Raw genomic sequence first — 72,089 nt, forward strand, 5'->3', positions numbered from 1 at the left:
AAAAAAAAGGCACGTGCACCCATGTCTCACCCGGCGCTGGTGCAACGAGTGCAGGTCTGTCCTACATGTAGAAAGAGAACAAAACCTAGTATAGAAATCCAAAGGGACGGAAACAGACGTAGTTTGGGGTCCCTAGCTGATGCAGACGGGCAGGCACGTGGAAAGAAGGCCCATGCAGCAACCGGCCACAGTGTCCTTATGGATAGAGGTGAAGGATTTTGAGCTCTAGTAGCTGACCTTTTGCTCCCATTGGGGATCTAATTCTACAAGAAATTATTGGATAGGCATGGCTTGCCAGCTCGGCGGTAGATTGGGCCAATAGCAGCCAGCCATGTGTAACATGTCTCGATGCTTCCCCAATATAGAAAAAATGCAACCATAGAATCAGAAAATAAAATATTGAAAATTTTTGAAAAAATATTTGTCCGTGATATACATAGAATAGATCCAATCTGCAGTGCTATTAGCCTCTTTATAAATATGTGTAATTTCAAAGGATTATAGAGATGCCCTGATTTTACACCAATATGTGAAGGTGCATGCTTTTAGGATTGGTGCTCTAAAAACTCCAAAGGAATACTCTAATCACTTCTTCCCTCTCTCTCCTATCTTCTATTGAAAGAATATGCATCACATATATTAGACGCCAGCAATTTTTATGGCTGAAAAGATGATCGATTGGAGAATTTTTAACATCACTGAAATATGTAGACAACTAAGATACCAATATATCAGGTGATACAATAATGATGGGACATTCTATACTTCATAAATATGATTGTTCGTATTTTAGCTCCATTTTCCATCTCTCTCATGATTTTTATGTATTTTCAAAATATATTTTCATTTTAATGTCCCATAAGAAATCTTTGTGAGAAGTTTTCTATTCTCTTTACCGCAAGAGGTTGGCCGGCCTATAGCTTTCTTTGCTCAATAGTATCCATGTGTGGGCTAGTTGGCTCCCTGCTTGTATCTAATATGATACAAATTTTCACCCACCATAGTAATTTAAAAATTACGCATCACTAACATAACTTTTTTTTGGTAAATTTTGTCTGTTATTGCAACATTAATTGGTTTTTGAGCCCCAAATTCTAATCTCGTTTACTTTGGAGAACCATTAACAATCGAGTTAAAGCCATACTTAGTTTGTAATACCTATGGAGATGGTATGCTAGAGAATTTTTAAGTTCTAACATGATTAGCAAATCCGTTGTTCTGTATTTAATCTATGGAGATATTGAAATACACATAAATGAGATAATTTATATATATATTTCAAACTTTAGGGACAATTTTAGACCATACAAGAGACTACAAAAATCCTAGCCATCATATTAATTAGTGTGACACCATCCAATAAGCTTAGTATGTTAACTTATGTAAATCAATAATAAGAGATAATATTTTATCACTTATCAATCAAAAAAAATGAAAATATAAAAATACGAAAGTTTAAAATATTGCTACTTCATCGGCCAAGATGAAAGCCAAAGAGTTGTGCCCAAGGTACCAAACTTGTCCATATTAATAAAACAGCTGGATCCTTCCCCTCTCTTCCTTTTTTTTTTTTTTTTTTTCCTTCTAAAGGACAATTCTTTGGGTCAATGCTAACTAATATATTTCAAGATATCGATCGATATAATATAATACGTCAACAAGAAATTCTAGATGCTCATGATACTTTTTGTCACCTTATTATTGACTTCATAACCATAGAAATTTACAAATACACAAAACAACAATTAACTTTATTTTTGTCACTCATTGGCTAATATTTTAGTATTTTAGGTGTCATGTCTGTGGATGAGATATCCAGGACATGCTGAAGCTTATATTAGTACAGGCTGCGTCGTGATTATGGAAACTATGCCCAATTAAATTTAGGCTTGAGGGCGAGAAATCCAAAGCCGGTCAACTTGGACGACTTAGTCGGCAATCGAGATATTTCATTAAAACAACTTCTTAAAATCTTTTTTTTGTGGTTTTTTAAAGCGTTGGATACATAGCTTTTGACTAATAGAGAAGGATCGGCCTCTGTTTGGCCGATTTTAAGGTTCATAATACTCTTTTTAATGTCACAAATATGGGAGTGCACACCTTGTCAAGACTTTGGGCTTCTCTCCACATGTGGGAGTTCATGTTAAACTCTTTTTATTTCTATTTTTTTCTTAAAAAAAGAAAGACCTGGCTAAAATGTTAAACTTGAAAGTCCATGGGTCCATTCTTTACAAACAAATTACGGTGTCAATAATTTACAGGAAGACCGTAGATTGGGTGGCCTCATATGGTCATATGCAGCCAATCACTCCAAAGATGCCCTGTGAGTCAAAAAGGGGAGCTACCTAGAACGTTTTGGGATGTGTTGTTTTCTGATCTTTTAGATATTTTTGTACTAAATTGTATGAATCATTTATCTTAGCAATTTTTTTTTTTTTTTAACACTTGAACTAAGACAATCTATGGAGCAGGTCAAGCCTTAGGCCCTGTTTGGGGGAGCTGTTGGCAGTAGAGCTGTTAGAAGTAGAGCTGTTGGAAGTAGAGCTGTCTGAAGTAGAGCTGTTATAAAAGCTGTTTGCTGTTTGGTAACTACATTCGTAAAGTGCTGTGGTACTTTGTTTTGTGTTTGGTAAACAAACTGAGAAAATACTTTTGTATGACAAAATTACCATAAAGGACATTGCATAGTATTATACAACAGAACATAATAAAACATAACATAAATTAATACATAAATATACTATATAGTATAATATTATTGTAATATAAAATAATATTATGTTGATATAGCATAATAGTAATATAATTATTAGAGTAAATTAATATTTGGTAATATAACATAATATTAAATTATTTAACATAACATATTAATGTATTATGATATAATGTAATATATATTATATTTATAGTATAATACAATAATAAAAGTATATAATATTATAATTATTGGTATAAATTAATTTCTCATAATATAACATAATATTAAATTATTTAAAATAACATATTAATGTATTATAATGTAATGTAATATATTACAATTTTTATAGTATAATACAATAATAAAGGTATAAAATATTATAATTATTATTATAAATTAATTTTTCATAATATAACATAATATTAAATTATTTAAAATAACATATTAATGTATTATAATGTAATGTAATATAATATAATATTTATAGTATAATACAATAATAAAGTTATAAAATATTATAATTATTAGTATAAATTAATTTTCCATAATATAACATAATATTAAATTATTTAACATAACATATTAATGTATTATGATATAATATAATATGATATTATATTTATAGTATAATACAAAAATAAAGGTATAAAATATTATAATTATTAATATAAATTAATTTTTCATAATATAACATAATATTAAATTATTTAACATAACATATTATTATATTATGATATAATATAATATGATATTATATTTATAGTATAACACAAAAATAAAGGTATAAAATATTATAATTATTAGTATAAAATAATTTTTCATAATTTTTCATAAAATAATTTTTCGCGGTCCAGGGGCTCTTCTTTGTGGTCCATGCTCGAGGAGGACCTCAACGTGGGCCGCGAGGTTGATGATAAAAAAAAAACAATAGATTGATTTTGGAAGGTATGAAAAAGGATTAAAATTTTTTTCTTCTAAAATGTGGTTTAAGAGATGCATACAAAAATTGAAAAGAAAAATACCTTTTCTTATGGAAGGGAGTCTGACGGCTAGGGTTCTTGGCTCCAGCAGATTTTTAAGTTTATAAAGAGACAAACTATGTAATTATGTTATTTTAATATGGGCATTTTTGTCAAAAATACAGCTTTCCGAAAAAGCTGAAACAGCTTCCTCCCAAAAGCTCCAAATTAGAGCTTCCTTCCAAAAGCTGTTTTCAGCTTCCCGCAAAAACTGAAACAGCTTTTTGAAAAATTTACCAAACACAGTTTTTTATTTAAAAGTACTTTTGGAGGGCCAGAAAGTGCTTTCTGGCCCTCCAAAAGCTCCCCAAACAGGGCCTTACTTTGCTCATAGTCATGGACAACATTGTGGAGGCCAGTGTGGCTCCTGCTGCATAATTGAACTTGAGACTATTCTTTATGAGTATAACAAAGTCTTATTCATTGAATTCGTAGTACATGGAATGGATTCAATGCAATGGTTGTTTGGTACTTGATGGGAAGACATAAATGACCATTAAAGCTCACGGATCTCGCTAATCTCACCTCTGAATGGGAAGATCCTTTGGTGCGGAGTATCACATGCCCATATAGAAGATAGTCGTCCTTATCTTAAGATGATCACATGAAAACTGAGACAGGAGAGCAGGAGTATAGTTTTCAGAAATCTTGCCTGTCATATGTATGAACGCAAGCTGATTGGCTCATCCTTGGATAAATAAATAACAGAAAGGATAGTAGAATCCACACAAAGTTTGACACTTTCTCAATGCAAGAACGAATTATATCTTGCTAGGATCAAGTTCAAAATATAGATTGTTCAAACAGAAATTTCAGCTATTTTCAAAAAACTACAACTCAGTAAAATATATAGTCAAATGAAAAGAACTACCGAAGTGGAAATGAAAAAGAAAGCTATCTTCAAGCAAAAAATATAAATTGCATTATTTTAGGATCTATTTGATATTGTTCTTATTTTTGTGTTTTTGTTTTTTTGTAACTTAGTGAAATACTACAAGAAGATTGATGTTGAAGAGAGCACCTGCACAAAATTTCAGCTGTTTCTTACTCTTTTTTTTTTCCTCTTTGAATTTAAAAAAAAAAAACTTTTTCCATCAGAAAATCTCTAAAAATTTTACCAGCATTTTAAAAACAATACAATTTCATCATAAATATTATTGTCCAGTCTATTCATATTCTTCTTGGGTTTTTGAAAACAAAAACAGGGCCTTAGCATCGCCACCACACGATTAAGTATTAAAAAAGAAAAAATATATATATACCGCATTAGAACCACATTAGACTTTAACAAAAGACTAGCTATTAAAAGCTTCAGACTTGGAACAATACTTGCATCGTTACATGGTTACATCGTTACATCGTTACTTGCTTCATTGGCCCATGAGGACCAGCTGATCCGCAGAATTCCGACATGGCAGGCCGGATAAGGCCCAGCTTTTATGGCACAAACAAATCTCAAACTCGGACGAAACCAAGTCAAAAAATGAAACCCAACGTTACCCAAAGGCCCAATATCTAAGCCCAAAGCGACTAAAAGCCTCAAAAATTTAGGGTTCCCGCGTGTGGGGCATTGCCAGAGCTAGCGACTAGCGAGCCTCCAGGAACAGCTCATCCCTGCGTTGCAAACCAAGTGTCCTTCCGCCATGGATGCCGAGAAGGAGAAGAAGTCCAAGTCCAACAAGAGGAAGAGCAAATCACGCCCTCAAGCTGAAGAGGAGAACTCCAACGTCAATCCCGTCGACGGCAAAGTAGAAGAAGAGGAAGTGCACGGAGAGGACGCGGACCGGAGAGCGAAGAGCTCGGAGGAGGAATCGAATGACGGCGGAGGCGGCTGAGAAGAAGAAGGAGATGATGGCGATGGCGAAGAGGAGAAGGCTCCGGTTGCCAAGAAGCATAAGATGAGGGAGAAGAAGGGCTCCAGTATCATGACCTCCGAGCCCTTCTCCCGTTTTCCGCTCTCCGAGCCCACCATGACAGCTATCAAGGAGATGGGATTCGTCAGCATGACGCAGGTCAGACCTCGCGCTGTCCAAAGGATCTTCCCTATGGTTGGTTTTCTCTTTGCTTTGCCGTTGGGTTTCAGGGGATTAGGGGTTTTCAAGGAAGCTTCGACTGTTGCATAAAAATCAGTTTTTTTATCGATATTTTTCATGGTAAATGATGTTGCCTCTTATCAGACGTACTCGAGATTTTTCAAGTCGGGATTATAGTTTGATTTTTACGGTAAATGATGTTGCCTCTTATCAGACGTACTCGCCATGGTTTCAGTGCAAGCAATCCTTATGGAAGTAAGAGTGCCGACAACGAAAGACGGTTTCCAAGATTTTAGAGAGATGTTCGTGCCGAGGTGGAGAAGCTACAACTTCAATTGTACAAGCAACCATATGAAAAAGTCGATGGACTTGAATTTTGTTGCATGTCAAGCCATTCGGAATGAGTTTGACCTTTACATGTTGATTACGTATAGTCACATATTGTTTATTCTTAGCTGCAGATGCCAGTGTTAGTTTCTAGAATTGCAACGCAGCTCGTCCTTGATTGATACTACTGTTGCAGTAACAGATGAGTGCCATCTCTGGGGAAGTTGATTTTAGGAAATTGACATATATTTCTGAATACGAGTAATGTTACTTCAGCACCTCTCGGTGAATTGCTCATTACTTGCTGCTGTCCGGGTTGTGGTTGCAGTATCGATCGCATTGTCTTTCATTCTCATCTTTGAGCCTGGTCCACCAGAAACGATCATTTGGCTATTCTTTCGACCAAATCTAGGTCCCATTCTTAAACTCTTCTAGGATGAGTTTGAGAAAGATTGCACTTTTAAACAGAAGGCATGTCGAAATTATTGTTGTTATTGTTACTATCATCATTATTATTATTATTATTTGATTTGATGCTAAGAAAAAAGCAAGATGCCACAAAAAAATGAGTTAAAAAACACCTCCCATGTGGAACATAACATGCAACGTATCAGCGTACGACGAGGTCTCATCACATACATGAAGGCAGCCAGAATTGACTGCGGTTCGGTCCTCAGTCCTCACATGGCTGATGGTGATCGGGTTGGCTTGGTTCCTCCGTCTGCGCCACCGCCAGCGCCACCCCACTTGAACTCACGGTGATGGTGCCTGCACCGGAATGATCGCGGGTGGCGAGTCCGAGAGCAGATGCACTGCTTCCGCCCATCGCCAGGCGAGGAAGGAGCCGCTGCCGCCGCCCGGCTCACCTCATCGATGGCTGGAAGGAGACGGGACCGCCGTCGCCGCCGCTCGAGGGTGGAGCCATGGGGAAGCAAAGGTAGACCAGGGTGACACATGAGCTGGTGGTGGTGGGGGGTGCAAGGAACGGTGTAGAAATTGCGAGGGCTGCAAGGAATGAAAGAATGGATCGATCGGAGAAGAGAAAAGAGGAGGTGGAGATGGATGCTTGCTTTGATGGGAATGAGATCGAGGATTGTTTGCTCTGATGGTCAGGCGGCAGCTGCTGCTGTTGGAATTAGCTTGCTTGGTTTGGGTGGCGTGCGGCGAGGGAAAAGAACGGACGTGTTTCATGGCGAGTGGGCAATGCATCTTTTTGGCCACCTTTCTTATTTCCGTTTGCTTTCTTTTCCCAATGCACCTGGCCAAAACCGCTTCACTTGGCCAGCCGATTCGTATTCTTATTTATTTATTTATTTATTTATGCAATCTTTAATGTTGAAATAAGATAAATATTTGGCTCCAACCATGGTTTTAAAATTACAATCGTCGTCTAAGCGTAGTCTAATTGAAAAAACGTCGCCCAAAGACCTGTTTTGTACTTAAACCGTGCGAAAGTCTGTTTGAATATTTTTGCACAGTTAGACTAAAATCTTATAAGAATCAAGCCTATTAGACTGTCTATTTTATATTTTTTTAGGAGCCTGGATTCTAGTCTTTACGCTGACTGTAGAAAGAAAAAAAATTTATTTTTTTATATAGAATTTGGTTTGGATGGTATTTCAATTAATAAATTTTATAAATATTTTAATTTAATTTGGGAAAAAAATCTGAACAGGTCCTATGTAGTTAGACAATCCTTGTACAAGATGGTTTGGATCTAGAACCACGCATTGTCATATAGTTTTGCCTCATTAGATCGCGGTCCTCTTTAAATCATTATTGGATATCATACTAATATTATTTTAATATATTTGAAAAATTAATAAAAGTTGTTTATTTTCAAAATAGATGCCATGATGGCCAGAGGTTTGGCCTGTGGACATGGGCACAAGTCCCCATGGGCTGGGAACGTATGTCGACATCCCCCCACAAGATATGACAGTGGCCATTTGTTTGTGATGGCCCTCTCAGGCTCTCAAGCACTGGTGCCTACAGTGCTAAACAGCTTCTGTAAGACCTTTGGACCACTTCCCACAAGCTCACCTTCCTGCATGCCCATTGAGCCCATCACAAGAACTTTCAGCACCATCCATTAGGTTTGTTTCTCCTCTATAACAATAAGCTCTCATGCGGGACCTGTATCCAATTCTAGTTCAGGGAGACCCACTCATAAAAAAAAATTCATGTAGGGCCCCATGTAATGTACAACCATTGTCTTTGAGTTAAGATGACTGGCAAAAGCTTTAACATAAAGATGATTACAGCCTTAGACTTAATTAACATACCAACCTAATGGTTCAAAAGCAGCAACCTCCAATATCCAAAATCCACATCAACCCAACGCTCAAGCCTATAAACGGTGGCCGGGTGGCAGCTGGAAAGACTCCAATGAACCGCTGCTGTTGCTCAAGGCGACCATGATGGAGCTTGCATTATAAGCCTAACCATAAGCAATGAAATCATAGCAGAAGCTCCAAATCTGAAGTGCTCGAGCCCTTTGTACCAATCACATTCTAAATCTCACATGAAGCACTGGAGGGAGTTCCCGAAAAATCCTACATTTGATCTTCCTTCGCTTCAAGAAGCATCTCCACTACTTGCTTCATCTTAGGCCGCTTCGCCGGTGTATCCTCGGTGCAGAGCATCGCAACCTTCAAAACTGCTACCATTTGTTTCCTCCAAGCAAATGTGACAGTACTTAGCCTTGCGTCCATCATCTGTTCCAGGAATTCACCCCTTCCTGATGCATTATGGACCCATTTCACCAGATCCATCCCTTCTCCAAAGACCTCATCGACCGGCAATCGCGACGTTACGATCTCAAGTAACACGACTCCAAAGCTGTAGACGTTCCCTGGCACTGTAACTCTCATTGTGTATGCATATTCTGGTTAAAAGAGATTGATGATGAGCAACAATGTCAGTTAGTGCTGCACCTTTTCTAGGCTCATCAGTATATGGAGAGAATGGAAAGAAATGAAAGTTTACCGGGAGGAATATAACCAAAGGAGCCAGCCACTGCACTGATGCTTGCAGGTCCTTTTGATGGATCCAAGAGCTTGGATATCTCCATCTCCCCAATGAGAGCATTGAAATTGGCATCAAGAAAAATGTTGCCAGATGATATATCCAAATGGATGATGGCAATGTGGTGAAGATAAGCTAATCCTTCGGCAACTCCAATAGCAATGGACAGCCTTCTCGGCCAATCGGGCTCGAGTTCAGTGCCGATCTTGTTGCGAAGGAGTTGTGCCAGTGTTCCATTAGGCATGTAGTGGTGAAGCAAAAGAGCAACGTCCTCGTAGATCGCATAACCGATGGGCCTCATCAGATTTGCATGGCAAAGATTTCCAAGCCTTTCAAGCTCTCTTATCATTTTATTCTGGTGGTGAACAACTGTTCTATCGACAGATTTCAACTTCTTTACTGAAAGAACAAGTCCTGATGGCATAGCTACCTTATAGGTGGTACTAAATGTCCCATTGCTCACTTTATTCGAATTCTTCAAGGTTGCTTTGACAGCACCGTCGAAATCAATGGCTTGCTTCAAGCTCTCGATGAAGTAGACATTCCCAGCAGTTATGTGTGGAGGAGTCACAACTACTTCCCCTGCAACCATGGTATCCTTGCCATCCATCTCTAGTTTCTCCCTCAGCATAAACAAGCTGACAACTACCGATACCGTAGTGAAAACACTCAAACCAGATCCAACAACTGCTAATATGATCTTGTAGGACACCTTGCGGTGGTCGTCGGAACCATCAACCGAACTGAAATAATCCCCACAATTAAAATCCAATGGATCGCCACATAGGTCCTTATTTCCCGAGAAACTCGAACGAGGGCTCTTCTGAAATGGACCGAAGATTGGTATTTGGCCAGTGAGTTGATTGTCTGAGAAGTTGACTTCTATCAAACTCAGCATGCCTTTGAGTTCTGATGGAATGTCTCCAGACAGTTGATTGTTGGAGACATCCAAGGAAACCAGCTTGTCGAGCCTTCCCAGCTCCTGAGGCAGCGGCCCCCTGAGATGATTGAAGCTAAGATTTAGAGCTATCTGCAAGTTCTTGATCTTGCCAATCTCAGGTGGGATGTTACCAGTCAGGTAGTTTCTGCCCATCTGCAGCTCGAGCAGCCTTGCGCAGTTGCCAATTCCCCGAGGTATCTCCCCACTAATAGAGTTGTGATCCAGAAGTAGGAACTGCAACCTCGACATGTTGCAGAGGTCCTCAGGCAGGCTTCCTTTGAATCGATTGTAGCTCAGGTCAAGCTTGCTGAGGTTCCTGCACCTGAGGATGGACTTGGGGAGCTCGCCCGTGAGACCGTTATCGGAGACAATGAACTCTTGGAGGTTCTTCAGCTCTCCTAGCTTCTCAGGTATGGTCCCTGTGAAGCCATTGGAGGCTAAATTCAGAAGTGTGAGGTTGGAGCATTGCGCAAACTCCGGAACAATCTCTCCAGAGAGGTGATTGCTGTCCGCTTCGAAGTATGTGAGACTGCTAACGTTGCCAATTGATGCAGGAATGCTTCCAACAAGCCTGTTATTTCCAATTCGAAGACTCGAGAGGCCTTTACAGTTCCCGACCGACGCCGGAAGGCTGCCGTTCAATCTGTTCACAGTCAGCACCAAAACTTGCAGCTTCCCCGACATGAAAACGCTCTCAGGTATCGCCCCTTCGAGCAGGTTGGAGTGGAGGTTCAGCACCTCCAGCTGAGAAACCGAGCCCAGGTTGTCGGGAATCACACCAACCAAACTATTCTCATAAGCCGAAAAGACCCTCAGATCAGTCAGTCTGCCAACCCAAGCAGGAATTAATGGAGCCACTAAGATTGTTCCCAGAAATCTGGAGCTCCTGCAGCCTCTCTAGCTTCTTCAACTCATCAGGTATTTCACCCCAGAGGAAGTTGTTCGAAAGATTTAACGATTTGAGGTTTCTGATGCGGCCTAAAGAAGAGGGAATCCAACTCTCAAACTTGTTCATGGACAGATCAAGGAACTCGAGCATAGCTAAGTTTCCAAAAGAAGACGGAATGGACCCATGAAAGGAATTGCCCGAAAGATCCAGCCGCTTCAACGACGAGAGCTCGGAGATGGAGGAGATGCTGCCTCGGAGGTTGTGGCGAGGGAGGTCGAGCGCCTCCACCGTTTGGTTCGGGCCGGCGCAGGTGACGCCGCACCAGGAGCAGTAGGAGCTTGGGTTGTTGGGGTCCCAGTCCACCACCATGAGCTCTCTCTGGAGAGCCACCATGGTGGGGCGATCCTGGAGCTGGGACGCGGCGGCGGCGGCGGCTGGCTGGCTCCCACATAGAAGAACCATCACAAGAGCAAAGCAGCAGCGAAGGGAAGCCATTGCACCACCCCTCATATCAACCTGCTCTTTTTTTACCGAGAAGAGGTGCTTTTCCTTTGAGAATACGTAAGTTTTTTTTTTTCTTTTTTTCTTTTTGTCCCCTTTCCTCGAATCAAAGCATATAACAGAGATATTTACATCCTTTAACAAAATGACAGCAGCTGGGGCTTGGCGGACGAGTGAAGCACGCCTAAAAAGAACTCCTGGCACTACCTTCCTTCAACTCCTGGGCATATCTAACAGCAAGCTTGGAAACACAGGCACATACAAGAGAGGAAGAAGAAGAGATGTTGGCGAACTTATTGAGGAGACCAGAAGCCATAATTCCTTTTGCAGCGACATCACAGAAGTCTTGTTTCATCCATTGGTAGTAGTATTTGAGTCATGGGTGGGGCAACAGCACACCATTTCGCCTGCTGCAGTTGACATGACCTTCCCTTCTTCTTCTCTCTCTCTCCCCCTCTCCCTCTTCTTTTTATTCTTGTTTTTAAGGAATTAATCCAATATTTTCGGATACTTTTAGTTTTTAACCTACTGAGAGGGGTTTCATTTAGCGCAAAAAGTTGGAAATGAACAGCAGATGTCAGAATTCTAGTGCTCAACGCCATGAGTACGTTATTTGACTCTCATCAGAGCCAGGAATATTTTTTAAGTCTAATTAGGATGGATTAGTGCGTGCTGCCAATGGTTCCAAGAGTTTTTAAAGGCTGGAGTTGGATATAGGGCTCATGGATGGCCAATATACAAATGCTTTAGACCCCTGCTGGGCGAGGCTTTACATAAAAATCCACTTTGCTCGCAACTGGGATGAAGGGCATGTGTCCTTTTTTGAGGGCTTTTTGTTGAAACCCAAATTAAGCATTGCCCTCAGATTCTTGAGTTTCAGAATCCCCCAAGCGAGGAACATGGTCCTTCACCACAAGATGCAATTATTTAGCAATCAATCTTATTTTGTAACAATCATCTGTATTGAGGACTGTTTGTTGCTAAGAATTTGATGATGTATCATTCAAAGCATTGATTAAAAGTTACATGCTCATAACAATAGTAAAATAGATATTAATGATCAGTAATGCTGGGCTAACATGAAAGAAGAAAAAATTATCGTAAAGAATTAGGATGAACACTAGTTTGGTAGGGGATGGACCAACAAAAGTTTTTGGAACACCAACCTTAATTGTTGAAGTTATTTATCTACTCTCATGCTAGTTTAGCATTAATCTGTAAGTCTAGCTGGAAATGTATGTTCATTTTGTAATTTGCATAATGAGAATTGATGAGGCGAATATTGAACTGATATCTTGCCAAGATGAAAACCATGCATGGCCCCTTCTATGCTATTCTTATTGTTTATTTCTGAAATAAAGAGCATGGATTGAATATAGTATAGTTGCAGCCAAACAAGTACATATGAGGATTATATTAGTCTTCTCATGATGCGAGTGAAATCATACCAAGCACATGTTGTTAGGTTGTTTGATGACAGATTAAATAGTACTATTAAATCATTTATAAAGCATGTATCTTTTGATAGACAAAGCTTATATGTTTTGGTCATGGAGTATGGGGGTGCATTTTTCTAGCCTTTTCTTGAAGGCCACGCCTATCTTTTGGCTTTGGTATCAGAACATTGGCCTCCCTGGTTGGAAAGGCAGCCCACTAGGTTTCTTCTTGCTTCTGATGTCCAGATTTTTGCCCGTGAAACCAGGAGCTTTAAGTATTTCTAGTTTTGTGCTCCCATAGGCCCTACATCAGAGATATCAACGGTCTTGATGCACCTGGTCTGCACTTTGGATTCCAAAAGGCACCTCTGCTCCTCTGTTTGGAGTCAGCTAATTTTCAGAGCGATTGGCTTGATTGCATGCACTTTCTCGTTACAAGTAAAAGTGCTCGTTTCATGTTTCCTGTATGTTTTGATTTCAATGGCAAACATCATGACATGGTGTGCGATAGGCCAGTTTCTAAAGCCAAGATTTGTTGGGTTGCTACATATTTATGAAAGAAAGAGAAATGCGTCTTTAGAGAGGATAGATGTTATCAGATACTGCAATGGCATCCATTAACATGATGCCCTTGTTTATTGGCTATATATATATATTAGGTCACTTGCAATAGTTTGTCGCACCCCAAAAAAATTGGGACAATAATATGACCATGCTACCGAGGGGTACAATCCATTATAACACGAAGTTAATATTTACATTTAATCTCCAAATTCATTTCAAGCAAAATATAATAAATGAAAGTCCAATTTTTTACCTATTAAGTGCAACCAATACTGGTTCAGAACGTCTAAATCCACACATAAATATCAAATCCACAATTCTCAATATATAGAAAATTACTAAGCTACAAATTCATAATCAACTAAAGAATTGAAATTTAGCTACAGAATCATCAAACTTACTAACATGAACTCTAAGCTTGGATCATCCTTCGTTCCTATTAATCCTACTCATCTGAAAAGAGAAAAGGAAAAACAAAGATATGTGATCTTGAGTACTTATATAGGATCAAGGAACCCAAATAATACTTTCTGACTAGCCATTTTGAATAAGGTCCTAGGTTGTTACAAATGGTATCAGAGCGGACCTGGCTCATAACCTATGTAGACTAGGGGACACTGCAGTATAGATCTATTAGGGCTGACCATGGGCCGATCATGATGCTTAATTGTGATTAGATTTGAATGGATTTGAACTCTTGGCCCGACGAGAATGTCGGGTCTTAAAGTGGGGAAGTATGTGAAAATCCATGCGAGCAGCGAAATACCTTCCCCGAATTCCTATTTGTTTGAAAATAGTACCTTAAGTTCGAGAGTCTGGGAATGCAGCTCTCTTTCCGCTCTGACGGAACCTTTGAAAGAGGAGTTTTAGCTTTCCCAAGTATCTTTCTCAACTCTGTGTTAGTCCCATATCAGTTAGTTTCTGGTAGATCTTGAGTACTTATATAGGATCAAGGAACCCAAATAATACCTATATAAGTATTTTGTTTTAATTTTGTTTTAATATTGGTTATTTTGGATAAGGTCCTGAGTTATTATATTTTAATTTGTTGACTATTGTCTGATATAATTATCTAGAAATCGTTGCAATCCCGATATGATAAATTTTGTTTTATGTTTTATGGGGTGTGGAGCCAATCACTTGTCACAGCTTATTTGACAATATGTAGCATGAACACACATCCTGTTTTGTGGCAAAAAAAATTCTTGTTACAAACCTCTTATCGATCATTTCATAAACTTGTATTATTTCAAGGGTCATGCAATTTATTCTTGGATCGAGAAAATGAGATATCTATAATTCTTGCTCATCTTGTTTCTTCTATTTTTTGAAAATCCTTAGTAGGTAAAAAAAGTCATAGCAGCCGGCCCACCATTTTTTTTTTAAAGCAGCAGCGATGCAACATCAATCGTCTCCTCATCAAAGAGCCGATCTTGCAATCGTGCAGGTGAAAGTTCGAGTTTGCGACCATCATTATGGGTGTTTTTTTCTGTTCAAAGTTGCCTGATTTTTAGACAAAAGGCCTGCCCACGAACGTTATGGCGAGACTTGTATTGTCACTGTACTCGTAAATTGAACAACCACCAAAAACATGATGAGATGAGACTTTTTCCCCCTTCGTAATCCCTCCAATGAGGGCATCATTAGGGGTTGTCATAAATCATTAGGTCAAGATGTTATCCAAAATCAAACCCAAAACTCAATTAAAACACTATGTCCATGCTCGATGTTAGATTCATAAGACTACCTGAAATGCGATGTCACGAACCTTAAGCTATTAAAAAAATAATGATACCAGAAATTGGTTAAAAGCAAAAAAGGTTTATCCTAAGCCTAATTTTTTAATAAAAGGATAATCAAGTCGGCTTTCAACTAGTCAAATCATAAGTCACAGATAGAAATTTATTGGATGAAAGTGGGTTGTTATTTGATTTTTATAATTAAAAGGCAGAACTGTTCCGTCTTATTTCTGTAAAAAAAAATTATTATTATTTTTTTCTAAAACAAATATACCATGCATAACGAATACGAATACATTCATAAAAATTAAAAGATAACAAGTTCCGGAGGACACTGGGTAGTCCCCTCTCCCCCAGCCATAGGGTCTCCCCAAAATGGTTAGCCACATAAGAGGGTACCCAATCTACTGCCCCGGTAGCCCCTTTATTTTTTTATTCACCTTATTTCTTGAGTTCAGGGTGGGCTTTTTCATGGGCTGGACCGTGGCAACCAAATCTATTAGGCTATTAAGCCTTATGCTTTCTTGGGCCCACAAAACTGAGAGACCTGAGAAGTGAGAAAGATGAAACTGCCAAATGTCCAGCTGGAAAGCCATTGACCTGGCATCCTATTGTTAATTTGTTATGACTCCATCGACCACATCTACAATTTGTACAATTCGTAATCCCTTGTCTTGCAATAACACATAACGTTCCTTTTAATTTTGTTTGCTCGATACAAAGAAATGACAAGGAAAGTTTCTCTTATGGTGCAATAAAAGAAAGTTAAGTGGCAAGCGTGACCCGGTGACTTTTATTCTTACAGGCAATGAGAATCAAAGACCATACCCATAGCCATAGCCATCAATCATTAGCCCCGAATGTATCATCTCCTGCCTCTAGAGATAACTATAATGAGGCGGGCTTCAAAAGGATCTGTAGCCGCGTTCTTCACATTCGAATTTAATTAGTAGTGCGGACGAAGAGGAGCTTCTCATAAAATACTAGGTTGTGAATGAATGTTCTGATCATTTGTGGCAATGGAAAAGGAGTTCTATGGCCATATTGCCACGACCTGTCTTCATTCTATGGCACCCAAAGACGTACAACACTAACAAAGCCCTTGGTGGAGTAACAAGAGCCAAAAGAACATATACTTGATAGAAGCAATTACAGAAGACCACAAGATGGCAAGCTAACATAATATTCAGCAACCATAAGGAAGAGGAAAAGGAAAAGGAAAACATATATAGATAGAATCATGGCAAATCCCCCGTCGTTAAGTAGCAGCCATGGCTGACGAAGCTGCTCCACGAAATTATCAAAGGGGCTTCCGGGCAAGGAAGAAGTACATCGGGGTGAAAATTTCTTTCCTGCATCCATCAGTTTTATATATTATCTCACTTGTAACCGCCACGAATAAGGGGGGCAAACACTAATGCACAGGAAGATTGGGAGCATCCAGAAATTACAGCAAGTAAACTGCAAAAAAAATATTTTACTTACCTTCCACCTTCCAGAAGCCCTTCAGCAGCCTTTTCCAGCAATGATGATACTCTCCCACTTCCCGCCGGAGCAAGACGCAAAAATTCTAGTGTCTTAAGCTACAGAACACCAAAATGAACAATATTTAATGACAAGCAAAAAGAAAGAAGAGGAGGAAAGAGATATGGAACAAGTAGTGTCGTAGTGATCTCAATTACCATAGTTTTGATAATGAAACGTCCAACAGCAGTCATTTGAAAGCTTGATATGGAGAACTGACTCGGATCCAAGGACGAATACCATGGCACAGGAGAATCTAATGCAAGATCCTTCTCCCATACGACCTGTGAAAAAGCAATTGCGTACTAGAGTCTCACATACCTTTTTATAGAGGAAGCATTAAGGACCAATATATGCAGTGTAATCTTTTACCTCAAATCCAGCAAGCCTTAAGGCTTCAAGGCATTGGTTTACAGTTCTTATGTCAGGGCGACCACTACCAAGCTCGATTAGAGCCTTAATTTTCTGATGACTTTCATTCGTCGGATCAAAGTGATCGGTCATTAACCCCTCATAGGCCGCAAAACACTGGCCAGGCTTCAGTACTCTTATAATCTCCTTATAGCAGCCAAGCTGGAACGAGCAAAAAGGCATTAGAAATATTTGAAGAAGGTATGATACAATCAAAAGATAAGCTATTGGAAACATGTACACAAGCATTTAAATCGGCAGATTACCGCATCTGGTGCATGACATGTTGCTTCTATAGCATATATCGCATCAAAAGTGTTATCGGAGAATGCCATTTTCATGAAGTCGGCCTGCATATATGAGAAGTGAAGAGTATGGAGGACATGAAGATTATCCTAAATATTAACCAAGCATACTGAATTATATTTCTATATAATAATACCTCTAACTATAGAGGTTAAAGACATTTGAAATTCTAAATTAGACCTCTAAATGAGAGAAATCGGCAATAATTTTTGCAAAGACAGACAGATATATAACAGAATATATACAACCCCAGAAATGGAAAAATAGTGATACAAAAGAGAAAAGAAAAAAAAGCTACATGTACCTCAACGAAGTTGCAAGACTCACTCAATCCTGCTAGCTGGTTTAACACCTGTGGATTGAACACTGTCAGTCAGTAAAGGCTTTCTATCAAGTCTCAAATGCATGTTGATATTAAGAAAGACAAATAGGTATTAGAATATTTGAGATAGAAAGTGTTAACAACCTTGCCTCTTGATATCTGGTACTCGTTGTTGTTCAATCCGGTAATGGATGCCAAGCTGCAACAGTTCAATATGAGAAGTTATCATAGCTATTCTCTTCTTGTTTTTCTTTTTTTCCGGTAGAAGGGAGGTAAATTGCATTCAATAATTTCTAAGATAAGTACATCCATAACTATTTGGATTTACAAGATGTAATAGATAAGCAGGAAGCCTTGTTGATCCATTGTATAGAAAATAACAAAGACCACTTATCTGAAATAATGAACGAACACATCACACCCCAGTAGAACCTTTCAAATTACCCACCTTTTTCTGATCACATTAGACTGCCATTGATTCATCTTAGTAATGGATCAACAGAAATGGTCAGATTATGCAATTTTTTAGCCTTCAATTTTCATTTAAGCATCATATCAAGTTGTATTTACACAACAATTGCATCCACATACTTACCCTAACCTCGTCTTGTCGATGAGCACTTAATGATAGCAGTGTAACATACCTCCTGAAAAATGGGAGGCATGTGACCTGTCCTAGTGCTATCCCTGCCCAAGCATGTTTAACAACAGAATTCTGATAGAATTTGCTGCTCTAATTAAGATATGATTCAAAATAGCTTCTCTGGTAAATGCGACATGATAATTATGCAACAGGATCCATTTTAACTTTAAAATGGAATACAGAAAAACAACTTGCAGAAACAAAATTGAGAAAAAAAAGTTACCTAAATCTAGCAATTTCCCGTAGTGGTCCACCAATTCCACAACCTACATCCAAAACCTGCATTTACAAATATAAAGAAGCATACATTACCTACAAAGCATCTTGCCTACTAAGATTTGCCGTGTAATCACAAAAGGAAAGACAACTAAAACCTTCATTCCCCTTTTCAAGCCTAGTTGTAGGGCAAGAAAATGCTGGTGGCGCTTCATGCTTTCTTGTGATGATTCCCCTTTCCATCTTCATAAACATTATTAAAGTAAATAATTAATTCTAAGCAATTATCAAGAAATGATCCATAAACATAGTGCATATTTTTTCTGATGAAAGATGAATAAATGTCAGTAATTAAAGTAGTGCTAACCGGGGAGCAAAGTGGAAGGATTCTCCCAAGGCATATTCATAGAAGCTTGTTACAAGATTATAGTACTTGCTTACCTGAAATATATCAAATAAATACCAAAAGCATTTAGTTAGACTTTGCAAGGATATGGTCAAAACCACATTGACTGTTTCATGCTGGATTCAAAATTGCAGTTATTCAATGATATAGAAAATGAGTTTATCCTACAGGTTATGATATTTTGAAATCTTTTCCTCAGATTACAGAGAACAAACATTGCTCCTATATTTTCATACAGATTCCTTCACAAGACAAACAAGCATCACGTCATGAGTGCATACTTAGTTAATAATTGACACTGACGCGGACGCCTTTTCTCTAAATCAGAAGTGTTGCATATAGTCTTTTATCCGTAATCAAATATGAAAACCTTAAAACAGAATCCATTACAATTAATCTATGTATCAGTAAAAACTAGAGCAAAAACTTGGCTTTGAAAAACAACTAATTTCATGGTTCATGGACCACATTTATCCCTTCAACTAATCTCAAAAACTGTCAGCTATAGCTGATACCTGATCACAAGTACCTTAGGCTTCATCAGTAAACATCCAAGTCATGACCAAAGTATCCTTACCTATCATACAATATTTGTCCTTATCCTGACATAAAGATCTGTTTAATCAAAAATGAAAGTATAAATAAAAAGTATAAAAACCAGGATTTGAAAGTATAAGAGTCCATATTATATTTGTACACACATACAGTACATACATACACACATACAGTGCCAGGATTTGAAGTACATACATCTACTTTTTATTTTGTTATGAACAAAAATTTCTCATCCAAAAAGTGTTCCAAAAATTATAACCAAACAGAAATTGGAATAACTCATAGCGTAACTATTCCCAAGGGAATAATTTTTGTGTTCCCATTTTTCTTGTTCCCGAATCAAATGCACGCAAAACTTGAGGCATAACTATTCCCACAGGCATAGTTTTTTCTGTTTCTATTTTTCCTGCATAAACAACCATAAACAATCTCTGACATAGGTAGGAGTTATATTTGAAGTGGAATAGCTATAACATATTCCTACTTTAATGTGACTTTTGAAGAGTTGTGGTTGGTTCAGGACTCTTGGATTTATCTTTTTCCAGTATAATAAAAATATGCATACAATATGTCCACACATGGCAGCAAATTCAAGGTGGCCATAGTTTATTTCTTATCTACGGAGTCTAGAAAAGTTCACATAAAACTGCACAATTTAGTAACTTCCTCCTATCCTAGTAAACCGATTTTCAGCGCCAGGCAAGGCTCAATTCCTTCAGATATTTAACTTTTTTTGAGAAAACAGGCATAGCGATAAGATCACAAATTTAACACATGTTTTTTCCTTAATTCTTGTTCTGTCTTTTGTTCTTCGTTTTATAAATTACTGTCATATAGATGGTTTCAGATTTGTCTTATTTTGTGCACATGAGCCATAAAACTAGTTGCTTTGAATTCCTCTAGTCACAAGAATCTTAGAATTAACTTTGGGAACCAGCTTTCCATGTCAATTTTTCTTCAAACTTTTATTTCCTGCATCAGATCAGGCATATCAGATCTCTGTTCCTCTACGGCGTCAGATCTTATGTATTGCATAAGTACCCTTCCACTTGACAACGCAGTCTTCTACATCCTTCTTTCAATCTTTGATCCTATAAGCCCAAATACCCTTAAAGTAATCTACTTTGTCCATTTTAACCATCTACCTACACAACTTAGGCCAGCAAGTCAACATTCCTATGATCGATACTGTCATTCTACTAGCCAAAGCCATTCATTACCATAAGTAACACTCTAAACCATGGGATCATATTTTTAATGCTGGCAACGAGTTTTATATAAATGATAAAATGAACATAGCTTTGTATTGGAGTTAAATCCAACAATTAAACAAGAAATAAATAGATAAGTTGTCTTACCACGTCATTATAGTTGGCTTTTCTTGTTTCCTCATCCCCTCCAAAATAGCCATGATAGTTCTCATACCTAGGAAAAGAAAAATTATACACAATTAAAGAAAAATAGCAGAAATCAATTTACAGATAATTGCGCTCAGAAAGAACTACATAGTGAACAAATTGTTGAAAACTCCAGGAAAAAACTTCAATAGTCCATCTTTTGTTCACATCATTTTGTGTGTGGATTGTCAAATCAGTAACGGCAGCCACAAGGATATTTTGTTAAAATTATATGGACAGCAAAGATTCAAGCTTGTAAAGTTGAGGAATGCATAGACACCACTAGCAGAAAGGAAGGGCATGAAGAATGCGATTATTGTTTCACTTGTCAAATTCCATTATTGTTTTATAAGCCTAAAAGAAGGAAAATTTAGGCCAGATGCTTCATAAGAAGATTCTGCATGGACCCATGTTATAGGCCAAATAGCAAGGGTCCTTATCACAAACTATTATTCATAAAAGCTACATTAATCCTTGAGAATAATTAAAGAAAAGTACTATTGTACTATTTTACATCTTTTTCCTTTTTCCTTCAACACAGTAGATAAATGTGATCCGTTGTCAAAACTTATGTGGTACAATATGCTTATAACGATAAGATAAAAATGATTCATTATCTTTCGATTTTTTTTTCCAGTTAGATATAGGGGATAAGAGGAAGATTAGAGTGACATCAACACAAGATGACTCCACAACTCAGAAAGATTCCATTTCTCATGCGCTCTTATCGCACCACCGAGAATATTGAGACCCGCTCCTATTGCTTGTCCTCACATGGCGAGAAAAGTCCATGGCATTTTATCAAAAAAAGAAGAAGAAAAGTCCATGGCGAGAAATGCGAGAAACACATGTTTCTATCAAGAAAAGTCCATGGCATTCTCACAGGGATCAATCATACTCATAGCTATCTATGTCCAACACTATTGAAATATAATGGAAGAAAGACAGAGAGCACGGCGAGAAACATACTGCTCCACTGCCGATTGAACTTCCTTCTTGTCGATGCTTCCTCCCACCCCAGAAGCAAAATCCAGAGCTCCTGACTTCGACATCACTGGATCCCGGAAGCACTAAAAAAAAATTGCAAGCCCCAGATCAATTTTTTTTTAAAACAAATTAATTAAAGCTCATCCACTTTTCCAAAGTTGGGAAAAAAAATACAAGGAGAATAAAGGAAAAAAAAATTTTTTTTTTTGAATTTTTTTTTAAGTGTATACTTTTCTAAATACGCGTAATTGCATAAATATCTTTATAGAGTTGCTATTTGTATCTGTATCCTTATAAAATTTTCTTTTTGCGTGTCTACCTGTAATGGTATTTCAATCATTTTAAATGTAAATCGTTTATTTTTTTAACAGCGTTAGGTGGTATGTGTATATATATATTAAAAAAGAAAAGGAGAGGTATATATACAAAATAAGTATTTTACGAGGGTATATATATAAATAAAAAATTTATGAGGGTATTTATACAATTTTGAAAAAAAGAAAAATAGGGATATATATATGCAAAATGAGTATTTTATGAGGGTATATATGTAAATAGAAAATTTATGAGGGTATTTATACAAATTTTTTTAATTTTTTTCTATAATGAGAGAAAATGAGGAGATTAAAAAAATAATAAGAAAGGACAAAAATAATCACATTAAAAAGCAACTGCTTTTTTTTTTTTTTTCTTTTTGCTTTGGAAAGAAGAGGGAGGGAAAAACCCCACCCGCGTAGCGGCCTCCACTGCCCCCCCTTCCAGCAGGGAATGTTCGATGCGGGTAAAAATTTTTTCTCAGATATTTCATGACCCGTGGTCAACCCCACGTGAGTATGTCACCCCAGTGCCAGCTGGACCGGTCCCCACATTTAATCGAACTTGGACCACATTACTGAAAACAAAGCTTTGTTCCAACCATGCTACCACCTTGGTGGCAAGCAATTGTATTTGGAAAAAAAAAAAAAAACATGATGTTGAACATAGATTTCACTAAAAAGACAATGTCGAATGAAAAAAAAAGGACATGGAAAAAAAAAAAACCAAAGCCATATTTTTGCGAGAAAAAACAAATTGATGGAAAAAGAAAGACGAAACAAAAGACTAACAGCCAGACAGCAAACCCAAGCCAACCATATACTAGGATTTTACTTAAAAAAAGAAAGAAAAGGGAAAGAAGAAACGAAGAAATCAACAAAATTCACGAATCTTACATTCTCTCGATTCTTTCAAAAACAAAAGAAAAAAAAAAGAAATAGAAGGCCGGAGAAGAGATAACGGCCTTAAAAAGATCGGATTCGATCGAATGGGCGAAGGCGAGGCCTTACGATTTTTATCGCGTGGAATAGGGAGACGATGGAATCTAAGAGGGCAAGAAAATAAAAATCTCAGAGGAAAGGTGAAGATTTAAACCCAGCCAGGCTTTTCATTTATAGAGAGAAGGTGGCCGCGGGGGGAGGCGAAGAGAGCGGAGACGGGGAGAGAGGGGGCCTCCCAGCCAAATTGTTTATGGGAAATTAATTTTCCACCCTTCCTAAGTCTCCTCTGTAACAAAAAGTCCTTGTTGACTAAATTTAAAATGAGACTTTTCAAACTATAATTTTCGGTCCTTGAGCTCCTTTTATTTAAAAAAAAGCTATCGAAGGCAACGAGGTGAAATCCTTCTGGCTGAAATCGAATGAGAACTCGCCGCGATCATCGGCGATTGATCGAGAAGGAGGGGTGATGCCGAGAGGGAGGATGGATGGGCCTTTTATATGCCAACTCATGGCATTGCTGGAGTCCTAGTTGCCTTCGAAGTCCGGTCCTTGCCGAAGTTAAAAGTCTTCTCCGGGCACATGCCCAAACAGCCAGCCCAAGCCCAGCAGACTGGACCGGACCCTACAGTTACGAAACACCAATCATTAAGGCTCGTTTGGCTCGTGGAAAGTATTTTCCCTCCTAAGAATATGATTCCTAGAAAACAAATTCCTAGGAAGAGAATGCTTAAGAAAGTACTTTTGGCATGTTTGGTTGACCATGGAAAAGTGACAAATTTCCAAAGTGTTTATGTTTGGTTGGCCATCCATTTTTCTAGAAAAGTTATATATAATTTCTATTATGCCCTTAGTAAAAATTAGGTTTTTAATGCCTCTTTAATGCTTCTTTCCCATGTTTTTTATGGAAAAGACTTTTCCATAAAATGTGGAAATCATATTTTCATGGGAATACAACTTTTCCGTCTCTCTCATTTGAAAACTCCAACCAAATAAGAGGAATCTCATTACTTTTCCGTTGACCACACTTTTCTCTCTTATTTTTCTGCGAACCAAACGAGCCCTTATATATGCGGTTAGCCTTCTCCGAAGGCGATGTCGGCATTCATCATGTCTTGTCTTGGTTTTGTCATGGTAATCATAAAAGACGGAGAGCTTGACCGGTTTTTTATATTCTATTCACGCATCATTCTCTCAATTTTTCCACGAAAACTCGGCCGCTGCAGTTTGAACCAAGCGAAGGCAGTGAGCAAAGTCTTCCAGGGTGCCTTCACCACTTATTTTCTTGGAGAGATTACGAGTGTGGAGAATGAAGCAGAGATATTCTATGCTTGACGTACTCGATGGAGGAAATTGTACGGCATGGCGATAGCCAAGTTGCAGGTGCTGCCAAGCTACCAGTCCGGCCTACGTGGTCCGCACCATGCATCATGTTTGACCAGATGATAATCCCTATCATATTTGACCAGATGATAATCCCTATCAACCTATCATATTTGACCAGATGATAATCCCTATCAACCTATCATATTTGACCAGATGATAATCCCAATCATATTTGACCAGATGCATCATAGTTGCAATCAGCATATTTACTAGATGGAAGATAATTGCATAATCCCTATCAACCATGCATTTTCCAAACCAAAATAACTTAATCTGCTACACGTGTCCTTCAACATCTTTCCTCCTTGTGCTGTGCCTGTGCTTACAAACGAATGATTGGACCATCTTAACTTATTTGGTTCTACAGTGTTGGTGCTCGCAGCAAGAACCACACCTATATATCATGAGATTGGTCACAGGTGTGATTCTAATGGACTATGTATGTGAGGGAAGTTTGGACCGAGCAATACACAATTTCTACAAGAAACACGGATCGGCCGCGAGTTGGCAATTAAGAGCTTTGGCTTAAACCGTTGATTGTTCAAGTGATGATGAACTTTGGCTAGGATAGGATTGATTCTCTGCAATTTCAAGCTCAACCCATTCAAAAAAGTTAACATGGATGGCCTGGCTGGTGGAAGAATTATTCCCTTTTACCCGGCCCCCTCCTGCAGCCGCCACGGCACGCCCCCTTCCGGCGCCATCGGCTCGCAGGAGGAGAAGAAAGAAGAAGAAGGAAAGAAGAGAAGGAAAAAAAAGAAAAAGAAAAGAAAAAAAAGAAAAAAAAGGAAAGAAAAAGAAGAAAAAAAGAAATAAATAAATATATGTATAAATAAATAATTATATTTATATGAATGAGATAATAAATAAATAAATATATAATATATTATAATTAGAAATAAAATAATTATAAATAAATAAATGAATAAAGCTGCCGCGGCCCGGCTCCGTTCTGGTGCCACCGGCCTCACGGGAGGAGAAAATAGAAGAAAAAAATAAAAAAATAAAAAAAAAGAAAGGAAAGAAAAAGAAGAAAAGAAAAGAAAATAGAAAAGAAAAGAAAATAGAAAAGGAAAAGAAAAAAAAGAAAAAGAAGAAAAGAAAAAAGAAAAAAGAAAGAAAAGAAAAAGAAAGAAAAAAATAAAGTTAAATCATCTTGTAACACAGTTAAATAAGCTTAGAATACACTTAATCTATCCTGGCATACAGTTAAATTTTTCCGGCACACAGTTAAATAAGCTTGGAATACACTTAATCTACCATGGCACATAGTTAAGTCATCTCGGCATATAGTTAAATAAGCTTGGAACACACTTAATCTATCCTGGCACATAGTTAAATCATCTCGATACACAGTTAAATAAGTTTGGAACACACTTAATCTAGCCTTGTATACAGTTAAATCATCTCGGCACACAGTTAAATAAGCTTGGAACATACTTAATGTAGCCTAGCATATAGTTAAATCATCTTGGAACATAGTTAAATTTTTTCTGCATACAGTTAAGTCTATCCTGACACAGTTAAATCATCTCAGATCACAGTTAAATAAGCTTGGAATATACTTAATCTAGCCTGGCACACAGTTAAATCATCTCGGCACACAGTTAAATAAGCTTAGAATACACTTAATCTAGTATGGCACACCGTTAAATAAGCTTAGAACATACTTAATCTAGCCTAGCATATAGTTAAATCATCTTAGAACACAATTAAAATTTTTCTGCACATAGTTAGGTCTACCCTGGCACATAGTTAAATCATCTCAGAACACAGTTAAATAAGCTTTGAACACACTTAATCAACCCTGGCACCCGGTTAAATCATTTCAGCATAGTTAAATAAGTTTAGAACACACTTAATCTAGCCTCGCACACAGTTAAATCATCTCGGCACACCGTTAAATAAGCTTGGAACACACTTAACCAACCCTGGCACCCAGTTAAATCATCTCGGCACACAGTTCAATAAGCTTGGAACATACTTAATCTAGTCTGGCACACAGTTAAATCACCTCGACACACAGTTAAATAAGCTTAAGCTTGGAACACACTTAATTTAGCCTGGCACATAGTTAAATTATCTGGGCACACAGTTAAATAAGCTTGAAACACACTTAATCAACCCTGGCACCAAGTTAAATCATCTCGGTACACAGTTAAATAAGCTTGGAACACACTTAATCAAGATTATTTAACTTTATTTTTTTTCTTTTCCTTTCTTCTTTTTCTTTCCTTTTCTACTTTTTTTTTCTTTTCTTTTCTTTTCTCTTCTTCCCTTCTCCTCCTGCGAGGCCGGCGACGACGGAAGGGGGTCGGGCGGTGGTAGCCGCAGGAGGGGGCCAGGGGCCAGGGGCGGGGGGGGGGGGGGGGGGGGGGGGGGGGGGGGGGGGGGGGGGGAGTCGCAACCGGCTGCGGCTGCGGCTGCCCAGTGGTTCCTCTTCTTCGGCACCTCCCCACCGTGGGGCATTTCCGGCGGCGCGGAAGAGGGCGGGCCATGGCGGCCGCGGGAGGGGGCGGGTCATGGTGTTGGAGGGCGGCTCTCGGCCCCGAGTCGCCACACCAAATCCTTCGCCGTATGCTCCTTTCGGATGCCTCAAGAAGTACGGATGCGGGCCGAACGGGTAACGCCGGATGCGTGCCGTGCACTTAGTAGCCAAGGGAATCAAGGCAAGGACGGGTCTACTGGCTGCAGCTTGACCCGACCTTTGTCTTGAATGAAAACACTCAAGGACACAAGTGGATTTAGAGGAACGCTTGAGGTGAATTTTATTCCCAAAATAAGGTTACAAAACAATCTAGTGGAAACTATGATGGGTTTCCACTAGCCCAAGTCCAAGAGCAAGCTCAAGGACCGAATACAATAGGGCAAAGCCCTCCCAAGCCTAAGGCCGAAATACAACAAGGTTCTAAGGTGTTCCCAAAAGCTCCCTCTCAAGCTTGCACAATACATATTTATAGGCTCTTCATGGGGGACAAACAACTAGTGGAAAGTGTGGCCTAGGTTAGCCAAGGTGTGGCATAGGCCAGCCAAGGCTTGGCCTAGGTTGGCCAAGGCCTTGGCTGCCCAAAACTTGGCCATGGCTGTCCAAAGGCTGCTGGTGGCTGGCAGGCCTTTGGTTGGCTTGTTGGGGGTTGTGGCATGGCCCTTGGCATGGTTGGCAGCAGGGCTGGTGAGCAGAAGTGGCAGGCAGGCGGCTGGGCACGGCTGGCCTAGGTGGCCTGGTCGGCCAAAAGCCCTGCAAGGCTCTGGGGCGCAGTGCTGGGCGCTGGGGCGCGCGGCGGGGGGCGCTGGCAGGCTGGGGCGCGCGGCAGGGGGCGCTGGGCGCGGGGATCGGGTGGCAGGGGCGCTGGGGCGCTGCGGCAGGGCGCTGGGGCGCGACAGGGCACTGGCAAGGCGCCTGTCGGGCGTGCGCACAGGCGGGCGTGGTCGGCCGCAGGCGCGCGTGGGCTGGCAAGCGCTGCGCGACCGTATGTGCGTGCAGGCGCACAGTCGGGCGCTTGGGCGGGCGCGCCGGGCGGTGCGGGGCGCGCACCTGGGCGAGCGGGGGCGAGCGCGCCTGGGCGCGCGCGGACGGGCGCGTGCGGTCCTGCAACCAGCGAGGTTCGGGCGGCCGAACCTCGCCCGGTAGCCGGTGCGCTGCGCCGTGCGGGCGCGCGCGCGTGCGGGCGCGGCCAGTGCGCGTGGCTTGGGCGCGCGCGGGCACGCGCGGACGCTGCCTGGGCGCGCATGGATGCGTGCGGTGGGCGCGCATGGGTGCACCGTGCTTTTGGCATGCTTGGCCGTGCCATGGCCGACCTTGGAGGTGCTTGGCCGTGCCTTAGGGGTCTTGGCTTAACCAAGGCTTGGCCAAGTGTGAAAGTGGTTGGCCAAGGCTTGGCCAATTGTGAAGAAGCTTGTTCAAGGGTGAACGGGCTTCGGCCCATGCTCTCCAAACAAAATAGTTGACCCGTACCTCGTTCTTGGTCTTGGCATGACCTTCCATTGTCCTCCTCCGAGCCAGGATTCTCCATTGGTTGAGGGATTCGGCGGTGCGGCGGGCTTGGGTCCTCAACATTCCCCCTCCCTTGAAAATTATCCTTGTCCTCAAGGATCGAGTTCGGGCACCGCCAACCTTTATCAACATAGTCTCCCCACGAATCTCCTTCTCTTGGCCTTTTTCCCCAATGAGCGACTACTTGATAGTTCTTCTATTTCTTCTTAAACTTCTTCCAATCGAGGGAAGGCTTCTCATGGTTGCATGTGTGGAGCCACCCAAGTTGGCTCCCTCCTTTGCAATTGTAAAAATGTGCCAACACCTCCTCGATGTGGAAGACCCGCAATGGATCATGTGCAAGGCCCTCAACGATTTTCATCCTTATGCAAAAATTTAGTCCACCCCTTCGGTTGTATGGCGCAAGTGCATCATTTGGCGCCTCACATACTTCATGAATTCTTTGAGCCCAAATATCATACCTTGTCGCTTCCCAAGTGATGTTCCACATCAAGGCATTGAGCGCTTCATAAGAGTTCTCCCTAACTCCTTTGGCTTCTTCCTTGGGTTGGAACACATGCTTGAACTCATATTGTTGCAGCATGTCTTGGAATTTTTGCTTTGATTTTCTGCCGGCTGCTAGTAGGAAGGCTCGGTCACCCTCCAAAGCTTCTGATTTGCAGCTGCCGCTCTCCAGGTTCGCAACCAAGCTTTTGGCCCCTTGTAATTCCATAATTTGATGATCAAAAGCCAGGGTTTGAAATGATACCTTAGCATGATATGCCGTTACCCAAGTTGCAGAATTTTCTGCTGCAGAAATTTTTGCAGCGGCTGAAATTGTGAGTGCCGAGTTGGGTTTGATCTTGAATGCCCATAGTTGTATGTTCTTGGCATGGCTTGCTGTTGCATCAATAGGGCATCCTCCTCCTTCAGCCTTCAACAAATTGGGCCCTTCCGCATCAGCCTCCTCTTATGGCTTGTCATCTTCTCGGCATGCTGCAGAATTTTCTGCAGCTGCTGGAACTTCTGCGGTTGCAAACTTTGTGGCTGCAAAATCATGATCATATGTGGTCACGGGATGTTGAACTTCCTCCTCATAACTGGCCACTGCATCCTTAGTTGCAAGAGCAAATTGTGGTGGCTTTGGTGCTGCAAGATGGGCTCCGAAATCAGCCGCTTGGGTAGCCTTCGGTTGCAAGTAGGGAAGGCTTTTGCTGCAGAAATTTTGGAAATCAAACTTTGGTTCTTTGGGCTCCTTCTCTTGGGCCCGTTGTTCTCCCATAACATCCCTCCTATAGTCAGCAACACCTTGCTCCTTTCTCACCTCCATATCTCCTCTTCGGTCCTCAAGTTTTTGATCATGGGAAAGCTCCTTCTTGGGTTCTTTCATACTAGCATGGTTTGCCCCAAGCTTCATGCACTTTCGGGCCTCCTCTAACTCCCTTTTTATCATTATCAATTGGCCCTCTCTCCACCTACTTTCCCCATAGCTATACTCCTCATGGTGAATAGCATAGTTACTTGCCTCATCACTTCTTTCCTCATACCACCTCCGGCCTTGCCGTGAGACATATGACCTAGGCATGGCTCCATAAGTCCTCCTGTACTCCTTTTCTTTTTTTCTTTCTCTTCCCCAACTCTCTATCTTATCTTCTCTTCCTCGCACTTCTTTCTCCCTTCTTCTCTCTTCTTTTCTTCTTTCTTCTCTCATCCTCATGAACTCATTTTTCCTCTCTCTTTCTTCCCTATCCCTTAGATCCTTTCTAATTTTTGATAGGGTCTCATTTGCCCTCTTTAAACAAGCCTCACTCTCCATGATATTTACCATATTTACCCAATTCTTTCACTCTAACCCTCCTTTGGTCGTCACCCAAGAGATGAACCGACCCTCCTCTTTTTATAAAAATTTGAATGAACACCACTCAATCTTCTCCAATTACAACAAAGATTACAACAAGTAGAACTCTCTCTCTTTTTTTCCCAAGAGAGACATTTTGAAACTCTATTTGCTTCCTACCCGATGTAGTTGGAAAATGGCACGAGGTACTACCACTAGCCTCCCTCTTGTGCCGTCCCTAATATGCCCTACACTGAATAGTTGGATCAAATAGTGCCGGGTACCACCATTAGCCTCTCCATTGGCACCATCCCTATGATGAGCAAGGTAGAGATCAACCCGTTCCCTTTCACAAGAAAAAAAAAATTCTCACTCCTCTTTTGCAAATAGGAACGATAAGTTGCCGAAATTTAAGAACCCAATGTATGCATAATAAACTTCTAATGTACCCTTCTACAAGCTCAACAATTAATATGAAGGTATCATGAAGCAAACCTCACTTCTAAGCATGCAATGTAATGTAAAACAACTTATCCCAACCCAATATAGAATTTGAAATTTTCTTAGGGTTGTAGGCGTTACCTCTAAGGAGAGAGATCTTCGACGGAGCTTCTCTAGGAACTTCTCCCGACGAATTCTCTCAATGAAACCCTCTCAATGAAAGCACCATTGTTGGAGGGCGGCTCTCGGCCCCGAGTCGCCACACCAAATCCTTCACCGTATGCTCCTTTCGGATGCCTCAAGAAGTACGCATGCGGGCCGAACGGGTAACGTCGGATGCGTGCCGTGCACTTAGTAGCCAAGGGAATCAAGGCAAGGGACGAGTCTACTGGCTGCAGCTTGACCCGACCCTTGTCTTGAATGAAAACACTCTAGGACACAAGTGGATTTAGAGGAAAGCTTGAGGTGAATTCTATTCCCCAAACAAGGTTACAAAACAATCTAGTGGAAACTATGATGGGTTTCCACTAGCCCAAGTCCAAGAGCAAGCTCAAGAACCGAATACAATAGGGCAAAGCCCTTCCAAGCCTAAGGCCGAAATACAACAAGTTTCTAAGGTGTTCCCAAAAGCTCCCTCTCAAGCTTGCACAATACATATTTATAGGCTCTTCATGGGGGACAAACAACTAGTGAAAAGTGTGGCCTAGGTTGGCCAAGGTGTTCGGCGAGGTTCGCTGGCCCGAACCTCGCCCGATGCGCTGGCAGGGGCCTGGTGCGCGTGGGCGGCCGTGGCAGGCCGCTGTCGGGCGTGCGCACAGGCGGGCGCGCGTGGGTTGGCAGGCGCCGCGCAACCGTACACGCGTGCAGGCGCACGGTCGGGCGTGTGGGCGGGCGCGTCGGGTGGTGCGGGGCACACCTGGGCGAGCAGGGGCGAGCATGCCTGGGCGCGCGCGGACGGGCGCGTGCACTCCTGCGGCCGGCGAGGTTCGGGTGACGCCCGGTAGCGGGTGCGCTGCACCGTGCGGGCGCGGCCAACGCGCGCGCGGCCTGTGCGCGTGCGGCCAGGGCTTGGGCGCGCACGGATGCGTGCGGTGGGCGCGCATGGGCGCGGCTCGGGCCGCGCATGGGTGCGCCGTGCCTTTGGCATGCTTGGCCGTGCCATGGCCGACCTTGGAGGTGCTTGGCCGTGCCTTGGGGGTCTTGGCTTGGCCAAGGCTTGGCCAAGTGTGAAAGTGGTTGGCCAAGGCTTGGCCAATTGTGAAGAAGCTTGTTCAAGGGTGATCGGGCTTCGGCCCATGCTCTCCAAACAAAATAGTTGACCCGTACCTCGTTCTTGGTCTTGGCATGACCTTCCATTGTCCTCCTCCGAGCCGGGATTCTCCATTGGTTGAGGGATTCGGCGATGCGGCAGGCTTGGGTCCTCAACATGTGGCCAGCGGCGGCCGCGGCTGGCCAGCGGTTCCTTTTCTTCGGCATGTCTCCACCGTGGGGGTGGGGGCATTTCCGGCGACGCGGAAGGGGGCGAGGCCGGCGGCGGGCGCGGGAGGGGATTCGGGAAGGGGCGGGCCGGGAGGGGGCGGGCCGTGGCCGACGGCTGCCTTTTTCTTCCCCTTCTTCGGTGAGAATGGGAGAGGCGGGGGCATTTTCATCCCATATTGCAATGTTGAAATATATCTGGAAACAACCTGTCAACAGGGATTAAACATTAAAGACCAGTCATTAAATGGACCAGTCATTAATTTCCCCAATTGTTTATTCCTACGAGGCCCCGTTAGCCTCCGGTGCTCCACTTGTACGCCCTACCGTCGAGAGGCACCCATCGACAGACTGCCACGTTAGCACCAATCCATGATAATATTAGTAAAACATCACTTATAATCCTGCGCAGATATTTATTTTTTAAAAAAATTAATTATGTAAATGCAAGATACTGATTTTATTTTCATGATATAATGCCTATAATAACAAAATAATAGATAAATAATGATTTACATATAAATTTATGTTCTAAATATATGTAATGTATAATTTTAATTTATTTTTACGGAAATTATGGTGCGGATCATTTTTGGGACTTCTCTTGCATTAATTTTATAACAATTTTGTTTGGCCTTCGGACGCGATTTCAGTCCACTAGAATGAATGTGACCACCACTAGAAGTAGGAGGAAACGTAGCACCTCAATGTGTTACCATATGTGATTGCGTACACCTGTCTCCACGTGGGGCAATATAGAACAAAATATTATATAGACAGACACGCTCGTACTAATTGACCAAGATCTAGCATCCTCTACTGTGCATGGTTTGCACCACAACATACTATTAGTCGCGCCTTGAACCCAGAACGCGACAAATGCCACCATACATGTATGCAAGACTACAAATTATATCAAAGCAATATTAATTTCTAAAAATTTATTTAATCAATAAATTATTCAAATTATTCTGACAATAGTTCTAATATAACATGTGTTAACATAAATCAAATATTCTAACTACTCTAACTAAATGTCAATGACTGAAAGAATCTTCAGAAAATCTAACGCACTTTTCAGTCCTGTACGATCATGTATCTAGATCTGAAAAATAAAAAAAAATATGATAGTGAGCTACGCTAGCCCACTAAGCAACATAATATCCTATAATGGGTCAAAGTATGCCAAATTCATTGGGATCTCACTCCTGTCCCCTTGATATATAAATTCATCCCCATCTAAGGGTCTGAAGATAACACTCTTTTTCTTGGCAGTTAATGGTGGCACGATTGTCTGATAATCAATCCATGCCCAGTATGACATTAAAGTCTAACACTGCCAACTCAATCAAATCGACTGTGAGTGTCTTACCTTCTATCTCTACCATACAGGTAGGATACACATATCTCACTTCTATACTATCCCCTACAGGTGTGTTAATAGCTAAGGGAATATGCATCAATATTTTATCCTTAGCTAACTTTTTAGCAAAATAAGGGAACACAAATGAATGGGTAGCTCCAGAATCAAACAACATTCTAGCTTTAATCTTATCAATGAGGAGCATACTTGTCACAGCTGCATTCGATGCCTGTGCCTCTTGTGGATTTACCGTGAACACCCTTCCTTGCCCTCTGCCTGCTGGAGCTAATGGCTGAGATGGTCCAGCACTCTGCTGTGATGCTGGTGTCTGACCTCCGCCTCTGCCTACAAGCTTCCTACTACTAGGCCTGTCCATCTGCATAGAAGGGTAGGATGCTGAAGGCACAAACTGCTGGATGACACCCTAAGGGCATTCTCTGGCAAAATGACCCGGCTATCCACATCTGTAGCATACTCTCTAGCCCATTCTGCATCTGCCAGGGTGCTGCCTCCCACATGTGTTATACACTGGCCATAATTGGAACCTGGATTCAGTTCTGGCCATAGTGACTGGAGGGCGAGGTACTGATGGTAGAAAAGTATCATGTGATCGACCTCTTTCCCTCCATTTCCTCTTACGTGGGGCAGGTGGAGCAGAGCGTGCAGACTGCTCTGTCGGGCCCTTCGGAAGACCTGCTTCCTCGGATCTACCTCTGCTGCTTTGCCCTTTCCCCATACTCATTTTTCTCTGTTCTCTTTCAGCTCTTTCTCCTTTGTTTCTGGTCTTCCGCTGTTTTGCTTTATCTATAAGCTTGGACAAAGTAGAGACCTCTACTGCCAATACCGTATTATAAAACGGGAAAATCAGACCCCGTCTGAACCTTTCTATCCTAGCAGTTTCAGTGGGGATGATGTAAGGAGCATACCTCCCCAATCTGGTAAACTCACAAGCGTACTCAGATATGCTCATTCCGGGCATCTGCTTTAGCCTCTCAAACTGAAGAGCCCGATTCTGCTTCTCAGCCGGAGACAAGAACTCATCTATCACTGCTTGCCTGAACTCTTTCCAGGTTGGAGGATTCATACTGTACAATCTATCCTCCACATGCCTCTGGTACCAGTCTCAGGCATCTTCTTTCATAGTGAGCCTTACAAGCTCTATGGCCCTTGCATCAGAACAAGGCAATCTCCAAATCATCTTCTCCGTTTCCTCCAGAAATCTCTGAGGATCTTCACCTTCTTCCCCCTTAAACTCCAAGATTCTGAGCCTCAGAAAGTCCTGTACATAAATCCCCTCATCATCCAGAGCCCGCCTGGCCATACTTCTCGGCACAGGTATAGGAGGTGGGATAGATGCCACTGACGGGGCAAGAGGCTTTCCTCGAGCAATCTGCTCTCTTAAAGCCTGATTCTCCGCCAAAAGTTGTTCTACCAGTAGATCTCTACTTCCTACCTCCCCTTGATCATCAACTCTCCGCCTGTCTGCAGGAGGAGATTTTTCTCTTTAGGGCTTGACATGTGCGGAACCTGCATCCAATGCTATATCTGGCTCCATCCTCCTTCCAGGACAAGCAGGTCCTCTTCTTGGAGGTATTTTTTATATGGTTGTAAAAGAATCAAAGAGAGAGGGCAGTTATTACACACTGAGTCATAATATGTTCTACTAAATTGCAAATGACTCATAAAATAACATACCGAAAAACCCTATGCTCCAAAGTATAATCCTATACTTAATCCTGACTCACCCTATAAATCTGACAGGACTCTTCTTAACCTTTGCTCTGATACCACCTTCTGTCACGACCCCCATTATATGGGCAGCCGCAACGGTCCTAGGGTGCGGGTAGGCATAAGGCCACCAGCCACCACGTAGAACCCTACTAACCTAACACCAACATCCTTAAACCTCCGAAACATTTTGGCATGATATGTGCACAAAATGAGCACTTTTGATCTATGTTAATCTGTCAGGATATATCAAAACATACAACCACTCTAACTGTCAGAGCAGCAATCACATAACCTGTCATATAATAAACCTAAACAATATATAACAATATATTATCACAGGCACACAACTGAACTGCACACACACATATATATATATACCTGCTTCCCAATCCATCCATGGTCAACCTATATCCACAACATGATCTATGACTATAACTATACACTATATATAACAGAAGGTTTATAATACACGAAAATGTATAAATCTCTATCTACATTATACTATGGAGCGGCACAGCTAGCAGGCAATTTCTAACCCTGCTCCTCTCTATACAACACTTGCCCTGTAATCAAAAACACCAAACTGGGGAGTGAGTATATGAATACTCAGTGAGTGGAGTAAAGAGTACTATGCACATGAGACAAGATATAATCATGGCTCGAGGTGAAATCTCAAGAGCATATGAGCAGTCATCAATAACAGGGTGCACACAACTCAACATAAGAAATATGGAGTAAATCATCACAGTATCACCACAATCACAATCAACTCATCGGGAGCATATATAGAATAATCAAATAAACATGAATGATACATCATGAATATGCTCAATAGATTATAACACTAAAAAATACAAATCGGGGTGTCAATATGCGAAGTCATCACTAGACAGCTATCGGAAGGTGGATCTTACGCCCTAGGCGAACCATAACAACTTCCTATTGTCACATGCATATGCAGAATAAGACACTATACTGATAATGTAAATGCTGACCAGTATTCAGAACATAAATCTATAGAAATATCTCACATCTGTATACTAAACGGCACATCACGGGATCTTACTTTGCCCGGCGGTAAGCCATATATAAGTCGCAGGACCGGCCGATTCTACGCCTAGGGCCGTATCCTCCCTAGAAAGGGACTGGGCTCCGTCCACCCAAAAGCCTACTATGTGCACACAGACCGGTGTTTAACCCCATCGACTATAGGTGTCCTGTAGATACTGCGAAGCCATGCATAAATGCCATAATGCACCCTTCCAATACTCTACTAAAAAAGAGTATAATCAAGACTACCACTCACTCGACCACGATCCAATCATAAACTAACATCAGGGTTGGGAGTGAGGAGTCAAGAGAGTGCAATGCAACTCAATATACCACTGAAAATGCTCTACAAGTCTTTGAAATAGAGGAAATGGAATCAATTACAAAAGAAGTCATTTCACAATTCGGAATCAATTTGACTACTCTTCTACCCCTTGTAATTCCTCTCAATATTTTTTCAAATGCATGTACAAAATAATCAAGCATGGAGAAACAAGATTATAGAGGAATCTACTACAATATCAATCAATATGCACAAGTGGAATCAATTCACACTTGGAGATATTCATGAAAATGAATTAAGAATGCTCATGGTGCAAAGTACATGACTCCCACTCACCTGCAAATCCGGCACGGTCCTGATACACCTCCAAATCTACAGTAGGCAGTGGAGGACTTCTTCCTCTTGTTTTCTAGCTTCTTGTCCAACTGTGACATGCATTAATTATACATTCAGTCTTATAACAAGGGCTCATAATCTATGTATCAATCATAAGCATAGAAAGCTTTAATTGACTCAACTCCCTCCTCACTAAATCTTCTTTTTTTTATTAATTAACTTGCTATTTATGTATATTTTGATGCAGGAGCATCTCACTCACACCTTGGACCAGTGCTGTTGGGGCAAGGCGTGATAAAAAAATTGAATTTTTTTTCTTTCTAAAATTTTTCTGACTCCCGGGCCATCTCCGACTTCTCGAGTCGACTCCGCTGAGGCTCGAGTCGACTCCAGCACCTCCCGAGTCGACTCTGCCTAGCTCGAGTCGACCCCAATCTGCCCTGTGTTGACTCCAGTTGACCTCGAGTCGACTCCGGCACGTTTTGAGGCGACTCCCATCATTTTTCTCACCTTCTTCATCTTGGATGAACAGTAATCCGGACTGACAGCGGGTTACTTCATCCCAGTTTTGATCTACTTTTCAAGCTCTAAATTTTATGAAATTTTTATCTAACATTTTACACTCATAGGGGTTTCCAGAATGATAATATATATTACCTTCGGAGGCCGATTGGCCTCCAAAATAATTCGCTGAAATCAGGACTTCGACACAGATTTTCCACAGTCTCGGAAAACCTTACCGAAATCTGATTCTCTCTCTCTTAACCACCTCTAAAACTCCTATCTAACCTCTTTACAGCCTCAATTCCATTAAGGGACTAGGTAGGGATGGGGTACTCAACACTTCTTTTTTTGTTTTCCCTCCTCCTCCTCCTCCTCCTCCTCCTCCTTCTTCTTCTTCTTCTTTTATTTCCCCTTCTTTTTCTTCTTCTTCTTCACCGCCTGAGACCTCCTCTTCTTCTCTATTTCATCCCACCGCCACAGCACCCCAAACCCCCCATTTAAATCACATCACAATGCTAAATTCCCATTTTGTTTTTGCCACTTCAATGCATCTACAATTATGCCATTAACTTTTGATTCCTTCCAATTTTGCCCCTTATATCAATTTTTAAGGACTATTCTATCCTTCTTTATATATATATAAAAAAAATTGGGGTTATTACAACGACCCACGATGGATGAATAGAACCTAAAATAAATACAGCCCACAAGGGTTGAATAGGGCCCAAAATGAATTCGGCCCACAAGGGATGAGCAGGGCCCACAATGGATACGGCCCAACAGGGTCCAATAGATGTTGTTCATCCCGTTGAGTAAGAAAACAAGGAGGAAGGGGAAGAGAAGGAAGAGAGGGAGGAGGGGTTGCTGGGCCTGGGTGGTCGGAGGTTGACAGCCAGCCGACAACAACCGGCGGTGGCTGCATTGACCGATGAGAAGGAAGAACTAAGATCATCCTCGGTTTAGCCTGAAATAGGGGATGGGAACACACTCGACAACAGGACACAGAGAGGGGGGTGGGGGGGGGGGGTAGGAAGGACCTCGGCTGCAGCTGCTCAACTGGTGGCATCGGTGTTCGAAACAGAGAGGAATCAAAGGAAGCAGAGCAATCAGGGAGGACTTCGGATGGCACTCACCCGAGGTGGCATGCCGACTACCGGAGGAGGAGAAGGAGGGAGGGGGAGGGAGGAGAGAGCTCGGTGGTAGTGATGGGCATCGGGCCGTGCCGGGCCCGGCCCGGCCCAGGCCCACCGGGCCACAGACTAAACGGGTCGTGCCTGGCCCGGCCCGCTTCGTAAACGGGCCGTGCCTGGCCCGGCCCTAGGCCCATGGGGTGGCGGGCTGTGCCGGGCCCTGGCATGAGATGGCCGTGCCGGGCACGGCCCGTGACGGGTCCAAACGGGCCGTGCCTGGCACGGCCCGTCTGGCAAACAACCAACTAGCCGTTACGGGCCGTGCGAGGCACGAGACGTGCCGTGCTGGCATGGGAACAAAATAGCCATTTGGAAACGGCTATTTTTTGGTTTTTACCCAAAATACCCTCCCAACAGTCCAAAAACGGCTAATTTGAGGGGTATTTTGGGAAAAAAATTTGGAGTCCTATAAATATCCTTTTTCTCCCTCATTCTCACCACACCAAACCAACTATTCTCTCCTTCTCTACTACTACTATTTCTCTCTTCTAAAGTGCTCTTCTAGCAATTTAATTTTTAGTTTGCATTTAGCAAGTGTTCAAGTGCTACACAAGAGGAGGTTCTTGTTGAGAAGAGAAGGTCACTCCTTGTTGAGAGCACAAGAGGAAGCTCAGAAATCTTGGCTCTACCTCTGCCCTCTGGTTTCTCTACTCAATTCCTCCTTGTGGTTAGTTTTTATTTTTTGCATTCATCAATTTAGATATGTCATCTTTTGAGGAAAGTCATTTAGGCATTCCTCCTGTTTCTGAGGGAGAAGAAACTAATCCCCAACCCCATGTTCCTAGTTTCTCTAGAACTAGTGAACCGAGTGAAGATCAAACCTCTTCTCATAAGAGGACTAGTGCTGTATGGAATGAATTTGATAGAATTATAGTTGATGGAGTCTGAAAAGCAAAATGTAAAAAATGTGCCAAACTTTATAGTTGTAGTAGTAGTGGGGGAACAGACCATCTAAAAAGACATCAAGAGAGTCATAGGATGCATGATTCTCGTCTTCAAAGTACCCTTAATATACAAGGAGGATCACTTTTAGGTAATTTTGCATATAATCATGAAAATAAAAAAAAAAGCACTTGTAAAATGAATAGTTAATGATGAATTACCTTTTAGTTTATGTGAATCTTTTAATTTTGAAGAATATGTTCAATTAAACCTACAACCTGCTTACAAAAGAACTAGTAGGCGTATATTTAGAAGAGTAGCTATGACTAACTTTTTAGCAATTAGACAAAGTTTAATTGAAACACTCTTTACTTTAAATGTAAAAGTTTCATTAACCTCTGATATTTGGTCAGCATCTGTAGGTAGTAATTATTTTATTGCCATTACTGCTCATTATATTGATAATGATTGGCAATTAAATAAACGTATTCTTGCTTTTCGTGCTTTTGATTTTCCACATTCTGGGCAACAAATTTCAAATGCCATTTATCAAACTGCATGTTCATATAATATTAATGATAAAATTATATCTATTACTTTTGATAATGTATCTAATAATAATTCTGCTGTTATATTATTAAAGGACTCATTGCATCCCATGTTAAATGAAAATTTATTGCATATTAGATGTGCATGTCATATCTTAAATCTTTCTGTTCAAGCTGGCATGGGCATGATTCAAGATGTCATTTCAAAAATTAGAAATGCAGTTTCTTTTATTCATGCTTCAAGATCAAGACTTCAAGAATTTAAGGAACTATGTATAAATCATGATAAACATTTTAAAAAATTTAAACTTGATGTAATTACTCATTGGAACTCAACATATAGCATGATACATGATGCATACCCATATAAAAACTTATTAAGTGCATATATTAATGATCATGTATTAGGCTTTATATTGACTGAAATTGATTGGAATAAAGAAAAAATTTTGGAAGATTTTTTGCTTAGTTTTTATAATGCTACTAATGTTCTTTCTGGTATTTATTATCCAACTTCATGTTCATTTTTACAATAAGCATATATAATTAGTCAAAAATTTGCAGAACATAGATATGATAATATTTTAATGCCTATTATTGAACAAATGGAATCTAAATGGAATGAGTATTGGGACAAGATATGTCCTATGCATAACGTAGCTGCTGTATTTGATCCAAGAGTTAAATTGAATGCGTGCTAATTTTACTTGATGCATACTGTGAAAATATGATTCAAGATCCTGAACCTGCTAAAATTGAGGTAAAACAACTTCTTTATGATATTTATGCTATATATGATGAAAAAATTCGTGGATCTAGATTCTTCGTACAAAGCTCTATTTCTTCTTCTAGTAGTTCTCGTTCGTCATCTATTTTTTCATTCATTGCAGAGAGAAAACACACACATGCTTCAAGTTCTTCTTCATCTTCTTCATCTTTAAGTAGTGAACTAGAATTTTATTTACGAAATGATCTTCAGTCTTCATATGATGAAAATCAAATAGAGAGTCTAGATGTATTATCTTGGTGGAAGAGTGTTAAAAATCAATATCCTGTTATGTCTGCAATTGCACGCGATATTTTAGCTGTGCCAATGTCCACAGTAGCATCGGAATCCGCTTTTAGTGCAGGTCGGCGTGTTCTTGACGAAAAGAGAAGTAGGATGACTGGCGAAACGGTTGAGATGCTTCTTTGCTTCAAAGATTGGTTGGATGCTGAGGCGAGACTTCAAGATAAAGATGGACATAATACAACATCCTCTGATGATGATGATACAAACACTATTGAATAATGAATACTGAATCACTGATGATTAGTAAGATTTCTTAATTTTTTATAATTGTACATTTTTATTTTTTTAATTGTTAAAGTGAGTCATCTCTATTTTTTCTCCTTTCTTATTGTATTCCGGAGGTCAGACCAAGGTCCAAACCTTCCTTCATGTACCATTTTGATTTAAATTAATAAACTGGTAGGGGTCTATGCCAAACCCCCCACCATTAAGGTGGCTTTATATTAATAAATCCTTAGTTTCCAATATTTATTAATTTATTAAAAAAAATTATTTTTATTTATTTTAAGGAGGACGGGCCGTGCCTGGCCCGGCCCAGGCCCGAGTCAGGCCCTTATGGGCCGTGCCGGGCGAGCTCGCGGGCCGTGCCGTGCTTGGCCCACGAGTCGTGCCAGCCCAGGCCCTTATGGGCCGTGCCGGGCTCGGCCCACGGGCTAGAAATTGGTAACCCAGCCCGGTCCCCTTTTATGGGCCGTGCTAGGCACGGCCCGTTACTGTAGTAAGCGGGCCGTGCCTGGCACGGCCCGCTTCGTGCCGGGCCGTGCCGGGCCATGGGCGGCCCGGCCCAATGCCCATGTCTACTCGGTGGTGGGTCAATGGCAAAGGTATGAGGGGTTTTATAGAGAGGGTTGTAGCTCGTTCACCACCGTGATTCTCATGGTGGTTGAGCGAGAACGGCGGCCATTTAAAGTAGCCATAGAGCTACCGCGGAGCCGCCGCGGGGCTGCCGCGGAGCCGCCGCGGAGCCGCCCCGGAGCCGCCGCGGGGATACTATGGATCTTGCCTCCATTTTCCTGAGGAAGGAGGAGGAAAGGATCGCGATCGCGATCCTTTGTTCTAGCTTCTCTTTCAGCCATGGGCTGAAACCGGTTGGGCTGCCGGCTTCAGCCCCAAATAGCCCATTCTGGGCCAGATATCATAATTATCACCATTAAAAATGATTGACCATCAACAACGTTATATTTATGTATGTTATACATGATTGTTTTATTTGATAACCATCCATCTCTCTTGATGACAATCAACAAGCATTGTATTCTACGGTGCCATCAAACTATCCATGCTCATAAATATTAGTAAGGAGCTCTAATCGGAATAAGAGCAAATGAGGGTTGGCCCGTGTGGTTTCACATTGGTAAGAAAGTCTGTTTGAAGCCTTCAGACATGATCCACAGGGAAAAGACAAACGCCAAACACATGCATCCAGGCAGATACCAGCGGACACACCATCTAATGAATCTTTCTTTGACTACATAATAGTTTTGATACCATGCCCTTTATCTGTTTTGCATGAATTAGAATAACACGCGCAAGCTTATTAATTAATTAGCCCGGTAACCGAGCATCGTGATTTGTGCCCAATACATGATGTTTTCTTGCGATGGTGCCCGTGGTGACACATAAAATGGTTTCTAGCCCAGGTCCGTGTTCAAGGAAAGCACGCTGTTGGCCAGTCCGCTGAGAATAATTGTTGTCTGTCCAAGATGTTAAATGGCATTATTGCTTGTCCAAAAATGGCATGGCCGTAACCATGTAGATTCTCACCCTCTTCTCTATAAATACATGGAAACTCTTTCAGTATGGTGAAAAACCTGAACACTATATTCTCATACCTCTATCTCTCTTTTGTCTATCATGTTTTCTCTCGAAACTCTGCCCGATCTAAGCATCAGAGAATTTCCAGCTGGATATATTTTAGCAACTCCTGATCATTTTCTGTGATGCAGATCAGCTCCAATACCATATATACAATACTCCTCCAACCCAACCAAGCAAAGCAACCTCTCCCATCAGCTCGTCCCCGTTGAGTCGGATTTTGAGTAGCAACGGGACTTAAACTCGAAGACTCGTGCATTTGGATACGATGGGTGGGCCACATATGATAGGGCTTCCCAATAGGAGAAAATGTTGGATGCTGACTATACCTTTTTTTTAAGTGCAAATCCTCTGCAATCTTAAATTACCAAGCCTGGTCATTTTGAATGAAAAAAATGTCTCTCTCCATTCTTCATTTTTTTTCTTTTTTGCCTACTAAAATTCACCAAGAACTCAAGTTGTATGAAACTCTGGGTTATATATAAACCAGCAGCCATCTTATTTTATCAAGGTGGTTTGTTAGGCTAATGAGCATCATCTAAAAACAAGGAACACCAAATCAAAACAAGTTTGTGAGGGACATGAAAACAATAAAGCACTACCAACGAAGAAATTAAGCATGCGCAGAAGAAGAAGAGCTTGGCTTTGCCGAACTCCCTCACATGCATCCAGCTGGTGGATTCACAAGGTTCATTGGTCTAAGATATGCGCGGAGCAATGTGGCTTAAATATGAGACCTTGCTGCTTTGTTACACCCTATGGGCTAGGTGGAAGAGAGGAGGAAAGGACGACAACGACGCAAACCAACTAAAGCCACCTTGTGAAGGGAGAAGGAAGGGCTGAAAGCGATGCACAACAAGCAGCGTTTGGCCTCCAGAAAAAAAAGCCACCTTGTGAAGGGAGAAGGAAGGGCTGAAGCAGCCGACGGGTCTCTCAGATGAGAGGATGGTCATTGCCGTACCTATCCGCACCCCGAATCCAATCGATCACCAGAAATGAGTCCTCCTCTAAATACACCCGGTCGGCACCAAGAATCTGTCTCACATAAGATACACCCTCCCAAGCAGCCTGAAGCTCTGCCCCAACAACCGTAAGACCTGGCGTGCGGCGGCCACCGGCTGCTATCAGCCTTCTAGCAGAGTCTCTAATCACAAAGCCAACTGCTCCAGACACTCCATCCCGCAGCATGCTACCGTCGAAGTTCACTTTGAGATGACTAGGGGGTGGGGGCACTTAAGAAATAAGGGTAAACCTCAGCGCTGTGACAACGGAAGGAGTGCCTCAGATATTTCTAGCCAACCCAGAAGAAAACATAGCAGCAGCTGCAGAAATCTTCCACCATGTAATGTGGCTATATCTACCACCATCATCGGAGGCGACCTCATGCTCTCAAAAATGTCTTCATTCCTATCCAACCATATGTAGTAAGCCAGATTTGCATGAAGGATCCCTGCACCGACAGAACTGGGTTCCACCGGAAGACTCTCAGCATATGAATCAGATCCTACGCCGACTCCACCGAGTGGGGTAGGGGTACCGGTGACCTACTCCATATCTCTCTGGCTCTGGGACACTGTAAGAGCATATGATCAATCGTCTCCTCGATATCGATACACACCTCGCAACATTGGAACACCCACACCCCTCGCCTAGTTACCTTTCAGATGAAAAGTGCCACTCGCGGGTGAAGCCGCATCCTCTATATCCATCCTCCATCTATCTATCGAGCTGGCTCCCTACTAAGCAGAGTGTGAAGATCCCTAGCTCGCACTTGCGATCGCCCAGACGGCACCCAAACTAGCCTGTCAAGCTCCTCCTGGGCGGGGATTGGTAGAGCCAAGACCCTCTCTACCAGCTGCTCCCCAAACACCTCCCAGATCAGCCCATCCCTCCACCGACCTCCATCTAGGTCTAACAGGTCACTGATCCTGCAACCTGCCAGTCTCGTCGAGTCTACCATGGTCGGAAAGCGACTAATCGGCTGCTCAGTCACCCACACATCCTCCAGAGCATCAATGGATTGCCCATCCCTAATGGTTCATCTGATCATCAGAAGCACCCAATCAGCTCTAGCACACATCTCCCTCCAGACGGGTGAATGGTGACGGCCAGCTCTTACTCTAGGCAACAAAGCACCGTACTTGGCCCTCATCAGTGAGGACCACATGCACTAGGGCTCTAACACAAATCTGGCTGCATGACGTGCCGCTAAGGTCTCCCATCTAGCTAACAATGACTGCACCCCCAAACCTCCCACCCTAATCGGCTGACACACAACCTCCCACGCCAATAGATGAATACCACCTCTATGTCTTCTCTCCCCCCCTAATAAAGTGCCTAAAGAGCTGCTCAGGAGTCCTCAGAAATGCCACTGGAATGAAAGAATTGGATAATAAATAAATAGAGATCAAAGTAAGAACTGACCAAACCATGGCAATCCTTCCCATCATTGATAGCGAATGCATTTGCCAACCCTCCAGCTTATGCCTGATGTTAAGCTTGAGAGAAGAGCACACCCTGCTGCGCAGCTGCTGACCAGTGATCGGGATCTCCAGGTACCTCAACATACTGTCCTGCTCTCCCACTCCTAAAATCTCTAATATTGAGTTCTTCACTGCCGACCTGAGTTTTGGGCTGAAACAGATGGCTGACATTGTCAAATTAACTCGTTGGCCTAACACTGCACAATAGTCTCGTAGAATCCTACAAATGACTCGAGCAGTCGGCCGGGTTGCCCTGACAAGCAATAAACAATTATCAACGAAGAGCAGATGAGAAATAGGAATGGCCTCCGCCACTGGCCTATATGCCTCCAACTCTTAAGTGACCACTTCATGTTTAAGAGCTCTGGATAGCGCATCCGCACAGATGATGAGAAGCAAGGGCGAGAGAGGGCACCCCTGGCGCAGCCCTACAGAAGACTCAAAGTAGCGGAATGGTGTGCCGTTCACCAGCATGGCGAATGAAGGAGCCCTGACACATCCCATCACCCAACTATTCCATGTCTCATGAAAGCCAAACCCCTGTAAAGATTGCTGCACAAAATTCCAACACATCCTATCATAGGCCCGCTTCATATCGTGCTTGATCCCCATCAAGTTCCTCCTCATCGGGGCCCTACCAAGATTAAACATAAACTTCGGGGCAATAAGAGCATTATCTGAGATATTCTGACCTCCCATAAAAGCACCCTGCTCCGGACTGATCAATCTCGGGAGAATGTCCCTCACCCTAACTGCAAGTATCTTCACCGACCATCATTACTTGATTCCCCTCTCAAAGGCTTCCCCAAATCTGACGCTGCTGAGAGGATGACTTCATTGTTTCCCTGTGCTGGATTGCACGCCTTGTTCCATGAGACGCCCACTTTGCCAGCTTGAGTGACCTTCCCCTTGTCGGTGCCATGGTGGCCATCGGCCACCCTTGTCAGTCCCCGTCGCTCCACCGCCGCCTCCGCTTGTGTAGCCCCGGTCGGCGCCACTACCCCCAGCTTTGAGAGACCCGCTGCCGAGCTCGACCGAACCAGTCGTCCAAGCTTCACCGCCCCTTGGCTCCATGATGTGAAGCCTGCACCCCTGACGTCGAGGTCCCCCTGAGGTCCCCCCAAGAAGGTGAACTTTAATGACAACGTTGGTACGGGAGGGGGTAGCAGAGGTGCAGGGTTTGTCATCCGAGACCAGGAGGCCATATTCGTGGTAGCCGGGGGTCGGTGGATATTTGATCAGTCTGTCATGGGTACTGAGTTTAGAGCAGCATAAAAGGGCATTACTTATGCGAGACGGATGTTGGGTACAGATCATATTCTTCTTGAGGGAGACTTTACCATGGTAATCAAGTGGATTCAAAGTCGGGGACACGCAACTAGTGAGATGCGGCTGCTCTATGACATCTGCAGTAATCTAGGCAAGTGCGCCTCCTATCGAGCGACACACATTTACATGAAGGCGAACAATGTGGCAGACTGGGTGGCCTCTTATGCGGCCCGTTATTTTGGAGGTTTTATTTGGAAGAACCACGTGACTGTCCTTTTTTCTTTGCACTCTATACTTTTGTCTGATCTTATGGGCTACGCCCACACACGTAGTGTGTGAGTTCCTGTTGTACCAAAAAAAAAGAAAAAAAGGCACATGCACCCATGTCTCACCCGGCAATGAGTGCAGGCCCATCCTACATGTAGAAATAGAACAAAACCAAGTATAGAAATATATTATGAATTTTAAATTTTTTATAAATTATAAATTTAATTTTTTTATAATTTATAAATATATTCTTAAATAAATATTGTTAAATAGCTTCATCCCAAAATATGCCCTAATATTAGCATAATTTTAGAGATCATGTAACAACCAGCATCGCCAATAATATCTTTTTTATTAACGTGATTATGTATCAATCTATATTATTTTTCTTTATTAGCATGATAGGTTGTTTGATGACAGATTAAATAGTACTATTAAATCATTTATAAAGCATGTATCTTTTGATTGACAAAGCTTATATGTTGGTCATGAACTATGGGGGTGCATTTTTCTAGTCTTTTCTTGGAGGTCACGCCTATCTTTTGGCTTTGGTATCAGAACATTGGCCTCCCTGGCTGGAAAGGCAGCCCACTATAGCTTTCTTCTTGCTTCTGATGTCCAGATTATTGCCCGTGAAACCAGGAGCTTTAAGTATTGCTGGTTTTGTGCCCCCATAGGCCCTACATCAGAGATATCAACGGTCATGATGCACCTGGTCTGCACTTTGGATTCCAAAAGGCACCTCTTCTCCTCTGTTTGGAGTCTGCTAATTTTCAGAGCTATTGGCTTGATTGCATGCACTTTCTCGTTACAAGTAAAAGTGCTCGTTTCATGTTTCCTGTATGTTTTGATTTCAAAGGCAAACATCATGACATGGTGTGCGATAGGCCAGTTTCTAATGCCAAGATTTGTTGGGTTGCTAGATATTTATCGAAGAAAGAGAAATGTGTCTTTAGAGAGGATAGATGTTCAGATACTGCAATGGCATCCATTAAAATGATGCCCTCGTTTATTAGCTATATATGTATATTAGGTCACTTGCAATAGTTTGTCGGACCCTCAAAAATTTGGGACAATAATATGGCCATGCTATCGAGTAATACAATCTATTATAACACGAAGCTAACAATTACATTTAACCTCTAAATTCATCTCAAACAAAATATAATAAATAAAAGTCCAATCTTTTATCTATTAAGTGCAACCAAAACTGATTCAGAATATCTAAATCCAAACATAAATACGAAACCCACAATCCTCAATATATTTTCTACATATTCATAATCGACTAAAGAATTAAAATTTGGCTACAAAATCGCCAAACTTGCCAGCACGAACTCAAAGCTTGGACCATCCTTCGTTCCTACTAATCCTACTCATCTGAAAAGAGAAAAAGAAAAATAAAAATATGCGGTCTTGGGTACTTATATAGGAGCAAAGAACCCAAATAATATTTTATGACTAGCCATTTTGGATGAAATTCTGGATTATTACAAATGGTATCAAAGCGGACCCAACTCATAACCTATATGGACTAGAGGACACTATAGCATAAATATATTAGGGCTGACCATGGGCCGATCGTGGTGCTTGTGATTAGATTTGAATGGATTTGAACCCTTAGCCTAACGAAGATATCGGAGCTTAAAGTGGGAGAGTATGTGAGAACCCATATGAGTGTGTGTTAGTCCCACATCAGTTATTTTCTGGATAGATCTTGAGTACTTATATAGGATCAAGAAATCCAATAATAATTATCTAGAAATTGTTGCAATTCCGGTACGATACATTTTGTTTTATGGGGTCTGGAGCCAATCACTTGTCACAGCTTATTTGACGATATGTAGCATGAACACACCTCCTGTTTTGTGGCACAAAATTCTTGTTACAAACCTCTTATCGATCATTTCATAAACTTGTATTATTTCAAGGGTCATGCAATTTATTCTTGGATAGAGAAAATGAGATATCTATAATTCTTGCTCATTTTGTTTCTCTTAATTTTTTGAAAATCCTTAGTAAATAGAGAAAGTCATAGCAGCCGGCCCACCATTTTTTTTTTTTTTTTAGCAGCGGCGATGCAGCATCAACCGTCTCCTCATCAAAGAGCGGATCTTGCAATCGTGTAGCTGAAAGTTCGATTTTGCGGCCATCATTATGGGTGTTTTTTTTGTCCAAAATTGCCTGATTTTTAGACAAAAAGCCTGCCCATATATCATCCGAGCGAATATTGTTTCACGGTGGAAACCACTGAATTGCCGTGGGTTCATCATGAATCTTCTCAAAATAGGCTGATTACCATTCGACAAACTGTTCCCACGAACGTTATGGTGAGACTTGTATTGTCACTGTACTTGTAAATTGAACGACCACCAAAAACATGATGAGATGAGACTTTTTCCCCCTTCATAATGCCTCCAATGAGGGCATCATTAGGGGTTGTCATAAATCATTAGGTCAGGGTGCATGCATTATCCAAAATCAAACCCAAGACTCAATTAAAACACTATGTCCATACTCGATGTTAGATCCATAAGAGTACCTAAAATGGGATCTCATGAACCTTAAGCTATTAAAAAAATAATGATACAAGAAAATGGTTAAAAGTAAGAAAAGGTTATCCTTACCAATATTTTTTTAATAAAAGGATAATCAAGTTGGCTTTCAAGTAGTCAAATCATAAGTCACAGATAGAATTTTATTGGATCAAAGTGGGTTGCTATTTGATTTTTATAATTAAAAGACAAAATTCTTCCGCCTTATTTCTAAAAAAAAAAATTTATTTTTCTTTGCATAAACGGATGTATCATACATAGCGAGTACAAATATACCCAAAGAAATCAAAAGACCTTAGCTGAGCTACCATTCCTATTATCTCATGCCCTTATGCGCCACTCCTCTTTGCTTGAAAAAGCAAATATGACTTCGCTACCTTTCTCTGAGCTTCTAGGCAACAGATCCCACTCCCTAAGAAGAGTCATTAAGAGAGAGGAATCCATTTAAAGGTTCTAACATAGGGATTGCTAAAAGTCAAATTCGGGAAAAAGAACCGATTGTATGGAAAATACTTCAAGAAGTTATGCGGGAGCATCCTGTATTGTTGAATAGAGCACGCACCTTGCATAGATTAGGCATACAGGCCTTCCAACCCATTAACAAGTCCCGGAGGGCACTAGGTAGTCCTTCTCTCCCAACCATAAGGTCTCTCCAGAATGATTAGCCACATAAGAGGCTGCCCAATCTGCTGCTCCGGTAGTCCTTTTACTTTTTATTCACCTTATTTCTTGATTTCAGGGTGGGCTTTTTCATGGGCTGAACCATGGCAACTAAATCTCTTAGGCTATCAAGCCTTATGCTTGCTTGGGCCCACAAAACTGAGAGACCTGTGAAGTGAGAAAGATGAAACTGCCAAATGTCCAGCTGGAAAGCCATTGACCTGGCATCCTATTGTTAATTTGTTATGACTCCATCGACCACATCTACAATTTGGACAATTCGTAATCCCTTGTCTTGCAATAACAGATAACGTTCCTTTTAATTTTGTTTGCTCTATACAAAGAAATGACAAGGAAAGTTTCTCTTATGATGCAATAAAAGAAAGTTAAATGGCAAACGTAACTCGGTGACTTCCATTCTTACACGCAATGAGAATCTAAGACCATACCCATAGCCATAGCCATCAATCATTAGTCCCGAATGTATCATCTCTTGCCTCTAGAGATAACTAGAATGAATGAGGCATGCTTCAAAAGGATCTATAGCCCCGTTCTTCACATTCGAATTTAATTAGTAGTGCGGACGAAGAGGAGTTCTCATAAAATACTAGGTTGTGAATGAATGTTCTGATCATTTGTGGCAATGGAAAAGGAGTTCTATGGCCATATTGTCACGACCTGTCTTCATTCTATGGCACCCAAAGACGTACAACACTAACAAAGCCCTTGGTGGAGTAACAAGAGCCAAAAGAACATATACTTGATAAGGTCCCTGCTTAGGGGTTTCATCATTGTCGGAGCAATTACAGAAGACCACAACATGGCAAGCTAACATAATATTCAGCAACCATAAGGAAGAGGAAAAGGAAAAGGAAAACATATATAGATAGAATCATGGCAAATCCCCCGTCGTTAAGTAGCAGCCATGGCTGACGAAGCTGCTCCACGAAATTATCAAAGGGGTTTCCGGGCAAGGAAGAAGTAATTCGGGGTGAAAATTTCTTTCCTGCATCCATCAGTTTTATATATTATCTCATTGTAGGGGTTTCATCATTGTAACCGACACGAATAAGGGGGGCAAACGCCAATGCACAGGAAGATTGGGAGCATCCAGAAATTACAGCAAGTAAACTGGAAAAAAATATTTTACTTACCTTCCACCTTCCACAAGCCCTTCAGCAGCCTTGTCCAGCACTGATGATACTCTCCCAGTTCCCGCCGGAGCAAGACGCACAAATTCTAGTGTCTTGACCTACAGAACACCAAAATGAACAATATTTAATGACAAGCAAAAAGAAAGAAGAGGAGGAAAGAGATATGGAACAAGTAGTGTCGTAGTGATCTCAATTACGATAGATTTGGTAATGACACGTCCAACAGCAGTCAATCGAAAGCTTGTCATGGAGAGACGCCTCGGATCCAAGGGCAAATACCATGGCACAGGAGAATCTAATGCAAAATCCTTCGCCCATACGACCTGTGAGAAAGCAATTGCATACTAGAGTCTCACATACCTTTATATAGAGGAAGCATTAAGGACCAATATATGCTGTGTAATCTTCTACCTCAAATCCAGCAAGCCTTACGGCTTCAAGGCATTCGTTTGTAGTTCTTATGTCAGGGAGACCATCACCAAGCTCGATTAGAGCCCTAGTTTTCTGATGACTTTCATTCGTCGGATCAAAGTGATCGGTCAAGCACCACTCATAGGCCGCAAAACACTGGCCAGGCTTCAGTGCTCTATAAATCTCCTTATAGCAGCCAAGCTGGAACGAGCAAAAAAGCATTAGAAATATATGAAGAAGGTATGATACAATCATGGTATGTCACACCGTACCATATCAAACGGTACCGGACATACCGTATCGTACCAGTATACTGGTACTGCTAGCGTACCGACCCTCGGTATGCTAAAAATTCTGTACCGTACTGATACTATGCTAGTGTAGCATCGGTACGGAGTCTGGTATCGGCATGGCGAACCTTGGATACAGCCAAAAGATAAGCTATTCGAAACGTGTACACAAGCATATGAATCGGCAGATTACCACATCTGGTGCATGACATGTTGCTTCTATAGCATATATCGCATCAAAAGTGTTATCGGGGAATGGCATTTTCATGAAGTCGCCCTGCATGTATGAGAAGTGAAGAGTATGGAGGACATGAAGATTATTCTAAATATTAACCAAGCATACTGAATTATATCTCTATATAATACCTCTAACTATAGAGGTTAAAGACATTTAAAATTCTAAATTATACCTCTAAATGAGAGAAATTGGCAATAATTTTTGCAAAAACAGACAAATATATAACATAATACAACCCCAGAAATAGAAAAATAGTGATACAAAAGAGAGAGAGAGAGAGAGAGAGAGAGAGAGAGAGAGAAAAGCCACATGTACCTCAACCATGTTGCAAGACTCACTCAATCCTGCTTGCTGGTTTAGCTCCTGTGGAATGAACACTGTCAGTCAGTAAAGGTTTTCTATCAAGTCTCAAATGCATGTTGATATTAAGAAAGACAAATAGGTATTAGAATAGTTAAGACAGAAAGTATTAACAACCTTGCCTCTTGTTATCTGGTACTCACTGTTGCACAATCCGGTAATGGATGCAAAGCTGCAACAGTTCAATATGTGAAGTTATCATAGCTATTCTCTTCTTGTTTTTTTTTTTTCTCAGGTATAAGGGAGGTAAATTGCATTCATTAATTTCTAAGATAAGTACATCCAATAACTATTTGCATTTACAAGATGTAATAGATAAGCAGGAAGCCTTGTTGATCCATTGTATAGAAAATAACAAAGACCACTTATCTGAAATAATGAAGGAACACATCACAACCCAGAAGAACCTTTCAAATTACCCACCTTTTTCTGATCACATTAGACTGCCATTGATTCATCTTAGTAATGGATCAACAGAAATGGTCAGATTATGCAATTTTTTAGCCTTCAATTTTCATTTAAGCATCATATCAAGTTGTATTTACACAACAATTGCATCCACATACATACCCTAACCTCGTCTTGTCGATGAGAACTTAATGATAGCAGTGTAACATACCTCCTGAAAAATGTGAGGCATATGACCTGTCCTAGTGCTATCCCTGCCCTAGCTTGTTTAACAACAGAATTCTTATAGAATTTGCTGCTCTAATTTTGATATGATTCAAAATAGCTTCTCTGATAAATGCGACATGATAATTATGCAGCAGGATCCATTTTAACTTTAGAATGGAATACAGAAAAACAACTTGCAGGAACAAAGCTGAGAAAAAAAGATTACCTAAATCTAGCAATTTCCCGTAGTGGTCCACCAATTCCACAAACCACATCCAAAACCTGCATTTACAAATATACAGAAGCATACATTACCTACAAGGCATCTTGCCTACAAAGATTTGCCGTGTAAGTCACAAAAGGAAAGACAACTAAAACCTTCATTCCCCTTTTCAAGCCTAGTTGTAGCGCAATAAAATGCTCGTGGCGCTTGATGCTTTCTTTTAATGATTCCCCTTTCCATCTTCATAAACATTATTAAAGTAAATAATTAATTCTAAACAATTATCAGGAAATGATCCATAAACAAAGTGTATTTTTTTTCTGATGAAAGATGAATAAATTAAATGTCAGTAATTAAAGTAGTGCTAACCGGGGAGCAAAATGGAAGGACTCTCCCCAGCCATATTCATAGAAGCTTGTTACAAGATCATAGTACTTGTTTACCTGAAATATATCAAATAAATACCAAAAGCATTTAGTTAGACTTTGCAAGGATATGGTTAAAACCACATTGACTGTTTCATGCTGGATTCAAAATCGCAGTTATTCAATGATATAGAAAATGAGTTCATCCTACAGGTTATGATGTTTTGAAATCTTTTCATCAGATTACAGAAAACAAAAATTGCTCCTATATTTTCATCCAGATTCCTTCACAAGACAAACAAGCATCACGTCATCAATACAGATTTAGTTAATAATTGACACTGACGCGAACTAAACTTAACCCTAAAAAAAGGGTCTTGTTTGGATATTCAACTTGAAGAGATATAATTATGCAATTTCATGGACCAAATTTATGCCTTCAACTAATCTCAAAAACTGTCAGCTATAGCTGATAGCTGATCACAAGTACCTTAGGCTTCATCAGTAAACATCCAAGTCATGACCAAGGTATCCTAACCTATCATACAATATTTGTCCTTATCCTGACATAAAAATCTGTTTAATCAAAAATGAAGGTATAAATACAAAGTATAAAAACCAGGATTTGAAAGTATAAGAGTCCATATTATATTTGTACATACATACATACTGTAACAACAACCCAGGACCTCACCCAAAATGGCTAGCCGGAAGGTATTATTTGGGTTCCTTGATCCTGTATAAGTACCCAAGATCTACCTAGCGAATAACCAATGTGGGACTAAACATACGCCTGCACGGGTCCTCACATACTTCCCCCGTTCAAGCCCTGACGTCCTCGTCAGGCTAAGGATTCATATCTATTCAAATCTAATCACAAATACCACGATTGGCCCGTGGTCAGCCCTAATGGATCTGTACTGCAGTGTTCCCTAGTCCACATAGGTTATGGGTCGGATCTGCTCTGATACCAATTGTAACAACCCAGGACCTTACCCAAAATGGCTAGCCGGAAGGTATTATTTGGGTTTCTTGATCCTGTATAAGTACCCAAGATCTACCCAGTGAATAACCGATGTGGGACTAAACACACGCCCGCACGGATCCTCACATACTCCCCCCGTTCAAGCCCTGACGTCCTCGTCAGGCTAAGGGTTCATATCTATTCAAATCTAATCACAAATACCACGATTGGCCCGTGGTCAGCCCCAATGGATATGTACTGCAGTGTTCCCTAGTCCACATAGGTTATGGGTCGGATCTGCTCTGATACCATTTGTAACAACCCAGGACCTTACCCAAAATGGCTAGTCGGAAGGTATTATTTGGGTTCTTTGATCCTGTATAAGTACCCAAGATCTACCCAGCGAATAACCGATGTGGGACTAAACACACGCCCGCACGGATCCTCACACATACATACGTACATACATGTATTCAGATTGCAATCTTTAAAAATATACTGCATCTGCCATCTCATGATCTTGATTTTTGCTGCTTATACAAGTCATAGCAAACTCTCATATACCAGAAAAAAATTAAGAAACGTTAAATGCCAGTAATTTGACAATTGACACTAGTTACCTTTTTGATAGTGCTTTTGTTTTTGTTTTTAAAATTCCAATAAGAATTGAAATAGACTGAACAGAAATAATGATGAAACCTTTTTGTTTTTAAAATTGTTTGTAAAACCTTTAGGCCGCATTTTTGAGCATAAAGCAGGCTTAGGCATGGAATAAGCCTTATTCTTGCCAAACAGCCTTTTGAAAATAGGCACAACCAAGGAAGAGTTATGCTGGTGAAACTTGCTTATGACAGGCATAAACATTCCAATGGGGAGCTGTCATAAGCTACTCCTTGGCATAAAGGCATCTTTCATATCTACTTTTTATTTTGTTATGAACAAAAATTTCTCGTCCAAAAAGTGTTCCAAAAATTATAACCAAACAGAAATTGGAATAACTCATAGCGTAACTATTCCCAAGGGCATAATTTTTGTGTTCCCATTTTTCTTGTTCCCGAATCAAATGCACGCAAAAGGTAGGCATAAGTGAGAAATGGTTATGTCAGTCAAACTTGCTTATAATAAGCGTAAGTATTTCATAGGAGAGTTGTCATAAACTATTCCTGGCCATAAAGGAATTGTTAATGCCTACTTTTTACATTTTTTTTGGATAAAAGAATCCTTATTCAGAAGTTATTCCAAAAATCTTCCTAACATCGTAGCCAAACGGAATTTGAAAAACTTGAGGCATAACTATTCCCACAGGCATAGTTTTTTCTGTTTCTATTTTTCCGGCATAAACAACCACAAACAATCTCGGACATAGGTAGGAGTTATATTTGAAGTGGAATAGCTACAACATATTCCTACTTTAATGTGACTTTTGAAGAGTTGTGATTGGTTCAGGACTCTTGGATTTATCTTTTTCCACTATAATAATAATATGCAAACAATACGTCCATACATGGCAGCAAATTGAAGGTGTCCATAGTTTATTTCTTATCTATGGAGTCTAGAAAAGTTCACAAAAAACTGCACAATTTAGTAACTTCCTCCTATCATAGTAAACCGATTTTCAACATCATTTTATGAACCAAGCAAGCCTCAATTTCTTCAGATATTTAACTTTTTTTTTAGATAACAGGCATAGCGATAAGATCACATCGTTAGCACATGTTTTTTCTTTAATTCGTGTTCTTTCTTTTGTTTTTCTTTTTATAAATTACTGTCATATCAATGGTTTCAGATTTGTCTTATTTTGTGCACATCAGCCATAAAACTAGTTGCTTGGAATTCCTCTAGTCACAAGAATCTTAGAATTAACTTTGGGAACCAGCTTTCCATGTCAATTTTTCGTCAAACTTTTATTTCCTGCATCAGATCAGGCATATGAGATCTCTGTTCCTCTACGGCGTCAGATCTTATGTCTTGCATAAGTACCCTTCCACTTGACAACGTAGTCTTCTACATCCTTCTTTCAATCTTTGATCCTATAAACTTTGTCCATTTTAACCATCTACCTACACAACTTAGGCCAGAAAGTTGTTCATTCCTATGATACTGTCATTCTACAAACCAAAGCCATTCATTACCATAAGTAACACTCTAAACCATGGGATCATATTTTTAATGCTAGCAACGAGTTTTATATAAATGATAAAATGAACATAGCTTTGTATTGGAGTTAAATCCAACAATTAAACAAGCAATAAATAAATAAGTTGTCTTACCATGTCATTGTAGTTGGCTTTTCTTGTTTCCTCATCCCCTCCAAAATAGCCATGATAGTTCTCATACCTAGGAAAAGAAAAATTATACACAATTAAAGAAAAATAGCAGAAATCAATTTACAGATAATTGCGCTCAGAAAGAACTACATAGTGAACAAATTGTTGAAAACTCCAGGAAAAAACTTCAATAGTCCATCTTTTGTTCACATCATTTTGTGTGTGGATTGTCAAATCAGTAACGGCAGCCACAAGGATATTTTGTTAAAATTATATGGACAGCAAAGATTCAAGCTTGTAAAGTTGAGGAATGCATAGACACCACTAGCAGAAAGGAAGGGCATGTAGAATGCGATTATTGTTTCACTTGTCAAATTCCATTATTGTTTTATAAGCCTAAAAGAAGGAAAATTTAGGCCAGATGCTTCATAAGAAGATTCTGCATGGACCCATGTTATAGGCCAAATAGCAAGGGTCCTTATCACAAACTATTATTCATAAAAGCTACATTAATCCTTGAGAATAATTAAAGAAAAGTACTATTGTACTATTTTACATCTTTTTCCTTTTTCCTTCAACACAGTAGATAAATGTGATCCGTTGTCAAAACTTATGTGGTACAATATGCTCATAACGATAAGATGCGAGACGGAATAATTTGGTGATTGAAGCACATGTTTCTATCAAGAAAAGTCCATGGCATTCTCACACGGATCAATCATACTCATAGCTATCAATGTCCAACACTATTTAAATTATAATGGAAGAAAGACAGAGAGCACGGCGAGAAACATACTGCTCCACTGCCGATTTAACTTCCTTCTTGTCCATCCTTCCTCCCACACCAAAAGCAAGATCCAGAGCTCCTGATTTCGACATCACTGGTTCCCAGAAACACTAGAAAAAATTACAAGCCCCAGATCATTTTTTTTTTGAAAAAAAAATTAATTAAAGCTCATCCACTTTTCCAAAGTTGGAAAAAAAAAATACAAGCAGAATAGAGGAAAAAGGAAAATATTTTTTATTTTTTTTAGGTATACCCTCCTAAATATATAAAATTACATGAACACCCTTATAAAATTACTATTTGCTTGTATATTTTTTTTTGCATATATATATATATATACCATCTAATGTTGTTAAAAAATAAATAGTTTAAAACTAAAATGACTAAAATACCCTTATGGGTAGATATGCAGAAAAAAGTTATTAGGATATACACTCAAATAACAGCTTTACAAGGATATTCATGCAATTTCTCATACTTAAAAGCGTATACAGTCAAAAAATCTATTAAAGAAAGATCGAAACTCGGCTGAAACGTACTAAATTTTTTATGATTCAGTTGGATTGACAAATCAAAAAAAGATTGAGCGGCATTGCTAATTTTCTTTTTAAAATCATTACTCAGTCAAGCTGGAATATTAAGTGATCATTTTAGTAATGCTATTCTCCTCTTGATTTTGATATAATTATCATTATTAAATCTATGACACCTATATATTATTCATCATTTTTAAAAATTAAAGAATCACAAATTTAAATTAATTATAGATGCTTAGATTTGTAAAATATTTTTTAGTGATTTGTAAATATTGAGTTGTTGTTTATTTTTTATGCGAGAATTTCATAAAAGCAACATGATTTATTCTATAAGAGTTGATATTAATATGAGATCATGTGACAAGGTAATATTAATCTTTTTTTGACACCTTTTATTATTAAGAACAACTGAATTATCTTTACTAAATTTTGATCATTTTTTATTATCTTTTTTAAGTGTGTACTTTTCTAAATATGCGTAATTATATGAATACCCTTACAGAGTTGCTATTTGTATATGTATCCTTATAAAGTTTTCTTTTTGTACATCTACCTGTAATGGTATTTCAATCATTTTAAATGTAAATCGTTTATTTTTTAACTGCATTAGATGGTATGGGTGTGTGCGTGTGTGTATATATATATATATATATATATAAAGAAGGATATACATGCAAAATAAGTATCTTATGAGGATATATATGTAAATAGCAATTTTACGATGATATTCATATAATTTTGTATAGTTTGGAATGCATACATTGAGGATGATAGTGTTATTTTGATGATTAACAAGCAATTATCTAGAGCATGCTATAAGTTAAATTGATACTTCATTTATAAGTTCATTACTCTCAGTATATTTGTTTAATTGAAAATGGATAAATGGCCTTGTTCATTTGGATGAATCTAACCTTGAGAATGCAGCAAAGTGTGGTTTGAGTCGACCCATAGGTTGATTGGGTCGACCCCGGCACATCAAGAAGTCATCTGGCACACTCCTGCAAAAATGGCACAAATGAACAGTGAGTTGGGTCGACCCAAGGTAAGCATGAGTCGACCCAACCTCCAAAGAACCTCAAAACACAACAGAAGAATGCTCTCTGGATTTACTGAGAGGGTCGACCCACACAGTGGTTGAGTCGACCCAATCTTGAGTCGACCCAAACCCTGAGAGGGTCGACCCAAAGGCAAGACAGAAAGACAGACAGAAAATGGTTCTCTGGAATTACTGAGAGGGTCGACCCAAGAAGAAGTTGAGTCGACCCAAGTGAACTTTGAGTCGACCCAAAGAATGGTTGGGTCGACCCATGGGAAGGAAGGCTGAAATTGAGGTTTCTGTGGTTTCTGAGAGGGTCGACCCAAGGAATGTTTGAGTCGACCCAAGTGAAGGTTGGGTCGACCCAAGGACAGGTTGAGCCGACCCAAACACGGGCTGAACATAACGGCTAGTTGTGCAGAAATGCTTTTTGGACTCCCAACGGCTATAAACGGCTAGTTTCTTCAATCCAACGGTCAGAAAGGACTATTTGGAGGTTGGAGAAGTATTTAAGAGGGAGTATTCATCAGAGGAAGCAAGCTTTTGGGAAAATACATCAAGTGCATTCAAGAGAGAACCCTAGCAAGGCAAGCTTCATCCAAGTGCTTCATTCAAGAGTCAAAAGAAAGGGGTTGAGCAGATTCAAAGAGTCATCAAGAGCTCCATCCTCCCTTGAAGAGTGAAGCATCCTTGACAAAAAAGAGCAAAGCGACTTCAAAGCGATAAATACTTTCTAACTCTTCTTTGTAGTTCATATTGTTTTATATGCTCATTTAGGAGTTTGAATCTTTTCTTTTTATTTATTAAACACTTTGTAAAGGTTCGTTGGTGAGCCCGCAAAACCAACAAAGGTTTTTGGTGAACCCGGAAAACCAAGTGTATAGGTTCGTTGGTGAGCCCGCAAAACCAACAAAGGTTTTTGGTGAACCCGGAAAACCAAGTGTATAGGTTCGTTGGTGAGCCCGTAAAACCAACAAAGGTTTTTGGATTGTGAGCCCGGAAAACAATCCAACTGTAATCCGCGGGATTATAGTGAATTCCCAAGGGGACGCTTGGGGAGTGGACGTAGGTGCTAAGGAGAGCACCGAACCACTATATATTGTTGTGTTTGTGTTGTGCTTGTGCTTACGTTTATTCTTGGATCATCTTCTATCTTTGCACTAGTTTAAATCATTCAAATAGTTTAAGGAAGCATCCACCGCACTTAATTAAGAAAACGTTTAAAGCACCAAAATTTAGAAGAAACCAATTCACCCCCCCTCTTGGCTTGTCACCTTGGGCAACAAGTGGTATCAGAGCAAGGTGCTCTAATAGTACTCATTGATCTCACAATCAAGAGTTAAAGATCATGACAACCCAAGTGGGATATTCTATGAGTGAGGGACAATTAATTGATAGACCTCCACTATTTGATGGTATAAACTACACATATTGGAAAGCACGCATGCGCATTTTCATTCAAGCACATGACTACGATTTATGGAGTATCATAGTCAATGGGCTACACACAAACACTAATCATGATAAAGAAAGGGCTCAGCAAAATGCAAAAGCCATGAATATTCTATATTGTGCATTGGATGATAGTGAACTTAATAGCATATCTTTTTGCATAACTGCTAAGGAAATATGGAATATGCTTGAAGTTAAATATGAATGCACTAACGTTTCTAGTGAATTTGAAACTAGTTCCGAAGAAGAAGAGCATCAAACTGAAACTGAAAATCTATGCTTTGGAGCACATGAAGATGAGGTATGTACTCGAACACAAAGTGATTTCTCATTCAAAAATCAAGTACATACTGAAGCTCAATCTGATTTTACATTTGATGAACTTCATGATGCTTTTTCTGATTTATACTTAGAATATAAGAAGCTTAGTTTAAAGAATAAAAAGCTAAATCAGAAAAATCTATCTCTTGCTGAAAGCTATAATATAACTCAGAAAAATAATAAATTACTTTCAGAAGACAATGAAAGGCTAACTAAAGAAGTTAACAAATTTAAGCCTATAGTTGAAAAATTTACTATCAGCTCTGAAAAACTGAACTTAATGATAAATAATCAAAGAGCTGAATTTGAAAAGGCTGGATTAGGATATCAATCTTGGTACACACAAAAATCCCTTAATGATATATGTGTTAAATCCTCCACTATCTATCCTAAAACGGATTCTAATTTATCTAATGAACCTAATGAACAAAAATAGAAAATTAAAAATCCATCATCCACTTATATTAAATCAATGTTTGTTAAATTTAATAAGAGTATGCAGAAATACATTCCTTATAATCCTAAATTCTGCAAGCCTATGGACAAAATAGCCATTAAGAAAATATGGGTTCCAAAAGGAACAATAATAGCTAACCTACAAGGACCCAAAAGAGCTTGGGTTCCTAAGTTGAAAATCTGAATATTTTCTGTAGGTGTGTCTAGCACTCAAGGCTCCAACAAAAGATGCTAATTTAGAAATTGGGTGCTCTAGACATATATTAAAGAATGAAACTTAAAATATACTTTAGAAAAATAATTGAAATGAAAAGAATAATGAAATTAGTAATCCTTGCATCTCATCATTCTCTTTGCCTTAGTATCTAATTAAAACATAAATTGGAGGTATTAATCAATTTTGTGATATAGGTAATATTTTTAAAAATATAATCAAATCACTTCATTTTATAGTATGCCTTACTTACTGCTGGATAAGTTGCTAAATGATTAATCAATTTATTAAGAATAACTCTATGAATTCTCTATCTACTTGATTGAGAGTTTTTATCAATGGTATTATCTTATTGATCATAGACATGAGAATGTATACTTGGTATGCCTTTAAATATATGCACTATGAATACCAAGATTAAAGAAACCACTTTTGGCATATAAAATCAACTCATACTAGTATGGACTTAATCTCAAAAGACCTTGTCATTGGTTCACTTAGATTAATTTTTGCAAGGTCAAAGTTTGCTATGTATGTCATCTAGAAAAATAAACTAGAATCATTTCTAAATTTGAAAATATTGTTTCCACCTTTTAGCCGTTGGAAATTCTCCATAAGAACTTATTTGGATCTCTAGGATTGTGAACCTAGGAGATAAGCTCTCTAATTTTGTAATTATGGATGATTTCTCAAAGCTAATGTTGGTTTTATTCTTGGCACTTAAATTGAAATATTTTCTGCTTTGGCACAAACTTACAAAAGGTTTCAAATGAAAAAGGTTTGCAAACTATGAAAATAAAATTGTATCATGGCATAGTTTTGAAAACCAATTTCTTATTAAGTTGTGCACAGAAAATAATATTGAATACAATTGTTTCTACACCAAGAACACCATAAATAAAATAGGGTTGATAGAATCCTTGAAGAAATGAAAAAGACAATGTTGTATGATAGTCATCTACTTAAATGATTTCTGTTAAAGGCTATCATCATTGCTGGTCATACATATGGTTTCTATTAGAAAACTCCTTTTGATCTTCTGAAAAATAGAAAATGATATATTGTATATCTTTTATATTTTTCAGTCATACATGTCATGCTTGATATGTTCTTATGAAAATAATGTCAAATCTGATAAAACAAATATTTCTTTGGATATCACTCTTCAAGCAATGTATATTGAAAATTCAATGAAAAGATACTAGTTGTAGAAATATCAATTCATACTATTCTTATTAAAACTAGATCCTTTATTGAGAATATAATTTATCATTTTGATTCTATGTAACAATCTGAATTTTGATAGAAACAACTGTTTAAGATAATTTGATTAAAACTTAGCTAGCACGTCTTATTGATAATTATCTTATGCAAATAGAATCTAAGTTAAATTGATTCTGAAAACAAAAAAAAAATTTTTGATTTAACTTTAATGAATCTTTCTATTGCCTCACATGCTTGTCCTTGAACCATTTTACTTAATGAAGTTATCTCTTTAGTTCAAGTGACTTGTGCTTGCTTATACTTAGGCAATCTCTTGAGTAAAGTGACTCAAATTCAATTATTGTCATGTCTCATGTTGAGTCATCTAGTTAAGAAATATGTTGTATGAATGTTTTTGTATCCTAGAGAACCTAATGAATTGCCTTCAAGAAAAGAAAAAGATTTTGCTAATGATACAGAATTTATGAGCAAGAAATTTCAACTTGAAGGACACATCGATGAAAGATACAATAAACATTCCCTTGCAAACAAAAAAAGAGAGAGATTTTCTTCAGCCAAGGGTGTAAAGAATCTAAAAGGTATTTGGCTTGAAGAATGCTAAATGCACTGGTAATCTAAACTCTTCTCTTGCGAGTTAGTTGAGCAAAATCAATAGTGTGAAATTATATGGTTGCATGATTAAACCTTTAATTGTTGATCATCTTGATATCATGCTTCATTCTCATGCTAGTAATAATTGTTTCATGGTGTGATTAAACTACCTTTTTCTATATAATGCATAACCATGAAATACACAAGCTTTTGCCTCAAACCTCTAATTCAAAATAACTTGTGATAAGCTATGAATCATTGGGCATAATGAAAATGCTGTTTGCATGGTATATATTTATATGCAGCATATTAGATTAATTTTTTATTCTGCTCTTTCATGTAATTACTTGAAATAATAAAAAGAAAGAGAGATAAAGAAAAGAAAATGAACAATTATTCAAGGGAATACTCCAATCTTTAGGAAAAGCAAAACAAGCATAATATATTTGGCACATTTGTGAGACTAATATGAACATTCCTTTTGGAAGAGATAAAATCTGTAATTAATTACATAAAAAGTTTGAAGTGAACATTTTAACCCTTCTATATTGCTCATCATAGGGATGGTGCTAATGGGGAGGCTAGTGGTAGTACCCGGCACTATTTGACCCAACTATTCGGTGTAGGGCATATTAGGGACGGCACAAGAGGGAGGCTAGTGGTAGTACCTCGTGCCCCTTCCAACTCCACCGGATAGGGAGCAAATAGAGTATAGAGCATAGAAAAGTAAAATCAAAAGAAATGAAGATTAGAATATTCACTGAGTGGTTAAAGGAAGAAATTCAAAAATGAGGAAATGAATGACAAGATAAATGAAAGTATATAAAAAGCTTGTGAAAAGCCAAATGAAGTTTCGATCACTTGAAAACACACCTTAAGGATAAAAGCTTAAATTTAATTTAAAAATGCTTCTATCGTTGCGTTTTTGTAACTTTCATTATATACTTCAATGATTGCATCATTTTGGGGAATAACTCAATATGATTTCTAGATGAAATCTACGGTTTAAGAAAAATAGAATTACTTTGGATACCTTGGTTGGTTGCTCCGATACGCATATGAAACATATCATTTTTTATCTTATAAGTGTACTGAAATTGGTCTAAATGATGTGTTTTTCAATGATCTTGATTGCAAATAAATGGTTCTAAACATATGATATTATTTTGATATTAAAAAGATTTATGGTGCTTCATATATACATTGCTGAAAAACTATGACTAAGAAATTAATTTTTTTTCCTCTCCTACATTATTAAAGACTTCTATCAAAATATATATGTATATATATATTATTAAAAGAGTGAATGATCTTAAGTTTAGAAATATTTCAGCTCACTCAAATGATTCTTAAAAGAAAGAAAATGTAAATGCTTTTGAAAGAATTTGAGCTTCAAATGAATTATTTTCTGATTAATATTTCAGTACATTTTCTCAAAGATTAAGAGGAAGCATAACTTGTTCTTAAAAGATTAAAAAGAGTGATTGCTATAAATTTTGAATAATTCTAGATCACTCTACATTCTTGATATCATAAAGTTTCAGTTTTATTCACGTTTATCATTAAAATCTGAAATTCAACAAAAGATAAGAATAATTAAAGAAGAATGCATCTTTTAAGGGGGAGCTTTAGATATTCAGTATCTTATCCTAAAGTTACTTTAATTTGATGCATACCTTGAATTTTATGGATTGATTTTGATGAACCTCCTTATATTGCAAGACTTGCTTTAATTATATAATAAGTTTATACCTTGAGATGAGTTCTATAAAGGTTGTCTTATCTCAAACCTTGAGTCTTATGAAAATAAAATATATTTTCGAGATTGACAATTTTATTGAACAAATTCTAAAACTCTCAAATGGAATGATTAATTAAGGAGAAGAAAGAAAATTTCAGAGGGAGAGATCATATAGAACTTAATCATGTAAATTCATAACTAAAGATGAGAGAAAGAATACTAAATGTAAAGTGGTATTAAACTTTGTGCCTCATTGAATATCTTTTGAAAGTTGGATTTCCATCTGTATTCATCGGTAAATCATTTATTTCTGAAAATTTAATTGAAAAGGATTCCATCTGTCTTAGTTTTGAAAATTTATCTTGGAATCTACTTATGAGTTCTTATTGGCTTGCACTTTGGTGTTTCAATCCTGAGCCAATTCATTTTAATTGATTTTGATGCTATGATCTTTAAAGGAGTAAAAGAAAATTTTTAAGAGAGCTCTAAAAGAACTTTCAAAGCCTTGAATTTTATATCCTACATTGCATAAATTCATATTTTGGTATCTATGCTCCAATACTTTTATATCATGAAAGAACTTTGAAGTCATTAAGAATTAAGGATTCAACATAATCTTATGTTTTTCGAGTATATAAGTTTTGATCTTTATTTGCTCTTATACTATACTCTGAAAATTAATTAGATTTCTCATCTTGTTATATACTTAATATATATATATATATATATAAAGATGTTGAGTTTTCATTCGTGCCTTCTTTGAATATTATTCTTGATACTCCTTGAAATAACTTGAAAAAGATTCCATCTACACTTGATTTGAAAAATATCTTTGGAATCTACATTTAGAGATCACTTCTGGCTTACATCCTTAATATCTCATTCCTAAAGCCAAACACATAGAAATAAGATATCATTTTATTAGGGATCTTGTGCAAAATGGAAATATATGTATTGAGCATATATGTACTGAAAAACAATTACCCGACATATTCACAAAACCCTTGAGTGAAGATAGATTCTGCACGCTAAGGAGAGAATTGGGTATATGTGATCCTTTTTATTGAAGAAATATAAAAGGGAGCCAGTAATCTCATGATACATTCCTCCAATTTCTAAAAATCCATGAAACATGAGTCAAACTTGTTATCTATAGATTCCTTACTCATGTATCATTGTCCCAGAAAGAATTTATAAGGATTGGAAGCAAGAAAAATTTTTAGAAGCAAAAAGGAAGAGAAAAGAAAAATACTGCACTTGGGTCAACCCAACCCAGAATAGGGTCGACCCAACGTTGAGTCGACCCAAGAAGTTTCTTGAGTCGACCCAACGTCGGGATCCCACTGTTAAAAGGGGGACCCGTGAGCTATCTAGGGCACTGTTTGCCCTTGTCCTCTTCTGAAAACCCTATTCCCCACTCTCAAATCTTCTCCAATCATCTCCAAACAGTAGATTACTTCAAGATCTTGGAGAAATGGGACCCAAGAGAGTCGTAGCCAAGCGATCCGGGAGAGTCTCATGATCTTGTTTAGAGCCTAGGATATGTATCTAGTTCTCATATGTATTTTGTGTTTATCATGCATCTTTAAACTTTGATTAAGGAACATTGTATCTGCTTTTGTTTTTGGTCTGAATGTATGAAAATGATTCCTATTTTGATCAATGAAGTTTGAAGTTTATCATTTATTGCATTTTTTCCCATGTATCTTTTTGATGATAACAAAAAGGGGGAGAAGTAAAGAAAGAGTACTTTAGGAGAAGCAAAGATCATCTTGGCGGAGAAGTAAAGAAAGAGTATCTTAGGAGAAGTAAAGGGAGAAGTAAAGATATCTTTAGAGTAAATAGAGTAACAAAAAGGGGGAGAAGTAAAGAAAGAGTAATAAGAGGAGAAGTAAAGAAAGAAAGAGAAATAATTTGTAAAACAAATTGAAAATCATATAGGAAAGCATATACATCCAAGGGGGAGCAATTTGCAACAATGAAAATGATCAACTCAAAAATTTATATCAAATTTCAAGAATTTGGCACACATAAATTCAGAATTTGGCACGCACCTCTCGCACCCCGATACATAGCCTGAAACTCATATTATCTCAAATTTTTGAAGTTTCATCGCTAATGAATTATAAATGAAAGGGGGAGCAATTCAAAGAGTCAAATTGGCAACATTTAAATGATATAGAGGGAGATTTCACAAGTATATATGAAAAGCTGAAATTCAGCAGTTTAATCCCTTTTATAAACTGATTTTAAAGACAAGTATCAATAGGCTTATACTCTTTATTTTGTAATCATCAAAAAGGGGGAGATTGAGGATGATAGTGTTATTTTGATGATTAACAAGCAATTATCTAGAGCATGCTATAAGTTAAATTGATACTTCATTTATAAGTTCATTACTCTCAGTATATTTGTTTAATTGAAAATGGATAAATGGCCTTGTTCATTTGGATGAATCTAACCTTGAGAATGCAGCAAAGTGTGGTTTGAGTCGACCCATAGGTTGATTGGGTCGACCCCGGCACATTAAGAAGTCATCTGGCACACTCCTACAAAAATGGCACAAATGAACAGTGAGTTGGGTCGACCCAAGGTAAGCATGAGTCGACCCAACCTCCAAAGAACCTCAAAACACAACAGAAGAATGCTCTCTGGATTTACTGAGAGGGTCGACCCACACAGTGGTTGAGTCGACCCAATCTTGAGTCGACCCAAACCCTGAGAGGGTCGACCCAAAGGCAAGACAGAAAGACAGACAGAAAATGGTTCTCTGGAATTACTGAGAGGGTCGACCCAAGAAGAAGTTGAGTCGACCCAAGTGAACTTTGAGTCGACCCAAAGAATGGTTGGGTCGACCCATGGGAAGGAAGGCTGAAATTGAGGTTTCTGTGGTTTCTGAGAGGGTCGACCCAAGGAATGTTTGAGTCGACCCAAGTGAAGGTTGGGTCGACCCAAGGACAGGTTGAGCCGACCCAAACACGGGCTGAACATAACGGCTAGTTGTGCAGAAATGCTTTTTGGACTCCCAACGGCTATAAACGGCTAGTTTCTTCAATCCAACGGTCAGAAAGGACTATTTGGAGGTTGGAGAAGTATTTAAGAGGGAGTATTCATCAGAGGAAGCAAGCTTTTGGGAAAATACATCAAGTGCATTCAAGAGAGAACCCTAGCAAGGCAAGCTTCATCCAAGTGCTTCATTCAAGAGTCAAAAGAAAGGGGTTGAGCAGATTCAAAGAGTCATCAAGAGCTCCATCCTCCCTTGAAGAGTGAAGCATCCTTGACAAAGAAGAGCAAAGCGACTTCAAAGCGATAAATACTTTCTAACTCTTCTTTGTAGTTCATATTGTTTTATATGCTCATTTAGGAGTTTGAATCTTTTCTTTTTATTTGTTAAACATTTTGTAAAGGTTCGTTGGTGAGCCCGCAAAACCAACAAAGGTTTTTGGTGAACCCGGAAAACCAAGTGTATAGGTTCGTTGGTGAGCCCGCAAAACCAACAAAGGTTTTTGGTGAACCCGGAAAACCAAGTGTATAGGTTCGTTGGTGAGCCCGTAAAACCAACAAAGGTTTTTGGATTGTGAGCCCGGAAAACAATCCAACTGTAATCCGCGGGATTATAGTGAATTTCCAAGGGGACGCTTGGGGAGTGGACGTAGGTGCTAAGGAGAGCACCGAACCACTATATATTGTTGTGTTTGTGTTGTGCTTGTGCTTACGTTTATTCTTGCATCATCTTCTATCTTTGCACTAGTTTAAATCATTCAAATAGTTTAAGGAAGCATCCACCGCACTTAATTAAGAAAACGTTTAAAGCACCAAAATTTAGAAGAAACCAATTCACCCCCCCCCCCCTCTTGGCTTGTCACCTTGGGCAACATACATGCAAAAAATATTTTTTTTATTTTTTTCTCTATAACAAGAAAAAACGAGAAGATTAAAAAAATAATAAGAAAGGACAAAAATAGTCACATCAAAAAACATAGAGGAAAATATATTTACAGGTTCACTAAAAAGGCAAAATCGAACGGAAAAAAAGGGACATTGAAAAAAAGAAGAAAGAACCAAAGCCATATTTTCGCGAGAAAAAGCAAATAGAAGGAAAAAGGAAAACGAAACAAAAGATAAATAGCCAGACCTCAAACCCAAGCCAACCATATACTAGGATTTTAATTAAAAAAAGGAAAAGAAGGGAAAGAAGAAACGAAGAAATCAACAAAATTCAAGAATCTTACATTCTCTCGATTCTTTCAAAAACAAAAGAAAAAAAAAAAGAAATAGAAGGCTTGAGAAGAGATAACGGCCTTAAAAAGATCGGATTCGCTCGAATGGGCGAAGGCGAGGCCTTACGATTTTTATCGCGTGGAATAGCGGGGACGATGGAATCTAAGAGGGCAAGAAAATAAAAATATCAGAAGAAACGTGAAGATATGAACCCAGCCAGGCTTTCCATTTATAGGGAGAAGGTGGGTGCGGGGGGAGGAGAAGAGAACGGAGGTGGGAGAGAGCGGCCCTGCCAGCCAAATTGTTTATTCCTTCGGGGCCCCGTCGCCCGCCGGCGCTCGACTTGTACGGCCCACCGTCGAGAGGCTCCCATCCACATACTGCCACGTCAGCACCAATCTATGATAATATTGGTAAAAAATAACTTATAATCCTGCGCAAAAAATTGATTTTTTTAAAAATGAATTATGTAAATGCAAGATGCTGATATTATTTTCATGATATAATGCCTATAATAACAAAATAATAGATAAATAATGATTTACATATATATTTATGTTTTAAATATATGTAATATATAATTTTAATTTATTTTTATGAAAAGTATGGTGCGGATCATTTTTGGGACTTCTCTTGTATTTTATAACAATTTTGCTTGGCCTTCGGAAGCATGGGTCACACAAAGTACCAAAAACCACTATTATTAATCACCAGAGGCAACGGTGTCCAAATACCACTATTCTAATACCGGTGGTGCGGTATTGAAACCATTTTCTTACATATTACAAGTTGACAGGGACAACGAATAATTTCCATTGGCGGGCCCAAATTATAGCCATACTAAGAATACATACATACAAAATAGATTTTTCATAGTTTGTCGTGTCATATTTTCTAGATTTCATAATATATAACATAATTTTAAAATGAATATTAACATGTCTGGCCCGTTTAACTAAGTACAAAACATATATCAAAATTTAATCAACTAATAATTTTTTTACCAAATAATTTTAGAAAATACACTTTGAAGCATTAGGTTACTTACCTCTTTTCACTTTAAATCTACTTTAGGCAAACGGGTCAGGTGCACCTGTTTAATATCATTAAAATATTATTAATTTTAACATTATTCTGGGAGTCAAAATTAAACACTGCAGAGAATAGCTTTGGTGCGGACACCAGTGCCAGGTCAGCCGGTCGCCACAGGATCCAGCCAGCTCAGCGGGTTCCAGCCGATTCAGCCAGCCTGATTTTATTTTAGATTGATTTATTTTATGTTGATTGGGTTTATTTGCATATTGTCATTTGGGTTTATTTGCATATTGTCATTTTAGGAGCTTTTTGGAATTATTTTATTTGTAGGGGTTATTTGTTATTTTGTGACCCTATATATATGGGTCCATCCTGATGTTTAGGGTTTAATGAATTAATGAATGAAAAAATTGGTCTTCTTCTTCCTCCTCCTCTTTTCCTCTTTCCCTTCTTCTTCCCCTCTTCCTCTCCTCTTTCTCTCTGTATTTCAATCCGTACTTCCGTCCTGCATCAGCTTTGGTATCAGAGCCTCGGCTTTGCCCCTGTTGCCAAAGCCCCGATCCAGTTTATTGGAGCAACAAAACATCTTGACCTGTCAGACTTCCTGCCATCCGATAAAGGGTTCCGATCCTTTCTTCTTTCGAAGCAGAACTCCCGCACCCTGCTTCCGTGTGTGCGAGTCCTCCCTCTCGAGTCTCACCAGAGGAGAAAGAAAAAGAAAAAAAAAAGGAAATCCTTTCTTCCCTCTCTCGGTTCTCGCACAAGAAACAGGGGCAAACCCCTTCGCCAGGTCTACCCACCCGTCGTCACATCCGCGCCTACCGCCGCCACCGTCGGACGTCCTCGCCCTCGCCGCCGCCACCGCCTAGTGAGGGCCCGAGCCCGCCGTCGGAGGAGCCATATCCCCACGGAAACGTCGCTGCCCGGGTTCCCGTGTCTGTCGACACCACCAGTGGCTACTGTTTTCAGCCGCCCTTCATCTGCCGCCGCAACTCCTTCCCTGCAGTCGTTGCAGCGAAGTCCGGCCGCCGCCACAGGGCAAGTAAACCGCCCCTCAACTCAAGGCGGAACCCAAACCCAGTAGGGTTGAAAAAAAAAAAAAAAAAAAGCATCGGGCGTGAAACGGGTTAGCGGAGCGAGTTGTGCCCGTTAACCCGAACACTACCATTACACCAAAACCCGCAGGTGTTAGTGAAGGCGCAACTTTATTTCCTTAAACTAGCGCAGGGGCCCATAGCGCCACGAGTCGACTCCGACCAAGCCTCGCCCAA

General features: G+C 39.7%; 2 protein-coding genes and 1 pseudogene across 2 annotated transcripts; all 3 read right to left on the reverse strand.

The window, feature by feature from the left end:
- Nucleotides 1-8,305: 8,305 nt before the first annotated feature.
- On the reverse strand, nt 8,306-11,395 carry LOC103717675 (annotated as a pseudogene).
- Nucleotides 11,396-16,193: 4,798 nt separating this feature from the next.
- Nucleotides 16,194-23,373, reverse strand: LOC103717657 (cycloartenol-C-24-methyltransferase 1-like). Its single transcript, XM_039121834.1, has 13 exons — nt 23,266-23,373; nt 21,923-22,023; nt 20,915-20,981; nt 18,963-19,036; nt 18,754-18,838; nt 18,603-18,658; nt 17,881-17,935; nt 17,719-17,766; nt 17,375-17,458; nt 17,070-17,270; nt 16,856-16,981; nt 16,659-16,756; nt 16,194-16,525 (listed from the first exon to the last, which is right to left on the reverse strand). Exons 2-13 carry the CDS (start codon nt 22,003-22,005, stop codon nt 16,474-16,476), a joined length of 1,029 nt encoding a protein of 342 aa, XP_038977762.1. The 5' UTR covers nt 22,006-22,023; nt 23,266-23,373; the 3' UTR covers nt 16,194-16,473.
- Nucleotides 23,374-51,029: 27,656 nt separating this feature from the next.
- Nucleotides 51,030-58,080, reverse strand: LOC103696988 (cycloartenol-C-24-methyltransferase 1-like). The gene is made up of 12 exons (XM_039121833.1): nt 57,998-58,080; nt 57,205-57,271; nt 53,975-54,048; nt 53,761-53,845; nt 53,609-53,664; nt 52,885-52,939; nt 52,723-52,770; nt 52,363-52,446; nt 51,880-52,080; nt 51,666-51,791; nt 51,469-51,566; nt 51,030-51,320 (listed from the first exon to the last, which is right to left on the reverse strand). Exons 1-12 carry the CDS (start codon nt 58,078-58,080, stop codon nt 51,269-51,271), a joined length of 1,029 nt encoding a protein of 342 aa, XP_038977761.1. The 3' UTR covers nt 51,030-51,268.
- Nucleotides 58,081-72,089: the final 14,009 nt, after the last annotated feature.

This window comes from Phoenix dactylifera, unplaced genomic scaffold (assembly GCF_009389715.1).
Source record: "Phoenix dactylifera cultivar Barhee BC4 unplaced genomic scaffold, palm_55x_up_171113_PBpolish2nd_filt_p 001238F, whole genome shotgun sequence".
NCBI lineage: Eukaryota > Viridiplantae > Streptophyta > Magnoliopsida > Arecales > Arecaceae > Phoenix > Phoenix dactylifera.

Coding starts and splice junctions, on each gene's coding strand:
- LOC103717657 (XM_039121834.1), bottom strand. CDS start 22,005: ATGTCGAAGTCAGGAGCTCTGGATTTTGCTTCTGGGGTGGGAGGAAGC. Junction 17,459..17,718: donor AGTCTTGCAACTTCGTTGAG/GTACATGTAGCT, acceptor TCATATATGCAG/GCCGACTTCATGAAAATGGC. Junction 16,982..17,069: donor TAAGGCTTGCTGGATTTGAG/GTAAAAGATTAC, acceptor GCTTTTTCACAG/GTCGTATGGGAGAAGGATCT.
- LOC103696988 (XM_039121833.1), bottom strand. CDS start 58,080: ATGTCGAAATCAGGAGCTCTGGATCTTGCTTTTGGTGTGGGAGGAAGG. Junction 52,940..53,608: donor CGGGAAATTGCTAGATTTAG/GTAATCTTTTTT, acceptor GAACTGTTGCAG/CTTTGCATCCATTACCGGAT. Junction 51,567..51,665: donor GTGTCATTACCAAATCTATC/GTAATTGAGATC, acceptor GGTGTTCTGTAG/GTCAAGACACTAGAATTTGT.